The sequence below is a fragment of the Chrysoperla carnea genome, chromosome 5 (assembly GCF_905475395.1).
Source record: "Chrysoperla carnea chromosome 5, inChrCarn1.1, whole genome shotgun sequence".
Taxonomy (NCBI): domain Eukaryota; kingdom Metazoa; phylum Arthropoda; class Insecta; order Neuroptera; family Chrysopidae; genus Chrysoperla; species Chrysoperla carnea.
Genome location: NC_058341.1, coordinates 26,693,141 through 26,765,229, shown reverse-complemented (window position 1 = coordinate 26,765,229; position 72,089 = coordinate 26,693,141).

Below are 72,089 nucleotides of genomic sequence, written 5' to 3'. Positions count from 1 at the left end.
TAAATTTTGTGTGAATACACTGTGTCATATTTTGTGCTTTCTAGTATCATAAAAAGGAGTTTTTTCGAAAGATTTATATACGATTTATGAAAGTTGCAGTTAGGGTCTTTTAAATTATAAATATATTTAGTGACGGATTAACATTTACATCATTTTACACACAGATGTATGAGCGTCAACAAACCGCGACTTTGGAAGGTGTAATTTTTTTTTAGAACATTAGGAAATCATTCTATTAAACTTATCCAAATGAGAACCTATATCTTATGGGAGCATTTATCAGCTTCTTGGCGTGAATATACTCCAAACCTGCGTGTTGCACACTTTTTAAAACATACGATGGTTGTTATTGGAAGACCCATTACTTGAAATGTGTAATAAATTAACAATCATTAAATAAATCATATTACAAAAGTTTACTGCAATATTTCATTATATTATTAATATAATATCGATTCATATTTATGTTTAGGTAAAATGTACAGAAGCTTTTTGGTTATAAACAATTTTATTTTATTAATAATTTATACTTGTAAATAATTAGAACAATTAATTATCAATAATGTTTGCTACATACAATAATATAGATTATCACTAATTATCCGCCTTTTGTGTTCGAATACATATGAAAAAAATGTTTAATTAATTTTATTTCATTAGTATATAATAGGGGTTATTAGTGGATTATGCCTTACACTTCGTCAGCAAGTCTGTATTGTCGGTCACCATCATAAGCCAGAAAATTTTATAGGCTATAAAAGTGAGTCCTATTTTGTAGACGCCAATGGCACAGAGCATTTTTAAACTCAAACCTTTGCATTCAAAAGTATCCATTCATTACAAACCTTTATTGAGACAGGGACATAAAAATTTTAAAATTCATAACCTTGATGTTATGAATAATTATTATATTTTTTTAGTATATTATAAAAAAATTCTTTATACTAGAAATAATTAGTAAAATGTATAAAATAAAATCTAAAATGTTCACCATCAAAGAATAATAATTACAAAAACGAAAAAAAAACTAGCCGAAGGGTGCTTTAATTGTTTATTTTATAAAAATATAAAAATATTAAAGATAATAAAAATATATAGTCTATAAATTAGCTCGTTGTCATATTTATATTTAATTAATAATAACCATAATAATTATTTTTATCATAATAATAATAATGACAAGAACAATTTCGTAGAAAAAATAAACAGTTCAGTGTGTAAAAACGAAGAATAGGAAGTATTTTTAAGGATGTACGAATACGTTTCTGAAATAAATCAAGGTGCCTTGATACAATTATTGAATCCAGATTTAGTGAGATCCAATTCTGTCTTACAAGTTAATAAGTTATAAATACGTTAAAGGAAACTCAAAAATATTGTTTCAAAAGTCTTAAAGAAAGAAAAGAAATTTTGCTATCAATTGCAAATTGATTTGAAATAGGTTGGCTAGCTGCTTCATCAAATTTCTTCTAGTTTTGGACATAAGTTAATCTTTAAGTGATTTTCAGGTCAAAACTTAATTTAGGTCTGTTTTTCCTTCGAGCCAAGCAACTTGTGGAATACTCTTTTAATTACAATTCAATCCAAATTCACCCCTTCTTAATATTTTGACCGGAATTTTACCAGCCATTGTTTCAAAAGTATTCATGGTTCATGTTCAGTTCATATACGATTAATTTTACCTTTTTGTAGCTATCACCGCACTTGTGACAGCTAACCATCAAAAATATATATCATTCCTTCATAATTTGTCTAGTGGTAATCGATTATTGTAAATGATTTAAAAAAAATTTTACATTTTTAAGAATATCGTACTCGCCCACCTTTAAGAAAAACAACATATAATACAACGTTCTTTGTGAGTTTACTTGGTTATTATTTACTTTATCTAATTACAATTATTGTCATTACACAATGTCTGGTTCAGCAGATATTAGAGAGAGCTTCTATTAATATACGGGAAGTTCCTGTGTTATAAAGAAAATTAGAATGAAGCCATATTCTATGCATTGTAGAAAGAGTAAAGAAGCGTATAAAGGTGAATGCCGTAAAAGTTGTCGAAAATAGCATTAACAAACACTTTATACAAGAAAAAAAATAAACGAAGTTTCTTATAAAAATATAAAAACAACTGTAAAAGTTAAATCAATACTTATATAGAAGTTCATTAACTTACCTTTCGAAATCTGTATTGCTTAAAATTATAAACTAATTATTTATAATAATTTGTTAAGTAATTATAAATTGATGTTTGTTTGACAGCTAACATAATAGTAATGAATTAATTATTATACACGAATTTTGTCATTTTTTTGTAAACGATGTTACAATACAAGCTCAAATTTAAGGCATCTGTAAAAAATTTTATTAATTAATATTTGCAAAAGCCCCTTTTGAAGAAATTTGCAGCTGAATTTTTTATAGTGAAACACTTGGTATATCCATCGATAGATTATGAATGACGTATTTGTAATTAATGAAAAAATAAATACTGAAAAAAGAGGAATATAAAATTTCCTCTGGCGATTAATTTTCATACGCTGTAATTTGTTTATTCCTTTGTTTGTATTTTTTTAATTGAACAATAAAGGCGTTTTTTGTTAAAAAAATTGGAAATATAATAAATTAATCATTAGATAATTTTTTTTTTTTTTGAGTTGATGTGTACAAAAAGATATTAAAGGTAATAATTGAGATGGCATTAAGACTCATCATCGTAAAAAAATATTGACGACTGACATGGAGGCGGAGTTTGAAAAAAAGGTGTAAGAATATAATCGTTTTTTATTTTGCTGTGGTGTGATAAGTTTATTTAAAAATTTGGATATAGTGCTTCCGTTGCCATATATAGTAACACGATCTAAACAAAATAACAAAACTTTAACCTACTAGTACCTATTCCCAAATGAAACAAATTTTATAGCTCATTTTTGTTTAAGTCTAGAATAATTATTAAGTAACCTCGGATAGTGAAAAACCATGAATCTAGCGAGCTCTTTAAAACAGATATAACTATTGAAACGAATTTTTGAACAACAATAATTAGCCCCCGAAAGTTAACCGATTTGACTTCCTTAATATTATCAGATAGATTTAGTATCAATAGGTTGCCTGACTATTTGATACCTAAAAATTTTCAACTCTCTATCTTTTATAGCTTTTGAAAAAACAAAAACTAAAGTTTGGCCCTAGTTTGAACTCCCACTGGAAAATAAAGATATTAACGAAAAAATATTTCAAATAAAAGTTGTTTACTTTTCCATAAGAAACAGTTTTTACATTTAAATTTTCTATGTCTTACGGTCTACAAGTATTGTTCCACGGATCCAAGATCCAATGGACCTATAGCCCAGATAGACAGGTGGACGGACGGACATTTGAAAGTGGACTTATTAGGTGTTATATTGTTAAGTAACGCAGAAATATTGAACAATTTCTCAGAAAATACTCAACTTGCTAAAAGAAAAGTTTTTGTTTTTTGGATTATAATCATTAAATAAAATTTTTAATAAAATTAAAATTCTTCCATTGTTCTTTCCATTAATCGATGATATCCAGTTTTTTGATTACATCACCAGAAAATACGTACAAATATTTGTTGATATATATTTTATATATATAACAATACCATTCGTTTTAATATTGGTATAAAATGATGGTTGATTCACATTTCATTACACATTCTATCTCCATGGTTGATTGTAATCAATTCAATTTGTCAGTTCATAAAATATTTATCACATTCAATCAATAAATAATAGAAATTCTTTTAATTCATTTAGCACCGATAATTTATGCAATTTTAGTTTTTATATATATTATCATTTCAACCTATTTACATAGAGTTATTAACAACTTTAATGTTATTATTGTACTTACGATTTATGCGTAGCGAATTAGATACAACACTCAAAATCATAAAGTTTCTAAATTTGGTACCTATACTGCTAGCTCCTTTTCTTGATCCAACATAAAAAATTTGACAATATATTTTCTACCGTTCGGCTCGTCCCTTCTGTGGGAAATGAATTTTCAATCAAGGACAATAATACTAAAATTATTAGTTCGATAAATGACTTCTAAAGATCTTGTTTTATAAACTACCTATATTTGATCAGCAATGTCCATTAAGGAAATTTTATCAGATATTGTAATAATTTCATCATCATTGTGTAAAAAGCTTCACAGAATTGTTTTTAAAAGTTTGTGAACTTTAACGTAATGTGTATTTTAAATATCCACCTTGCTAATTAGTTATCAATCAACGTTATAATTAATTATAATTATAACGTTGCTGATATTGTAGGTAGATCATTGAGTTACCCAGACGCCTTTTTTGAAAAAAAAAAATTTGTAAAGTATAAAATACAATGTATTCTACCTTAAATACCCACTATTATAAGAATAGAAAATAATATACTTGCTTATAAATCTTTGTCTTTATATAAATTTCGACATTGACATTTCAATTTCCTTTTGAATTCTCTCCTGCTTTTAATATGAAATTTGTTTCATAACAATATAAGAACAATTTTCAATATAATATGTATATATACAAGATGGGACAGAGTAGTTTGCGATTTTGAAAACGATGTAAACAGAAATCTAATCAATTATTCCAAATTTTTTTTAAATCACTTTTAACTACATAAAAATTTCTTGAGTGCGATTTCGGGCACCCGGATCGCTCCTTCGTAACATTTTGGTGTTTACCCTTTGAAAAAATTGTTTTTCGATCTTAGCCTCCGGATCTAAGGGTTTAACTTTCACGAAGAGATTTGCATGCCCATGCTTCGAAAACACAATTATTAGCTTGGAGTTTAGTTAATCCCAGTGGACACCAAGAGTAAACGGGTACTCACTAGAGAATAATTGTATATTTTCGCCTGTAAAGTAGTGTTAATGTTAATAAGTGTTTCCTTGAGTGATTCTGCAGTATTCCCAATGGAAATAGAACCACCTCTTGTCAGATCTGTTGTTTGAGTGCTTTAGCATAACAGTGTTGAAATTTAATGAATCGCTTCACAGTGTAATCATAAAGTTCGAGATAAACAAAAGAAAAACACGGCCAATACCGCTTACTGCATTAACACTATTGAACTAAAACTAAAATCGCTAAGGATTAAATTTTCTCAGCTTTCTGCAGAATGTAATTTTCTTAACTTTTTTTTTTTAATTTGGTAAACACATAATTGGAAAAATATTGAGGGGATGTTCAAAATCGTACACCTCTCTGCCACATCTGTATACATTTAGAATATGGCATTAATATGTTTCTTCACGTCTTTGGCACTAGGTAATATTTATTAAGGAGTCACCTTAAAACTTTTAGAGCATATTGTAGAGAAATTATGGTACATTCTACAGGATGAATGCTAAAATTTTTTTTGTATGTCTCTAGAGAACATATTTTTTGGGGATAAATTTTGATATATTTCATACACTTTCTATATGTTTCTGATTTATTAAACTTTTGGATTCTACAGACAAGCTCCAATGAAATTATATAAGGTTTTTGTATTTAATACAAATACATTCCGATCGATTTCAGAAAAAAATTGAGTTAACATGACATCCATGTATTAATAATGTGCAAATAGGCGGAGAAGGCAACTAAATAGAGCACGGGGATGCTTTCTTATGTAATTTGTTATAAATCACATGATTTATTTAAAATATGACGACTATTTTTCAATTGTGTGCTATTACAATGGAAACTCCTGTTTGTAGATTATTCGATTCAAAATTTTTCAGATGAACTACAGAAAAAAAATTTTTAATTGAACCCCATAGAAAAGCCAAGATATCTACCTAAACCATAGTTTCATTTGCAATAAAGATTTCCGACTTTCTTTTATAAATAGTGTGTTATTTATTTCAAATTTTAAAAAAAAACAATACTATATGTTCTAAACTATCCAATCAACTGATCACTTTCTAATAAAAACGATTTACAATCAAAAACCCTCTTACATTAAAGAAAAGCTACGTTTTTCGATTGGAAATGATTAATTAATATTTTCTTTTGATTCAACCTATAGTAGAATACACTACTATACTATAAGGAAAATTAATCCAAGTGTATTTCTCATAGCAAATCAAAAAGCCACGGATATGTGACCACATCACACTATCGCCAACATAACGATCCATTGACCATATTACGTGATTAATATGGGACTATTTAAAGCTTTCTGGAGCAAGCTTACAGTACAATTGTAGGGCTCTAACACATACATACAAACATATACACGTATATAACCTGAACTATCATTTCTCTACTGACTATTACGTAATAGTCCTAAGACTAGAGTATATTTTTCGGAATTATTTGAAATTATAAGTTGAAAATTTCTTCAGCTTTAATTGTAGATAGTTACCGTTAACAATAAACCACTGGCATAAAAAACAGTGCTTCCATAATATTGTCAGACTGTTTGCAGTTCAAGTGAGAATTGTAATGAAACTTTCTTAGAAAAATATTGTGATTGTAAATATTTTTCTATGCAACTTAAGATGTTTCGATGCCAAAATGAAAGTGTTAATATTCGAAAGTGCGAAAAATTAATTATTAAAAACAGCCCCTTTTCATGTTGGTATATGAAGAATTCGTAATAAATGTTGGTTTTTAAGTCAATAAGTGCTTTTAAAAATGTTACCATTTACATAACAACTTTTAATAAATATTTCTTAAGTTTTAAGCTTTAAAATCATACCAAAATTAAGAACTGTTCATAAATGTGAAAACTTTTATGGTAAAAACACTGACTTTGATAGGTAATTTTTCTAGAACCGTACAGAGAATCGATATGAATTTTTCACAAAAGACGTGTAAACGGATGATTATTATTAACTGATAAATAAAATTTCAAAATTTTATCATTTTCTTTTTTTTTTTTTTTTGGTATCGAAATACCTGAACTAAATTTATGAAAATTTCATGGAAATACAATTACATTAATGTTTTGAGTCCGAGAATTCAATTACAAACAATTTAAAACTTTAATGAGGGTTTTTCTTTTGGATTTTTAACATGATCTAGTCAAAATTGTCTTAACAGTTGTCTGCTTATTTTGCTCTTTTCAGTTCATACGAATAACGCTTGACTTATAGACAAAAATCTTGAATATGGGGAAACTCTTAAAAGTAATAATATCTTAAAGTTTGCAAGTCAAACCAACTTTTACGATTTGATAATTTATTCTGTGTACATAAAATATGTGTTTTCAAAACATTGCACGAATATTTAGATTGTGAGGTTTTTTGATTTTTCCCCAGTATTGGATTGGTAACTACCAATTTAAATTTCTTGGATCAATAAACATTTTATATAATTCTTGATTGATGCATCTCCCCCTCCTCCAAACTACACTGCTAAAATGAAAAAGTCTCAACCTGGAAGCCTTCTTAGTTTTAAAAGAGAGAATTTAAGATAGCATTTTAAAAAACAAGATATCGATAAAATTGTCTTGCCTTATTTAAAAAAAGGTAGAAATGAAATGTACGCTGGCAGTATGATTATATCTGTTCAAAATAGAATATTGGTGTTACATTTGTGACGTTAGTATGTGTCACAGTTAGCTATACAATATCTCTTAGCTTTCTATGGTGATAACAAAATAGAATTGTAGAGGCAAAGATGTTACTTTTAGTGTGAGTTGTGGTTGAATTGGTACAAAATTACTATCAGTTATCTGTCAGCCTATATAAACTAAAAACTCTTTATATAAAACTTTTTGTATACAGTGAATGTTACTTAAAACGAGAATAAAACTGTTAATACAACTCTTAGCTTCAGAAAAGTGCTAAATTAATTGTTTGCGTCATCAAACAGCTTCACTATTTTTTCTTTCATATTTACATATTTATTTTGATTCAAGAAAAAAGTTTCATTGAAAATCTAAAGAATTTAGGACCCTGAGTTTATGAAAAAAAATCATATTAAAAAATCTCTTGGAGCAAATTCAGTTTGATTAAACAATGCTTGCGTAAGATTCAAAAAAGAAACACAAGTATTTACTCTGTTAAAAAAATTAAAATGTTGACAACCGAGTTCAATTTTTGAACCGCTAAATGTAAAAGAACGACAAATATGTCTTGAAAAATTGATGATTGCCAAAGCTACACCAGATTTCATAGTGTAAACCTTTGCCAATTGATGTTACTCCCCGAGAGGATCGATTTTATTCCCCGAGCAGAAACTACTGCACCAAGACAAAAGCCCGTTTACCAAATCTTGTCATTTTTATCTTCCTTAAGAAGCCAAGCGACCTACTTTTAAAGACCGCAATTTCCTGTGGTGCAGAAATGGTCGATAACAGCTTTTTTTAATAATTGGAATTTTTAAATAGAATTGCTGAAGCATTTATTAGAGTCTATGTACATTAGATATTAGTTAATAGACCCATCCAATCAAACAAACCTGATCAAAGTATTTTGATTTTGTAAGAGGAGGTAAAAATGTGGTATGTTGTTTCTTATTTTTAACCAACTCAACGTATAAAGTTAATTGTAGAAACCTATTACACGTTTGTAAGTAGAAAACAGACAGAGGTACTATCGCAGGATGCTATTGTTGCAAAACTGCAACAATATATTTGCAGTTTCTAGATACGTGTAGTAAACTATTTTCATGACATGCTACTGCTTATCAAAATCGATGCATGGCTAATGCTATTTAAAAAATGCCGGTTTTATCTCGTTTGAGTATAATTGTGAGTTTCCTTAAAGACAAAACCCGTTCACTTTTCTTATTATTTTGACAAAGTTAGTTTTATTCTACGAGAACTGGAGATGAAAATTTAAAAAACTTGAGCATATCTTTTTCTATATACAAAGATTTACTTTATTTCTAACATAAATTGTATTAAACTCAACTATGTTAAAATAGACCATACTTGTAATTTGATTGTGTATATCGTTATAGCTAGTATTATTTTAGTTAGTGTAGTGTAAAAGATATCGCAGTAAATTTGTTAATTCCTTCCAATTCGTGTGTGTTGTAGTATTTTTATTTTTCTCTCTATTTTCGTTTTTCTTCTTATATATAATATTAGTATCGTTAAATTGTAATTATCTCTAAGAAACACTGTACAATAAATAGTCCATCCATACATATTCCATTATTCCCATTTAATTTGATTTAGAGAATATATTTTTAGTATGCTTTCCATCTTTCTAATGTGTGTAGATCGAACATTCTACGTTTTATTTTTTTGATTAGTAATTTTCTGTGTTGTTTGTTGCTATCTTGTTTTTTTTTAACTTTCTAGAAGTAAGTCATTACATTCAATCCGAAAAGAGACATAAAGCACTCCGTACTATCTTTACGTATATATGTGTTTCCACGGTAGAGAGATTTCAAATAGTATGATCATTAGATGAAAGAATCTCGAACCAGGCTGTGCAATCAACCCGATGACCTGCGTAATCAACCATTAAAATTTAAAATATATACATGAATAAATTTATAAAAGTTCAGTTTATTCGGTGGTTTTAAAATTTTGTAAATTTCATTTGTTCTGCAAGACCCCTTTTCATTCTTAAATTTTTTTTGAATTATTGAGATTGGAAATGTATGATGAAACATGAACAGTTTCTTTCACAAAAAGCCGATATAGGATTAAATGACCTAGGTTACTAAATATATAAATTAGGTAATATATAAAAACACTAGCTGTGACCAGCGGTGTTACCCTCCATTAAAAGAGAATTTGTGAGTTTTCATCGTTACTGTGTAAGTTAATCAAGTCTTCTTGAGAAAAATGCATTTAAAATCTATTTCACGAGCTTTTACAAAACCCTTTAAAAAACATGGTTCGTGTATGCTATGACATATGAACCGTGCATTTTTCGGGATAAAAATAAGCCTTTACAGACTACAGTCTGAGCCAAATTTAATCCAAATCCGTTCGTTAGTTTTTGCGTGAAAGAGTAACAAACACCTATCCGTCAATCTATCCATCCATCCAAACTTTCACGATAATAGTACACATCAGATTTAACAGGTAGTATTTGGTCTGAATCCGAAATGCCATTTCCACCACACCTTTTTGTATTTTCTTACAAATTTATTTTGATGGTATTTTAGTTTCGAAAGAAGAAACTAAATGAATAAGAATGCCTAAAAAAGATTACAACTAATTACAGTTGAGAATTTATTCCCATACGATAATTATTATTGCAAAACTGTCAGATTCATAGGATTAGTTTCAATCCGTTCTAGTAGATCGCAAGTAAACCAAACACGTGGTAACAGCTTCTAAACGTGACGTAAATTGCAATAGTTTTTGTGTTTAATAGAACCTTTCAATTCGATGACAATGTGCATTTAAAACGGTTTGTGATGAGTATTCCAGGCATGGAACCGATATATATATATATATATATATATATTGATTGTTTAACCTCAATATTTTCAAATTTACCAAATAATGAACCAGAAAACTTAAAAGTGTATGGAGATGCAATGAAGAATATGTTTCAATTAGTTTTCCAACACATCTGGACATCCATAAATTAAAAACTGAAATACATAAATTGTGGTTGAAGAACATTTTGATTTCACCTTTTAGAGTCAAACGTAGGAAGTTTTCGTGATAGGCTCTATATTTAAAAAAAAATTATAAAACAATTATGCCAGCGGAGTTTTCAATAATGAAATTTTCCACTTAAATAAATAATTATTAGAACTAAAATAAATTTCATTGAGCATTATCAAACATGTTTATCAAAGCATAAATTATATTATATTTAATTTTTGTTTCAATAATTTCTATTATTAATATTGGTAGTTCATTCACTGCATTATTATGATGGTGTATATAAAATAAATATATTTATTAATATTTTAACAAATAACATAAAATGAATAATAAATACAGTTTTCAGTAATGGTAGAATAATTCGTATGAAAGCTAATTGTATAGTATACAATAATGTGAGAATAAGAGCCAGGCTGTGTCAAAAACTATTCGACCAGTCATCAGATGCACCCGATTTTTGTACTTTTATAGTCAAAATTACCTTATTTACTGAGTTTTATCAAAATTGAAAATGTTTCGATTTTTTAAAAATTTTTTAAGGGGTAGGTACTCCTTCGAAAAAATCGAGAAGATTTATTTAATATTTGGACCTATAGAAAGTTACAATGTCAGCAAGTATCATGGGAAAAACTTCCCGCAAAAACATTAAAATCTATAAAATTGTGAACAAAAGGGAGTATAAGTGAGGACTATAATGTGATAGTAATAGTTCTAAATTGTGATCCAAGGTACAACACCAGGAAGAATGTTGTCCTGTTTATTTATATTAAATATTATTTACTGCACAATGCACAAATATTATCTAATTTTATATTATGATAAATAAATTGTTTCTGTTTGTGTTTTAATAATAATAATTTCACTTAAAATACATTATAAATAAATAGAATCTACTAATAAACTATTATGAAATGCACTTTCGGATATTCGGATTTACGGTTTTATCCATAATACTATATATTCGTATGTTTATATACGATAATAGAGTCTTGATTAGGCACAGACATGCAAACCATGAAATTTGAGCCATTTTAAAACAATTTTCGCTTCCATTATGTAAATATAGAAGAAACGGAAAAACATTTTTGGTGAATTATTAGTTTAAAAAACTTAATTTTCTTGATTTTTTCTATTTTTTCTGCTTTAGTATTCGTAATAACAATTAACAACAACAAGAGAAAATAAACCAGTCATATTTTCAATATCGGCATTTTTCGTGGTCCTTTTACGTAGATTTTACGACCTTATCGTATCCTTCCAGATCCATAGCGATATGGGCTTGTGCAAAACTTACGGATAGACTCGGTCACATATTCTAAAAAAACTTTCTTCTTTATCTTATCGAAATCAAACGTAAATTTCGTGAAGCAGCACATTCAAAGCACATGAGTCAACCTATCTCTAAAAATTGGTTCAATCTTGACGACTATCGACATGATTTAATTATCCCTCACTGACTGACCGGTTTGGTATATTGGGAATATCTCACTAAACAGAAATTTGCACCAATGTCTACGATTCGATGTTTCTGTTTCATTTATATACAGGAACAGATATTAAAAACAAAAAAACCTTTTCCTTAATTTTGTTGATATAATGATTTCAAAACACATATTGCCTTTTGTAACGTAACGCCAGTCATTTATCTTCCGATTAATTCCCACTCAAAAGATAGAATTTTGTAAGTCTGCGAGGTATATTCTACATTTTAAAATTTGAAATTTTATCTTGCCGTCAATCTGTACCTTTCTCTACGATTTACGTGATTAATACGTGAATTTCTTAGAATACATGAAAATAAAAAAATTATGATGATAATTTATGGTAGCATCTTGTTTTTAAATAAATTTCATTTTTTCAATTTTCAAATTTTTTTTTGATTTAACAGTTCTATAACAGAATCGCTTCGGGAAAATTAACATTTTCCCTTTTTTATGTACCTAGCTCTATCAATCCACCTAAATTTTTTTAATTAATAATCTTTTTAATAAAAAAATGAAATTTCCCCCGAGGAAACATTTATGAATCATATTTACATTTCGTGGCTACATAAAAATTTTTTTAATCCAAAATTATAAACATATGGTTGGTAATATTAAACCCGTGTGTATATTCATTATTTTTTTGTATTATTATGATGAAATTTTCATTGCGTCATTGAAAACTAAATTATGTAAGTAAATAAGGTAATATTTAATAAATACCTACACAAATTATTTTCTATCCAATTTAACCTTTAACTGTCCACAAAATCAAATGTTAATCACCCATGATAGAAAATATTATAATTTTATAGATCGAATCCATACTGATGTTAAATTCTTATATTCTTTTTGTCTACTTTTGGTAGAATGGATAAAAGTAAGTAGTTTTAATGTGGCCATTAAGAGCTTGAAGTTTATTGCAACAGCTTTTTTTTTGGTGCCAAAAAATGTTAATAGAAATCCTTTGAAGCCATTGAAATAATTAAGAAGAAACACAAGAAAAAACGCAAAAAAATCATAACCCGAAACTCCAAATCGAAAAACTAAATTTACACAAATTCAACACACGGCCACGGTTAAAACCCCATTTTTGTATTCTATTACAAAATTATAAATTCCCTAGAAAGTACGCAAAAAGACTTCGAAAATTATTTTATAAAAAGATTTGTTGCTTTGAAAATATTAACAGAAACGATGCAAATTACTAGAAGTTGGCAAATTTACTGTATCGTATTCAAAAGTATATACTTGTTTCACCAGCTAAGAAAAGGAGGTTTAGGCATGGTTTTGGAGAGAGAATTTTATGCGTATGAGAGACTTGTCAGTAGAGAGAAAAAGTAAGCAAGTTTGGATTCTGCCTGCGTAAGTTTTAAAAATTAACTTTTGAAAACAGTTCATTGATTAGATTGGCATCGATATATGTATGTTGAGGGTTCAGTACAGGCAAAAGGAGACAAGTTCTTAACTAAATGTCGATGAGAACCTAGTCATCAAAATTTTTCTATCGCATGCACTATCCTGTTCTCCAGCCACACATTTCATACTCGAATGTAAGTTGTTTGTCTCATAGTCGAGATATGTGTTTGTCTCATATTCGAGAAATGTGAAAAATCAATTTAAATGAAAAATACTCAAGAGAAGGATCAGATTTTGTTGCTCAGTTGCAATAGAACATTATGGCAAAGTTTTTAAGCGCTCGCTGAAAGTTAGATATACTGAATTAAATACGCAAATAAGATAAGATAAAAATTCACTCCCACATATTTTCTTCAAAATCCTTTTAACGCAGTAAATGATGTTATGATTTTGCGGTGTCCAAAAAAAGAAAACTTTAAATTCTTTCCCACTTTTGTACTTCTCGAAATTTGCATTGATTGTTTATACACGACAGAAAAGCAAGCAAAAGATTATACGCAGAATGGTGACCATAAAATGGTGGACAAATCGAACCGCACCTTAATCATGAAAAATCAGTAATTCAATGCGGTAATATCATTCAAGAAAATATAGGTAAGCAATATTAATTATTCTATAGGTACAAATTTAATTTATTTAAACTGATCATAATAAAAAAAAGCTCTTTCTCATTTAAATTGCTTATAGTTTAGAAGTTTAATACAAGAATCTGTTAAATCCACTCGCTGGAATGTATATAAACCAAATGACATATTCACATCGTTCAAAAAAAAAGGATATAAAACAAACGATGCTACTAACTCAATATTCAAATGTTATGTAACAAATGTCATCCAACAAAAACATACTATACTTTAATAAAAGCGTACCAATCTAGATTAATTTGCTGAAAAGTGTCTCAGCTATTTGTAAGACATTTATACAGAAACATAATTTTCTTGTGTCATAGTTCAATTACAATTGATATATTCGAGGTTCAATTGTAGTTGCATTTTTTTTAAGGCTTAATACAATCAGCCTAGCCAGGTTTCGTGAAAAAGTAATAGTTTCTTTACATTCTTCTATATTCAAAGATAATAATAATTTAGAAACTATTACCGAATTGATCAAGGAAATGGAGCTATTGCTTTTGTACTGACGATGGAATTTTGAAATTTCGCGCAAAGTACAAAATTTTGTATTTTTTGATTAATTTTAAGCAAAAAGTACTCTTGTGATTTTTCTCCAGGCGCTCAGCTTTTGAAATAAAAATTCTTGAAAAATTAAAAATACAATACTCAATTTTAAGAAAAATGAGTTATTTGTTCAATATCCGAGGGAATTGGCTTAACTAACGTAGCTTCTGGGCTATGAATTTTGTAGGTCAGAATTGATTTATTTTAAATATATCAATATCAAAACTAAAATTATTATTTCTTTTCCTGGATAGATGCGTGGACGCCTTTTAACAAAATCTTAGTGTATTTTTCGTACCATTTTCAATATTTTCAGTGAATCAACAATCGAGGTAGCAAGAGCCAACTTGGGCTATATTTGTAAAAAGAAACAAAAGTCAAGAGTCGATTTTATTTGATACACAAATAGGTTCATTTTTTTGATCGGTTATGTATTTAGAATGTAAGTAATGTGGTGTTTGTTGTCTGTTCATCCATCTATCGCCCGCCACCTGCTGGCTTTACTTGTTTGTGTCTCTCTACTGTATATTTTCATTCTCTGACACATTGAATAATTGCTGCCCGAACAGTTTTGTCGAGTTTATCATTATTTGACATTTTCATGTCCAACGAAGCAACTAAGCACATACAAAATATACTTTATTCTTCTATTAAATGTATATATCTTCATCGACAATTAGAAAGGAGCTAAGTCAGAAAATGCTCATTTTGAGTTCAGTATGTAATAACAAAACAGAGCTTGTTCTATCCAGCTCCAGGGGGATTAATGAATGACAACACTACATCCTACTTTTTTAATTTGATCCAAGGGGGGTTGTAAAAAGAAGCGGTCTGATGTTCATAAGGAGTCACGTATGCTTATTTACCTTCTTTACAAAAAATAATAACACTTTTTTTTATCACTTGTAATGCACAATGAACTTTAATTTATCGATTTGTTTGTCAAGGGATTATTAAGGATTAAAGTCACCAATTCAAGGATAAACATGCTTATAAACTTTAAAGGTATAAGAAGGGATGCTTAATTGATTTTATCCACTACTATCCCTATCATGTTGTAATTAACTTCAGTTAAAATTTCTCAAAATTTACATTTATGACGTAATACCTTTCTACCTGATAGCGAAGATATGTGAAGATATTTACTAAAACTTTATTTTTTACTTGAATTGTTATTGTAATAATATAAATGAAATCGCATTATACTTTGACTCCTGCATTAATGTCAAAGAAAAAAAATCCTTTTTATATCTTTATGTCATATATACAAAATGTAGAGAAGTAATTACTTTTGAAACTGAATAGGGTTTTTCTTCTAAAATATATCAATAAATCCAAATCTTCTGTTTCAATAAATCCAATGTACGAAAATATTAATTATCTCCGTAATATGGTATTGATTTTTAAGAATTTTAAAAATTATTGATGCCAAGAAAAGTTGGTTGAAAATTTTTTTATTTATTTTATTTTACAACGAATCTAATTATCGGTTGAGGGCGAAAATTTTAAAGACTCATATTCAGTTTTAAACTCAACTTTTTTGGTATTCAAAAATCTTTAGCAAAATATTTTTGGAGTTGTTATCTGATCTTTTAAATTTTTATCTCGAAGTTTTGTAGGCATATTCTACCAACCATCTAAATTCCCATTTTGAATTTTATTAAAACGTCCATATACTTTACTATAGAATTATTTATCTAGAAGTTTCTAATTTTGTCCACATACACACATATCCATTTATTAAAAGTGTGTGAATGTATTTTTGGGAATAAGGTCATAAATTTTTCAATTTTCGTCACGAAAGCAACCACTTTCTATCAAAACTTTTATATCTTAGAGCCAAACGTGGCTTTGTCACTTATCAATATTGTTTAATACATACAAAAGTTTTCATTTATGCATTATATTCGTATAATTTTAATATTATTTTAATGAATACGATTTTTTATATTTTGATGTCTGTCTGTCTGTTTGTCTACTAAATGTAATAAACTGAAGTGATAGAAAAAATGTAGCCAATTACGTTGAAGCAAATACATTGCTATTAAATTACATTTTAATGGTTTCAATTTAAAATCGACGTAAATTACATATAAGAACACTTTATATATATTTTTTGGTATTATAGTATATTTCCTACTGCACAAACTTTGAAAATATTTGCAAGTCTTACAAGAACTTAACACGCTTGATATCACAAGCGATATTGTAAAAAAATAAAATTGCTTCAAAAGCTATGCCTTTATGATAATAAGGTCTTGATGTTTGTTAACAACTTTGAACTATGAGATAAAAGAGATTTTGTTCGTTGAATCGGCGATATAGTTTTTTGAGTGTTAATAGTATTTTATTATAACGTTCAAAGTAATCTTAAAAATCACAATTTGCTCTATCTTTATAGTTCTCTTAATAAACCTTTGCCACAAATTATCCGTTGATTTGAAAAAATGTTGCAATAATATTTTTTCTTGGCTAAATGCTTTTTGTTACTGATCACAAAAACTGAGCTTTTGGTCAATATATCCTGTATGTTTTCGATGTAAGAAACTTGGTAAAATTTTTATCACGTCCAAACACTCAGAAATTTACTGTAATTAGTAATAAAATTATTAAATATCATTTATCATATATTTTATTATCTTTTAATGTCAAATAATACTGATCAATTAAAACCATATACGCCTTACTAATAATATCATTTAAAATGTCAAGCACTACCAAGTGGTTTGCAACCAATATTTTATGTACTGATGTATTTATGTGAATTTTGTATCATTAAAAATTTGTTAGACTCTTAAAATATGAAAACTTTTTCGGTTGATTGCGTTAGTATCCCTGTACATAATATTCCTAGACAAAATGTTGTTACAACAATATTTCCCCGGACAAAATATCTCCTTGTCAAAATATTTCCGGGACAAAATATTTCCAGACAAAATATACTTAAACAGTACCATAAAATATAAAATCTTTAATAACCCTGAAATGAAATCTTTAAAAGCCCTTAATCAAAATTCGAATTGGCAAACTTTTGATGTCAAAATTATCTTCCTTTCAGCTATCAAACATTCTTGTTAAAATAACAATAAACAAAGAACCTTTTAGTAAAATCAAATTATATCGTAATGTGTACTACATCAAAAATTACCTTCTAAAAAAAAAAAACAGAAAGTTTACGGTGAAGTACGATAATAAAGATTATTAAAAAAATATTGAGATAAAATATAAAAATATAAAATCTACTTATTTTCAATATGAATGCAATGGTGCCTTTAACATTACTTTATAGATATTGTATTTTTATCATCGCATATTTCTCATATATATGACACTAGCTTTTACCCAACCGCTTCGCTGGTCAATATTTCAAATCGATGGAATATTTAAACTAAGCACTCTGTTCCCTAACCTTCCCTGCAACGTGGTCCCTCTTTACTTATCTTCTCCTTTTACACCACTTCCTCATTGTTAAGTAAATATAATATAAAGAGATATATTCGGATTACTCAAAATCTGATTCAAAATAAAAATGTTTACAACTCGCTATAATATGCTATTCAATAATCCTAATAAATGGACATTTTCGTAGAATTCCAAATATTAACAAAATAAACAATTCAAATTATACATTCTTTTACGATAGGCTACCCATCGTACCTGATCGGATAATGAAAAAAAACATGATTGGATAATGAAAAAAAAAGTAATTTGGGACATTAGGTCTATTCGAACAAACGAACAAACAAGCAAACAGACAAGTTAACTGGCTTTTATCATATAAGAAAGTAAACATAAAAAAACATTGATGGTTTTATTCCATTCTGTTTTCAGGCGCACTTTATTAATCTAATAATATTTTCATTATTCTTATTTACATTATAATAAATATTTTATGTACATCCGTTGATTTTCATTAAGAATTTTCATTTTAGTGCATATGGAAAAATGTTATTAATTAACTTCCCACTATAGGAAGTTATTGTAATGGATCCGATGCGATCGAAGCGTATTAACGGCAATATGATCCGAAAAGATTTCATAACATTCGGTCGAGCTGTTTCGAGTCGGTCGAGTTTTTATTTATTTAAATTTTTTCTTATTGATTAACTCTCTTAGGATGAATAGTTTTTTGACAACTGTACGAAACAAAAGCAAATCGATGAAAAGGTCTATTGTTGCAGAATGCGAACGGTGAATTATCTTCGTTTAAAATGTAAAGCATTGTTGTTACATAATGTAGGTTTTTTTATTAAATCCTTCAAAATGAACTAAAATTTTTGTGATAGAGCAAAATTTATATTTTGGTTTCTGATGACGTCATAAAGTTAAAAAATTCGATTTTTTTGACAACACAGACAAATTTGATCCGATCTTATTGGAGTTTGTATTGAAACCTACTAATTTTGGGTCATTCTATTCAGCTGTGATGTCAATTTTTCGGTAGCTACCACTTATATGCTTAATTCCAGGACCAGGACTCTACATTCTTTAAACCTAATAGAACTAGGTTAATTTTGATCACAAATTTGAAAAGTATGACCCAAATTTAGTAGGATTACATACTTGGTTTATCAAAATTGAATAGCGTTAGACAAATTTTTCTGGCGTTTAGAAATCATAAAATTTTGAAGTTCTATTTCTAAATTTTGAATGTACTTGAACGAGGATTTTGAAAATGGAAAAAAGTAGCATAAGACTAAGATGATGTGGGTGTCGTCTTTAAGTTTGTTAGAATTAAATAACGGTTAATGGACCTCTAAGTGGCACTGAAATTGACATCTGAGTACCAATCTCAGTTAGTGAATTGTATTATTAACTGCACGTTGAAAAGCGACGAAAATTTATTTCTAGGAGTGTAAACTTCATACATTGTAAATTGTGTGATGTTCACAACATAATTTCTTTTATTACTATATAGACACTTAAATAAAGTGTTGTTGTTGTGTAACAACAAATGAACAAAGCGCGGTTTTGTTTTTATCTTTTAAGTATTTAAACATAAAGTTGTTTGTTTAATAAATACATCATACCAAGTGAATGGTAGTTATAGTGTATACATTTTATATATTCTAATAACCAGATTTCTTCTAGGAAGACGGTAAATATACGTGCATTTTTATATCAATATCAGGAAGAGAGTTGTACGTTGATGAAAATGTATCCTAGATAATCCTAGAATATCTTGACAAATATTGCCGAACGGTACAGCTGCTAGACAAAGTGCAAGCGTACATATCAGGTAACAGTTAAACGATGGAAGGATTACCAACGATCTTTTGTAAACTTTTACTTTGGCTGTGTATTTACAAATTGGTTGCTGTTTTTGAGTTTTAAATCTCATGCAATCCAAATCACTGCTTATCGGTAAGTATTTTGTTTAGCCATATTTCAGTTTTAAACATAGCATTGAATGTTTAGGAGGTAAAGGTTGAAAATATGATGCATCCAATTGATAATGAATTTTGTTGCATTTATTTTTCTTCTGAGTCCACTAAAGCAGTCGAAATTACTAATAGAAGAGGATGCCTGCAAGCAAAATTTGTAGAATTTACAATGTTTCAATTACAAAACTCTTATGATCAAGCTGTTCTCTAGAGTAAACTTTAAACCTTACATGTTGAAAAGAGCAGCTTGCCTAAGTAAATTCAATGGTGGTATTCCAAGAAGCGACGCTATAGTGCGGTCACCGATTGATGATCAACATTGATCATTATTAAAAAATATTGTTTTAGCGATAGCTAATAGTATTGGGTGAGATTATATTTCCGTTCGTGTAATGAAAAAAATGTACAATCATCTCTCATACAATAGAAAACGCCTCCACCATTGGAAACACTAGGAACCATTTATAATTTTTATATCGTTTCTATTTCTATTTGAATAGTTTTCACACAATATTTGTCAAAACTTTGATAATTGTTTCTAAACTCAAATTAATAATATAATGAAACGAAAATAAAAGTATTTTCACTAACGTCGCTAAAAACCGTTTTGCACGCAACAAATGCCAAAGAGTCTGTGCAGTGTTTTCTTGAATCCATTGTATTATTATTTATATTGTTGAAGTTGATAATATGATATGGCAGCTCTTTGGAATATGTAGATAATCAAGATACGGATAATAAAAAAGAAAAAGAAAGAGTAAATGTTTTGTAACATTATTCCTGAGAGAGCTACAGTTTTGTATATAATATATAATATGAATATATTATTATGAAAGAGACAATCAGCTTTACGATGAGAAATTATTATAGAGCATACAATGGTATTATGTATTTTTTAGAATCGGAGATACACTTCAGCATTAGTTTGCTGTTAGTGGAATGGTGAAAATAAAAACTGTAACAAAATTGATTCAATCATGGATGGAGATTGTTGAGCATTGAGCCAAGTCTAGAAACCAAGATGTCATAGATTTCAAAATGATAAATTTGATTAGTCGATTGTTTTGTTTGAAAAACTGGATATTTTGCACAATATATCCCGTATATTGTCATCGAATATTATTTCAAATAAGTTTTAACGATTTCTCTTACATAACTTTTAAGTTTAAATTTTGCTTGGTGTCAACGGAAAATTCATAATTATAAGTTAGATGTTTACATAAAATATCTGAGGTAGGAGAAAAATTTCTTCTATTGTTATGTACATCTTAAAAAAATACAACCTGTTAAGCTATCATGCAAAAATAATTTTATATGTATTTATTATTTTGTTGCATGCTAGATTGAGCAAAACAATTCACTGATGAAAATGTTTCCTGCTAGATTGATAACCGATTCTAAAATTTTGAATCTAATTCTTTTCATCGTGCACCTCTTGTTCTTGTAAATAATGCGTCCCTTGTATTTTCCAACAGAAAAATACTGCATAAATAGATGTCCACCATAATTTAAGAAAATGCTTCAGAAGAAAAATAATTTAAAACAAAGCGAAATTTTACCCAAGAGAAATAGTTAATTAACATAAATATCTTTCAAGTATTTAGAACACTTTAAGGAATGGTTTTTCATTACAATTTGCACAGAGTATTTACATACTTTTTATCATTCTTGTTAAAGTGCTGCCGTAAACAGTTTCATTTTACCTCAGTCGGGCCCATGTTATTCGCTCCTGTTAAAGCCATTAACCTTTTTGTAACGTTATTTAAACAAAACTAAAGTGTAGGAATCAACAAAACTGCCACTAAAGGTAGGAGTCTCTCAGAAAGCAGTGCCTTTGTTTGGCAGCCGTTATTTTTACTATTACTCATTAAGCTAAAAAGAGAACAGAGGTATCACACCAATAAATATTTTTACTGTGAAGGTATGAATTAACAACAAAAATTTTCTGTGCGCACCTCTGTTGTTTCTATATTCAGGGATTCTCGATGTTTTCGAAGAAGACAAAACCTTATGATGGCAAACGTTAATTTTCTGCATTCATAATGGTATAGCTATATAATAAGAGTTCCCTTTCACTTGGAATTTCGATAGGATATTTTTTGGTTCGGGATTACCATGGATTTGTTTTAAATTTCTAAAGGAATTTCGTGCGAGGTTTCAGTATTTTTTTCGGCTTTGTTTTGGTTAGTCCTTACCTTAGCCTAAAAGAGAGATTGAAGTATAAAGTTTCAAGTGCCACTCAAATATGTATAGTTTCTGAAAACTTTGTTATTAGATTTGTGTGAAAGGGAAAAGCATTTGAGCTTATAATTTTTTATTTGACAATTTAATTATTATTCAATTTTAACAATAATTCGTTTTTACCTATAATAGTTTCTCACAAAATAGTTTACTTATATCTTATCCCGTCCCGGGTCTTGAAAACAAAAAGTTTTAAAATGAACTTTTGCTACTTTTGATGAGCATTGAATCACCCTGTATAATGAAAGAATGGCGTAATTATTTTTCACATAGAACAAAGTTTTTGCATGACGACGTTATATAATCTATTTAGCGATAAGTCATTGTTTCTATTTGATTAATTACATTTATTAAATCAAATATATAACAAAAGTTATTGATTTTGTTTCACAAAAAAAGGTTTTCTCAATTTGTGAAAGATGATATTTCCTGAAGCATAAACAGGATTTAAACAGTAATTTATTGGTTTTAATTATATAAAATTAAATTTATCCCTATATATAAATTTTTTATTAAAAATACCATTTTAGAATATCAATTTAAGAAGTATCATTCATGAGTAAAATTAATTAATATCATTAAAAACCATCGATTAAGTGTATGTAAAGGCCGATAGTTCGATGGTTTTACACATATTAAGGTCCTGAAAGGGTGTTAGATGGTATTTTTATAAGTGTTTCGTTTCAATTATTTTATGTACTACAAAAAAAATATATATATTTAATATATATAAATAGAAATACTCGTTTTAAATAACCGATCAAAACGGCCATATTTGTAAAATAGCTACCTAAGCAATAAAATTTATGATATAATAAAAATTGGGTCTAATATTTACTACAGTTCAAGGCAGAGCTATAACTATACCGCCATTTTCAGCCGAATAGGTTTGGTATCTATGGTCGTATATGGATGGCTATTCCCAATTGAAGACTTACGATCAAGCTGTATAAACCCGACCCCTTAAATTTTATTAAACAATTCGTTATTTCGTCAAAACGGCAGACCTTATTTTTTAATCACATTCAATTCGAGAAATAATCGATAAATGTTTTTTTTCATTTAATTTTGTCCAATTGCCGCTTTTAGTTTGGTATTGATATGAAAGTGGAAATTATCAGAGCAGCACTATTCGGAAAATCGATAATGACGTCAAGCAGTTAATTTGGCAGCAAAAAACACTAATAATATACTTTACCTTGATTAAACAACGCGATTGTTTGATTAAAATAGGCACCTCACACGCAATAACTTTGTAATTAGGTAATTTAGCCCGAGGAATGAGTGTCTACGTCACGTGCACACTCGCCAACCAGCCAATCACAGGGTGTTTTCAATTGCCCAATTCAATTCAAATATTTACGAGTTTTGTAACACTTCTTTTTTCGTTAAAAAACGATTTTGATGGAAGTTTATTATAAAAGCTATCAGAGTAAACCAAAGTATATTAAAAAATCATTAAAACCTCATTTTCCAACATTGAGATAAGTGCCTATTTGGTACGGGATTGAAAGCTCATACAATGGTTTCATAAATAGATGCCTACAAAATAAATATTAATTACAGTACAAAATAAAATTTTCTTTATAATCGTAAATTTTTTATGATATAACAAATGGTAGTAAATAAGTGTTGTCGTGTGTTTTTATAAAAGAACTTTTTATAACATTTTCATTTCCTTGACTTTTTGAAGTTTATTTGTTTTTTAAAACACTATAGAAGGAAAGCATTTATGTTTATTAAGACTTTTTCTTTAAATACATTTTGTAAATATTTCTCTTTCTTGCCGCTAGTTAATTGTTCATATAGTTTTATTGTTGCTGGAAAAATTATGCTAGTAACAATTTGCGTAGTTCTTTTTGCCTTTATAATAGTATAAATGTATCCGACGAATATCTACAGCATGGGAAAGGGATGTGTGTTATGTTGAAAACTCTATATAAAACAAAAACCCGCCAATTTTTCAAATTATTTTTTATCATCATAGATTTCATTTTAGAAAATTATATAAATTGCATTCTCAAGTAAACTTAACTATATGTAATTGAGTCCAGAAAAATAGTCCATTAATTATCCATTTTTTGTCAGTTTCGTTTTTGAAATGCTTTACCTATTGGTGGTAGGTTATACTGTTACAGTCTCCTTCTCTTCAGTTACTTTTCTTCTCAACTTAATAAGAAAAAGTCGTAAGTTGCTATATTACAAAAATTAATTAAATTATAACTTACTTAATTTAGTTTATTTAGTTAAAAATACAGTCATTTACGTAAAATCAATTATTTAGTTTTAAAATTTAATGTATTTTAAGAAGGTAAAGAAATTATTTGGAAAATCATATATTTCTTTGCCTCACCGAGTTTGCCTGTCTCAAAAGTTTTCTCAAATTTTATAACTTGAAATCATTATTGTCAAATACATTTTTGAAAATTTAATATAGTTAAATGTTAAATATTAACACTTATTAATAGAATGAACTATGGTTTTTCGGTTACTGTATCTATTCACCATATACTGAATATTTTATTTGAAATTCGATAGCAGTGCAAAGTATCGCAAAAGTAATCATCATGTTTTAAAATTAAATATTATCCGTTTATTATTTTTTATGTTTCAGCCGCGAAATAAATTGATTATTCACACTTATTCGCACTTAAATACTTTTTACGAGGAATGCACTGTGAAAATGCAGATGTTACTCGATAAACTCTTGGTTTTGGTTATTGTTCGGTGTCACTGAATATTAATGGAACCCTTAAGTACATGAGAAATTAATTTGAGACCCGAAAAACTCTATTAATCTCTTTAAATATTATTAATCTGTAACAATTAACTAACCACAAAAGCTAAAATAAAACAAATCTCTAAACAAATCAACCTGGTTGGTTTATTTTACGAAAATCTTAAAGTTTAGAAACTAGACAAAGCGAGACTCAAGAGTATTTCTTAAAATTTGCTTCAATGTAAGAGATACGCTATTCACGTATTGTTTTAGCTCTAGCAAGTACGGATACTCCACGCTCGAATGGCTATTTTGACTCTATGGCTTTTGCTTTCATAGCTACTGTGCCGTGTTGTATTACCTGACTAAGTAGTCGTTGGCAAATAATACTTATAAAATCTTTCCACTTGTTTCAAATTTTTGTTACCACGCATATTTAATGTGTAATCGATTGTTGAAACAAATTGTAACAATTTTCAAGAGATATAATTCAAAAAATTTTAAATATTTGTGTCTTTTGAACAAAAAACATATTCTTCTAGAATAATTATTATGATGGTAAATAAAAGTTCTATTGTGTGCGAACGAATGAATCACAACAAAAAAAAAAGAATATTCTATCAAAAGAAAAATGACGAAAGGCATTATTGTCATGCGAGCAACACATTAAAGGATGACACAAACAAAAGATTAGAAAAACTACGTATAGTCATTCAACCACATACTAATATTACTAATGCCTGCTATACATTCTGCATTGAATACGATTTACAATTATGAGCGAACAGCAAATAGAATTAAAAACCGTAAGCAGAGACAAAAGAAAAATAAAAAACAATCCTTTTTATCTTTTTCTTTCAATCTACCTCTATCTGTGTGTGTCTGTGTGTTTGTCTGTCTGCGGCATTGTAGTGTCTGAACGGATGAACCAATTTTAAATTTTTAAGTCTCCTTTGAAAGGTAATGTAACGGAGAGTACTCTTAACATATAAATATTTACTATGGAAATGAATGATCCAATAAACCTGGCTCATTTCATTTGGAAAAGTGAAATGATAAAATAATTAGGTAATTCAGAACAATAGGTAATTCAAAAGACCAAAATCAACTCAAATCTTTCAAATTCAATTAAAATATTTCCAAAAATTTGTCCCAAAAAATGATAGCTCTCTAAGTATCCTTTTCATCTCATCTGATGTCCTTGACCATCAATTTGATATTGATTTAAGAAGGAGTGTTATAAGTTTTAAGTGTTTATCTGTGCGTCTATGTGTTTCTCAGAGGCATCGTAGCCCCGAAACAGTCAAACCGACTTGATTGAGAATATTTTATGGTTAAGTTTCCAAAAATTGGTTTAAGAGGAATAGATCGCATTTGTCGAGGGTTTTTTAAATTTTGTAAATTTTACTTGTAATCAATATTGTTAATTGATTAAATTGTATTGGAAATAAGTTAGCCATGCTTTTCTTTTTTGTTTGAAAGAAACAAAACTAAAAATTGCGGGTACAGTAAAATATGCAGGAATATATGGAATACAAATTCTTATTTAACTCCCTTTTTCTTTTATAGAAAATAAAATTTTCAAATACCATGATGTTTGTTGCAGACATTTGTGAATTGTTAACTTCCAACATTTTAAGTCCATATTGAAAAAAATCGCAATTTTATTTTTATTAATCTTTTCTATTCATCAAACTAGCACTCTCTTTTTTTGATTAAATCAAATGGTATTTTAGAAAGAAAGAAATGATACAGAGTATCCTTTTAAACGTATCACGCATTAGCCATTAGCTTTGAAATGGAACCAAACTTTGTATTTTGAAACAATATGAGATTCATTTACGAACACAAGTAACATTTCATGTAGTAATAATATGGTAAATAAAAAAGAGTCATCATAAAAGACAATTTTAGACAGCCATGTTTTGGTCCTAAATATATCAGTAGATATGGAATTCAAATCAGAAAGTTAAAGGAGGCTTATTTTGAAAAAAATTCTGCCGTGGGCTTAAAACTTATAATATTTATGATACTGGAGTTTTATTTAAGATAAAACCCCAGACCTCAAATATTGCGATATCTCAGAAACTCTGCATCCAATCAATAAATTAACCAGATTTTTATACTTTTCGGATCAAAATTACCCCATCCACCGAGTTTCATCAAATTCCAATACAAAAATTAATTTTTGCGTTTTTCTCGATTTTTTTAAAAGGGTAGTACCCCTTAAAAAAATTGCAAAAAATCGAGAATTTTTTTTAATCTCCAATTTCGATAAAACTCAGTTTATAAGGTAATTTTGACAAACATTATCAGAAACTCAACATTATAACTTATTACAGGTGAAATAATTTTTTTAATCGGTTAAGTAGTTAATTCAAAAATGATGAATTTTCATACAAACTATCATTTCCTTTTCACCACCAAAATTACAGAGTTTCATATAAACTTTCATTCCCACTCAGCTTTCATTCTTTTATACATAGAAAAGCAAAAATTTTTGCTGAGCTATTCTGTATTTTATAGATTTTTTAATATACATAGCACAGATATAATGTAGTTCTCTATTGATATATATCTATGTTATATATCTATCTATATATAAAATTGTGTATTCAGTTCGATATGAATGGTGTGACATTGATCAATGATTTTTGTGTTATATGGGCAGAGCAGAGCAGAGTAGACAGTTAATGTAACACATCACATAACTTTGTCATTGTTTTATGTAAAAATGATTGAATGTCATCAAGGTTACATGCAATACATTACGATGAATATAAGATGGGACAGGAAATTTTGCAATTTTGAAAATGCTGGAAAAAATTACATAATTTTTCTAGATTATTCGTAAATAAGTACTTAAAGGAGCATTTTTAAAAATTAATTAACTTATGTCAGTTATTTGTTAATTGTAGTGTTAAGTACCTAAAATAAATAAATTTGGTAAAAGGTCAATAATAATTAATAAAATTCAACTTCAATAAGATGACGTCCGACCATTGAATTCACCACATATTTGAGTGTTTCGATATTTTTTTGATAAAAAATGTTCATACAAAGTTGTAAAATTATATGAATTTAAGGCTAATTAAATTAAGAAAATTATTACAAGATGTAAAAAAATATCTAAGCAACTTTTTCTTCTAATTTTTTCGATATCTCTAACCATCTCCGACGCTATGCAGAACATTAAGAATTGCCTCTATATGCAAAATTGTAGTAAGCTGAGTTTAAAGTTCAAATTTCGGTTAATTATTTTAAAAAAAGTGACCAATCAGTATTCCTATAAATAATGAAATATGAGGGTGTCTTCATCTTAAATTTGGCATACTGTATAAACACTCTGTACTTATACACAATCAATAACAAAACGATAATGAAACAACATATCACCAAAAAATATTGACATTTGTGATAACAAATACATCGATTCGAACAATGAAAATGAGAATAAAATATATATATTTTCACATTCCCAAATTATAAAAATAACAAAAACGAAAAAAAAATTTAAATATATATAAATCATTAGAATTTTTTTTTTATATATATTTAAAAACATATTTATTTAATACTTTTTTTTTTATCATTTGTATCTATACGACTTATGTATATGTTGTTGTTTTTCGTTATTTCTGTTCGAAAAACATGTTTAAAATATTTTAGAATGCAAAAATAAAAGATTATTTTAAAGAATGTCAAATGAACTTTAAACATGTTTTGGAACGTTGGTTTATGGAAAATTTTTAAACAAATATTTGTGTAGAATTGAGGTATTTATTATTGAATTTATAATTCAGATTTTATGCTTTTATTCAATTAGTGGTTTTTATTCCATGTATATATGAAATATACCAATTTATACTAAGTTTAGTCCCAAGTTTGTATCGCTTAAAAATATTGATGCTACGAAAAAAATTTTAGTATAGGTGTGTATTTGCATATAAATTTATCTTGTAAACCGTTAGAGATTGTGAACCCTTAAAAATGTTCCTTATAAAAAAATAGACAACTTTTGTTTGAAACATTTTGTACACATTATATGCAAATTTTATAGTATGTATTAATATGGGATTATCAGCTATGTATGTGTGACATGTATAGGTGTATTATGCGATAGAGTAATCAACACTGTCTCTACATGGTATTTCAAAAATTAACTCAGTCAATTGTTTGTTTTCACTTGTTTTTATTGTTATTAAAATGTTGTACAAGGCAGTGCGAGGATTAACAAAAGACTATATTGCTTGTGCTTGCTATTGCTTGAAAAGACATACTACCAGAAAACTCAAAAGACTACCTATTTTTCATAAATAAATATAACATTACATTTATCCACTTCGCTCGTTTAAAAACTCATTGTTGACTTTCTTGAAGCACAAAAATACAAAATTATTGGATTTTACTTAAAAAAAATTGGATATCCGAGTATCTTATATTCATCTGACAGTTGGTATTCCAATTTCCCTTGTAAGGACGCTAATTTTCGACGCTTGGTTAGTTATAATTGTTTGTTGATACCTTATATTAGGTGTATTATGTATTCTAAACATATAATACTTTTATTTAAATAATTTATTTTTAACTATAGTTTAATGAATTGTTTGTTTTATATAATTTAATTTTTATGCATTTAATTGCTTGTGAATATATTTCTGATTGTTAGTTATTGTAATTTGATTATAAATAAAACAAGTGAAAACAAACAATTGACTGAGTTAATTGTTGAAATACCATGTATAGGCAGTGTTGATAACTCTGTCACATTTCACATACATACATATCTGACATATTTAACTGATATTCTCATATAATGCGCAAGTGTTGATGCGCAATCGTTTGTTTTTTTTTGACGTCATGTAAATAACAAAAGATATTCACTTTGATATTCCTATATTATTACATACTATAAAATTTGTACCTAATTAACGCCCTCGTGGGTAAACAGTGATGTTTACAAAAAAATGTTTCAAACAAAAGTTGTTTATTTTTTTGTAAGGAAGATTTTTTACATTTAAACTTTTATTCTATCTCTAACGGTTTACAAGATGGGTACTACGGACCCATGACCCAATTGACCCATGTTGCTCATTTACGAACTTGACCTCACTTTTTACGTCCTAAGCACGCTGTAAAAATTTCAGCTTGATATCTCTTTTCGTTTTTGAGTAATCGTGACCACAGACGGACGGACGGACGGACGGACGGACGGCCGGACGGCCGGACGGACGGACAACCGGAAATGGATTAATTAGGTGATTTTATGAACACCTATACCAATTTTTTTTTTGTAGCATCAATATTTTTAGGCGTTACAAACTTGGGACTAAACTTATAATACTATGTATATTTTATATATACATGGTATAAAAATTTAATGCCATCATACAACCTCTATACATTGATAAAATCCTGTATAATTAGTTTTTAAGCATTCGTTCATTGTAGATTAAGTCTGAATAAAATGTCTATAAAAGACAGAGAAAACATACTGTAAGTGTTAAAATTGTAATCTAGCAGAATATTCAAATTAGAAAAAGAGTAATTAAATATAGTTTTCATTTTGTTATGAGATATTATTAAGAGATACGTAAGGGTTTGCTGCCCACTTAGATCATAAGGCCCATTGTGATACTATATATGTATTTTACAACCTTTTCCGCTGATAATTTTTTTTTCAGCTTCTCAATTATTTGTTGAGGCTGAGTACACCTCCTTCATACATGCACACCCCTTTCATACTTCACTGGTTGTGATGGGCTGGTGTAGTGCATGTTATCACACCAGCCCACCACAACCATTAGATATCCTTTAATGATTTTAATTGCAATAGAATCGAACAATTAAACGGTTACAACGCAGCTATAAAGATTCAATTAATCAAGTTGAATTATTTTATATAGGATTGTATAGTGATTATTTTTATACATAATCTACAAAAAAAATAATCATTTTGATTCAAAATGTCAAAAACTACTGACTTGCTCGTTATAAAATGAAAAAAAATCTGGAGTTTCTGATTGTCATTTAAAAATAAAAAATTTTAAGGATTTGTAGCCTTAAGTTATCAATGTTTTTTGGAAGTAAAATGTGATTTTATACAGTCTGTTTCACGTAACTTTTTACACCGCCTAAAACCTTCAGATACATTTTAGATCATAAAATTTTATTTCGACAATTAACTTTAAATTTTATTTGATTAATTTAAATCTAAATAAAGATAATGTCGCTGATTGCAATCATTTACACAAATCCATTCAATGATCCATAGAGCTAATTTATCTTCGAAATGATTGCGTTAAAACTATCTTCAAACTCTTTTTGATCAAATCGGGAAGCAAAAGGATGAAAATTATTCAATTATACAATATCGTTTGAAATAAAACTATCTGATTAATGACTCGCAAGACATCATCACTTTTACAATACCCATTTGATATCGCAATTAGTGTACTTTTTCCGTTGCACATAGTTTTCGTACGTCATTAATTAAAATTATATGCAAAATACTATAAAAATTGAATTAAAATATAATTTTTGTTTGTTTGTTTTTTGAACCCATTAATTGAGATAAATAAATATTCTGTGTACTATAAAATTAAACAATTTTCGTTATAAAAAAATTTAATGCTAAAATTTAATGCCCTCTCAATACAATTAGGTAAACAAGCAATGTGTGTATTTTATAAAAGAACGGGTTAGCAAAAAGGAGCGTCAAGTTTAGTTACGAGGCAAAACAAGTTATTATTGAGACCGATTAGATTTATGCATAAGATATTTCGATCTAAGCATAAAACGATTTTTGAATTTCAAAATATATCTATTAAACTATTTGTTTATGAAATATCCACAAAAATTTTGTTGTTTTGGAAAAAGCGTTGGGCGTTGCGATTTAATTAATTGTACGGAAAATTATTTTTCTAAATTACATCCAATTTTGAACAAGGTATCAGCACAAAAAATTCCATATAATACTCTTGTACTCAAATAAATAAATGTTGTTTAAGTTTTAAAATATCTATAATTTTAAATTGAAAGCCCTGTATAATATTTTACCTATACTTTCTCAAAATAAAAAACTTCTTTTAAGTTAGAAATATCTAATAAGCTCGAATAATCTAAGTTCTAAGGTCAGCTAAGAAAACCATTCATACATGACGACATAATTTTGATCTAGAAGTCTCTCTTAAATAAATATGGTGGGGTGATAATAAATTCTTAATGCACAGTATAATCTTATACTATGCATTATTTATCTGCGTTTCCACCATTTATTTATTACATTCATAAATATTTACAAATAATTTAATATTTCACATTATTTAATTTTAAGTGGTCATGAGCGGTGCTTATTCAGGTATGTTTTTCTAAATTAAATAATTGTTGAATGCTCACTTTTAACTATTGTATTGATTGGCGTCGGTGATTCGTTTTTCAAAAATCAGAACGATAGATATATGCTTCCTCAAAGTATTATATATACTTCCTCAAAGTCCGATCATATCCACTAATTCCGTCGTTAAAAGGTTTTGAATAGTCACACACACATGCTCCTACCAAACTTTTTTCAATTATCATTGGACTATATTTTACGATAGCCGTGAGCTGATGCAATAGATTGTTGTGAAAAGTTTTAAACAACTTTAGTTTAAAAAGTCCAAGACTATCCAAAAACCTAGTGATATCTGTATATATAAAAATAAATTGCTGTACGTTAGTCTCGCTAAAACTCAAAAACGGCTGGACCGATTTTCAAAACTTTTTGTTTGTTTTGTTCGCTATAGTTCAGGGATGGTTTAGAAAAAAAATCATTTTCATTTTAAAAATTGATTACCTTTTGTTTCGGACAGTTTCTTAAAAAACTAAAAAAACTAAAAAGGACAATTTCGGAATAATTAGATTCAATGCGAAATAATTTCAGAGACTGAACGGAATGAAAATGTTGGCTCTACAGTCAGATTCATAAAATATCTCGAAAATTACGCATTTAATGGTCAAATAAACACGATTTTTGTAATTTTCGGGTCAAAAGTACCTTATAAACTTAGTTTTATCGAAATCGGAAACAAAAACTTTTTTTACACTTTTTGCAATTTGTAAAAATCGAAAAAATCATAAAATATTCAAAAAAACACAATTTTTGTAATTTTTGGTTGGGTTGGGTTGGGTTGGGTTGGGTTAGGTTGGGTTAGGTTGGGTTAGGCTGGGTTAGGCTGGGTTAGGCTGGGTTAGGTGGGGTTAGGTTGGGTTAGGTTGGGTTAGGTTGGGTTGGGTTGGGTTGGGTTGGGTTGAGTGTGGGTGTGGGTGTGGGTGTGGGTGTGGGTGTGGGTGTGGGTGTGGGTGTGGGTGTGGGTGTGGGTGTGGGTGTGGGTGTGGGTGTGGGTGTGGGTGTGGGTGTGGGTGTGGGTGTGGGTGTGGGTGTGGGTGTGGTGTGGTGTGGGTGTGGGTGTGGGTGTGGGTGTGGGTGTGGGTGTGGGTGTGGGTGTGGGTGTGGGTGTGGGTGTGGGTTTTTTTATCAATTTTATTGATATTATTTTTTAATCAATTTTATTGATCTAAAGGTTGACATAATCACGAACCAAAAGTTGTAAAAAAAAAGTTGCAGGTGATACGAAGTTCACCGGGTCAGCTAGTCAATTCATAATTATTTACCTAAGAAGATATGCAAGGTAATAATGTCATAAAAATATAGGATTGCCGATGGTATAAAAACAAAATTTTAATTGAATTATGAGTTCATCGTAGATCCATCATTAGATGAACAGAAACGACTTAGAGTATTGATGATTTAAGAGCGATATCTATATTATAAAATTTATAAGCATCACTTGCACACAATATATTATATATTTTTGTAGTTGCAAGGTATTGTAAAGCCAAAAATAACTCATTACTTGATTGCAAAACAAACATTTAGTTTATATGTATATATGTATCGTGCGATAAACCAAAACTTTTTTACAATAATGTAGGTTTACAATCACCTTAAACGGTCCTACAATTGACCAACCCGAAAAAAGCCTAAGCTAAGATGCAAATACTTAAGATGAATAAATTCTATGCCGAAGTAAAGTGTGAGAGAATAAATTCTATATTTTGCCATCTTGCCGGTCCATATTACACATTTATTTTTGTTCTATACGATGAAAAATAAACTTGTATAACTAGTCAAACAGATAAAATTTATGCATTGTTTTTTTTAAACCGGATGATAATTTTATTACTCATCCCTAATGTTCAAACAGAGAGAGAAAGAGAGCTTGATGTATTGGATGGAAATAGCAATTATTTTCATATCAATACACACTAAATAATAATATTTTATATATCGCATACCAAATATCGATTTATTTATTATACCTGAGTGCTTTAAATAAGCTGTTACTGTTTGTGATTGTTGATTGTATGAGAGAATGTTGTATCTTGGATCAAAGTATAAATTTGTGTGTTTTTTGAAAACATTTTTCAAGATAAAATATTGTAAAAAGTGTCTCCTGAGAATTTTAATTCAATAACAGCTATCAGTCAAAAGATCACAATTTACTTTCAATTACGCCTTTTTAGTATACCTTAAATAATCCTCTGTAGTAGGTTAGGTTAGATTATATTGGCTGTCCATGAAAGACACGCTTAGGCTATAAAGCCCATTGTGATACCATATATCAGTGTACCTGCAAAGCTGTACGTAGCTTCCAGAGACTACACTAGAGAATAGCATGACAAGAGGTATGTAATTGAAACTTTGAAATCGCAGGCGTCAATTAACAGTTTCAACTTCATCATTAATAATCACAGAGAGTTGTTTTGATTCAAAATACATGATGGTGCGCCTTTTCAAACTTAATTTCAACATTTTACTGTGAAATTTAAAATATGACATAAATATGAAACAAAAGAACGTGCTGATAGCTCATTGATAAATGTAAATCAACTTCACTGAATATTACTTGGTATTTTGTCATCAAGGTACAATACTCAATTCTGTACTTCCAAGGGATTACTTAATCTTATTTTATAGTCGTCGAATAATATTTAAATAGGTACTTTATACGTTTTTATTGATTATATTAAAATAATGCCAATAATATACAGAGCACATTTTAAATGAATAATTAACTGTGAGACAAGGGTGAATCCTTGTCAATTGACGAGCATTTTTGTTTAAAGAATATGAGATTTATTTTCTATTTGCTTGTGAGTAATCGAGCATCAAACACACCAAAACGTAGACTCAAAAAAAATTTTGTTTTTGATTTTCTGTTTGAAAACAATAAAATCCTTTCTGAAAGTCAATAAAACAAAAGTTGTCAAATGTTTTGAAATCACAGTGAAATTATTTAGAAATACAAAACAATATCATCACATAATAGAAATTTCTTGAAAATATAAGATTTGTACTTGTGGAGTTCCACCGAATGGAACTCAAATTTAGGCTGGTTTCCTTACATGCTTTGTTTATTATTTAATAGATTTTATTTATTTGGCCAAAATAGATGGTTTCGAAAGAATCGTAATCCAGAAATTAGAATACTTTATCGAGCAACTGAAGCCGTATACCAATAAATTTGTTAATATATTTACTTCTGAGTGGTCACATTTTTCTGTCTACTGGTGATTTCAATTATTCTCATAGTAACGGGGGCTTAATCTCCGTTTCTCTGACATATACAGCTATAACAGAGGCCACTCACATCATTATTTTTAATCTTTATTTATTAAACAAGTGGGTGGAGACGTGTACAATCTGGATAAGCGAAAATTCAAGGGATCAAAATCACTTTTTCCCTAATGGAGGTTTGCCTCTAAACCAAGTATCTCATTTATACAGGCAGGAGAGTGATTTTTCTCAGTTATATAGGTTTTAGATAAAAGCATTGTTGGTGGGTTCTACGAAAATTAATAATGGCATTTATAAAATATGCTTGGCTATTGCTTTTAGATGTCCACGTGGAAAAAAAAAAAAAAACTATGTTTTCTTATAGGGGTTGATGCTTCGCACTTAGAGGGGTTTAAGAGAATAGCGCAACGAAGCAATTACACTCTCACTTGTTCAGTGTTCTCACTTATCTAGGCCTTTCTCCCCCAGGATTGATTGCAGAATGTTCTTAAAAAAAGGAAACTTTCTATTTTTTTTTCTACTTTCTACCAAATAAATTATCTCGAGAAAATGTTGTAAATAATCATTTTACACAACTCATTTTTTATTACTTTTTTCCAAAATTTGAAATTTCATTTACTTTTCGAATTTTTTCTGTCTTGAAGAAAGAGACTTCTTGTACAACAAAATAATACAATATTGAAAAAACAATTTTATACTTTTTTTTCACAATAGTTATTTGTTACTGATGATGTAGATGCAGTAAGCAAATATTTTGTGTCATATATGAGAAAACTGCTACAAACAATAGTTTTATAGCATGTGAGTTATGTTCTATTCATTATTTTCTTCTCTTTTATTTTTCATAAAACTCTGAAATTTTGTATCAACATAAATTGTTAGCATTCCGTATTATATTGGTTTAATTTTAAAAATATTGTTTTAGGATTTTTTCCGGTTGATATATTTTTATCCAACAAATTCTTTCAAATTTTTGAATTTATGTATAATTTGCTTGAAGATATGGGATTAAAAGTATTTGTTTAAATACCACATTTTCAAAATTTTAAAGATAAATATTGTTTACCAAATGAAAGTGCTCATAAGACAAATATATGCAACTGAAATGTCATTTTTTAACTCGAATATAAATAAGACTAAGAAAGTTGGTAGCTAGTGCAAAACTTATTTGCATTACGAAGATTTTACTATTCAGAACTTAAACAAATATTGTCTTTCTAAAGTAATGCTGGAAACTTATTTTTTGGAAATACGAAAGTAAGTCACAGAGTGTTCATTGGCATAATTTAAAAATTAGTTTTGACGTAAAAAAATTAATTTTGATTATTTACATATCAGTAAATAACAGAAAACATATTTACATTATGCAGTTTATTTATCTTTATTATAGGGACCGTTAGATTACTGGGTCTTTAGCAATATCTTAAAGTTGATTTGTAATTAAAACAAAACATATTTTTAAAACTTTGAGCTGAAAATGTGCAAAACGTTTTGGTCTCATAGACTACAAGCCCATGCTAAAATTGTTCGGGTGAAAATACCCATGAGGAATCATGTTGAAAAGACATTCAATTCTCACCTGTACTCGCGGTACAGGCGAATACAGGTGAGAATTGAATGTCACACCCATTGGTGTCTCACTCCTACACCAGCAAATATATTCAACGTTGCTGGATACTAACTCTGCATAATTATTCGAAGCGAATTACATAAATTCCTTAAAGAAATAAATCACGTAGAGTTTCGGAAATTGGCGGAGGATTAAAAGTTTTTTTTATCATTCGGTACCTAAGTTCCTTGATTTATTTCTGTACGGCATTTATATAATTCGATTCGAATACTTTTTTAGAGTTGGTATCCAGCAACGTCGAACATATTTGCTGACGCAGAAGAGAGACACCAAGGGGTGTGACGTTCATAGACCCACCTGTTTTCACCTATACCGTGCAAAACTATCGTCATGGTGCATACACTTACGTCTACATGTAAGAACAACTTTTTCAACATGATTCAAGATAGGCTTGTAGTTAATCAAACATGCGTCCCATTTTTATACTCATATTTCAACAAAATACTTAAATACAATAATTCGAAACGTAATTGCGTACATGGCTATACAAATTTGGAAAACCAGGTTATAAGCAGATTTGAGAATTTAGAAAAAGAAAATCGAGGATAAAAACTCTCTACGTACTAACTTCTGTTCCCGCTCATTTAAGTTTTATTCCGATAGAAGATATTTGTAGTAAAATAGAGCACATAAACGTCACATATATATTTTTAAATCTCCATTTTAAAAATTATATGAGACACGTATCACATGTAAACCAAAACTCACACTTTACTGCATGCTTTTTTATTATAATTTTTTTTTTTTTGTATATTGGAATAATATGCTATGAAACTATATATAATCTTTGAAACAATAACATTTGTTCTATTATTATTATTTTGAAAAAAAAAATCGGAAAATACACAGTTTATATTTCTAAAATGATTTTTCATACATGAATGTTAGGATTATGCTTTTCAAAAATAAAACAAAATTTAATAAAAAAAAGTTATAGTTGACTAAAACTGAACATATATGCTCTTCAGTTACATGGAGCTTTAACAATAATGTATCTTTGTAGAAGGATCGTCACGTTTGTTAACATTAAATCTTAATTAAAAATTGTATTTTATTACCCGGCTGTCAAGGTATGGTTATGTATTTAGCGGTTATCTTATATGTATGTTTGTAAATTTCTTTATTCCCTCGTACCTCTCAAAAGCCTCTATGGATTTCAACATTTAAGGTATCGTTATATTTGTCTCAAAAAACCAAGTGTTCTTAGATAGATGATATTGAAAAAACAATTAGTGAAAAATAACGAAACTATAATGTAGTTACAATAATTGTTATTTTTGGAGTCGGTGTCAGCCAAGGAAACAACTGTGACAGAATAGTTTGCTACATTAACTTGACTGACACCGACTCCAAAAATAACAATAATTGTAACTACATTATAGTTTCGTTATTTTTTACTTTCTTTAAGTCGGTTTTTTTATTGTTTTAAATTTTTTTTATTTTATGGTTTTAAGTAAATCTGAAGTACACTAACTAATTTGTCACTAAAAAAAGAATCATCGAAATCGTTTGGCGTGATACTGAGTTATTCGTCCATTTGTCGCGCAAACACTTAATGCAAATTTAAGACTTAAATGGTTTTCACGTGGATACCATTGTCAGAACCTAGACCAAATTGATATGGGACCACGCAGGGAGGACGAGCTTTCAAATAGATAAAGAATCATCAAAATTGGTTCACCCAATCAAAAGTTCTGAGGTAACAAACATAAATAAAAAAAATACAGTCGAATTGAGAACCTCTTTCTTTTTGGTTTGAAGTCAGTTAAAAATGGCGGATTTCTTGGAGCAAAATAGAAATACGTATGAAAAAAATAAAAACAAAGCAAAACAAAACCTATCGAGTAGAATATCAAAAAGTCTAAAATGAAATAAATAATGAATAAAAATCATCTGAGTTAAGAATGATGAATTAATTGTCGAAACATTAAATTCATTTTGTATGATACTTGATTAAGTAAAATTTATTACTTTCTTATGTATGTTATAAAGAAAAATGTTAAATCAGGTAAATGTAATTTAAAAAATTCATTTCATTTTGTTTCAGATTGTAAAAAAACGAATACAGTTGAAGTGAAGCGTGTTATTAGAGATATCTGTCTTGTTCCTACTTGATACAAGGTATGTTCGTTTACTAGTAAGATTAATTATATTTTTCTTTTTTAAAGTGTCTTTTGAAATTTAAGATAATTAGTTTTAAAGAAAAAAATATTCATTAACAAGAATTTGCAACAAATAAGCAGAAAGGGGCAGATTGATTTTATTCATTAGATTAATGCAAGGAATCAAAAATTTTATTAATTTTTAGGAAACATGATAATGATGAAAACTTGTTAGAATTGGAGTCGCAGATTATAATTAAATTGACTTTAACAAACTCAGTATATTTATTTTACAAACTTTAGACCGAGAAAAGAAATGTTATGCACAATTAGCACTTAAAATGTTAAAGATACTTTTATATGATATTTGGAATGAAAACATTTGAATCAAACTTAAAATTTTTTAATAAACAGAAAACAGTTCCGTATGTTGTGGAGTAGAAGTCGGAAAACTTTAACCATAAGTAGTAATATTCGTATTCTTGGTTGATATTGGTAATATTCGTATTCTTAGACACACTTGCAAAATAAAAGTTTTTTGAACAAATTTTTTTCATTTGATGGTTAAACATTGCTAAAATAATTGTATTGAAAAACATACTTCACCAAAAATGCTGGTAAATATATTCTATATGAATTTTACATTAAAATGAAGTTTAAAAAAATCTAGCAATTTACATGAATTTCCTTGCTGGTTCCCGGAAAAAAGGATACTATATATAAAATGTAACTGAAACAAATTGAATAAATCTGTTAAAATCTGTTGAAAAATGATTGTAATTTTATATTTAAATTTTTTCCATTTTAACTACACTTTCAAATATATCTATGAATATATTTAAATATATACATTCAGGCTGTATTTTTTTAAAGTGTGCACAGAAAATACAAGAGATTAACTATTTCGGATAATAGATAAAAATATCAAGCAAATCATAAATATTTTTGTGTACAATCAATTTCTTCGCGTATTTATTTAATTCTTATGTAATCGAAAAAATTGTTTAAAATTCCTGTGGTCGAAGTATAGCAGACCAAAATAATATGTTAAAATATTTGGTACTGGCTTGCATGGATTAAGATATCTCATAAATAAATAAAATTGGCCTGATTCCATTTCAAGTTCTTAATTGTTATTATTAAGATTAATGAAAATCTCATCTTTCTTGCATGTATAGAACAGAAAATCTATATTTTGGGGTGGTTTATCGCGCACTCTCTTAACAAGTAACAAACAAGCACTTAATTTGCAATTAAGCCAAAAATTTTTGCAGGAAATGGTTGAGTTACCTTTACACTACAAGAAAAATTTTTATACAAATTAAAAATCTAATTTTTTCATAGACTTTTGAGGGTTGAAAATCATAAAAACTCTGAGGGTTTAGAGAAAAAAAGATTATTTGTTGATAATTTTGACCCCAATTATTCCATTAAAAATATTCCCCATCGGTAGCCTACACTTTTACGTTCAGGAGCATTTTTTAAACGAGATCCTGCAAAGCTCAATGACAAATTTTACTAGGTCTATATGCAGTTCTTAAAAATTCAACACGTACATAAATATATGGGAGCACAAGTAAGTAGTAATGTTTAACATATATATCACATTCAGATTTGCAAATAGCAAAAAGGTAACAGTGTTACCATTAAATCATAGTAAAACCGTAATATATTTTTTTAAATGATATTTATAGCATTTATACTTACTTTATATACTTTAGATATCATATTCATAAATTTAAAAAAACATTTTATTTATGTATCAGAGAAGAGTCTAGCTAGTAGATATGTGAGACCCTCTTCCGACTATACCGTCAAGGGGACAGTTTTCTTGATTATAAAATGGATATTTTAAATGTGATTCGTTTCGAAAAAAAAAATGTATGATACATATAATAAACAATATGAAATATAAACTTGACTTGCATATTAACGATCAGTTTAGTAATATTATACACTGAGCATATGAAATAAAGCAGTTATCCCAGATCGACCACACATGAACATCTGTAGAAATCAAGATACCGGTAACGAGATATTACTTATGTAAGTATAAAAATAGTTCTAGATATGATTTGTTAAAAACTTGACTATTCCTTTGTTGAAAATAACACTCTACGGATGCAATACCACTTATAGAGTTGGAGTCCTTTATATTGCACAAAACTAATGAAAATTTATTTTGAAATAATTCCTATACAGTAGAACCGCGGTATTCTGGCCCCTTTCTAATCCTGTGTCACTTGTAATCCGACATATCTATAACAGGAATTACAATGCATATTTATAATAAATATTTGATTTCTTTTCAAAATGACACAGAGAGTCTTCGGCACTTGCAAAATTCGTGGGAATAAGTCGGATTGTAGCGGCTTCACTGTACCTTGTTTTTGAAAATTAAATAATGATCCACTAGAGAGCCTCCCATCAAGCCTTAAACGTATACGTCATGTAAAATCCTTTGTAGTTTTTTTTCGTATAGATCATTTAGGAATCGATTTTAGATAAAGAGGGTGATAATCATTTTCAACAACTAACACAAAGTCGCTAGAAAAAATCTGTCCAAAACCAAAATTTAAGTTTAAACCAAAAAATTATATGAAGTAGAGAAAAACACAGAAGTGGGTAAATTAGAAAGACTTGTATTGCAGATAATGCTAGATCTTTTAAAAGAAAACCAAATGATTCACTAATTATAGAACTTGTACTATTGGAGTATCTCGCAAATAATAGGAATCCATAAACGACAAAAACTGTGAGGAATCTAACAATTAAGAAGGGATAATGGATTATCTACTATGTGACTCTTAAAATTGACGCTCTCATAGATTCGGCAAAATATTTTGAAGTATTAAATGAAGTTTACGAGTTCTTAAAAAGTATCGTGAATAATTGAAAATTTGATATTATATTCGACCTGATTAGGTAAACATGATTTGATTTTACTACTTATTTGTTCAACTCGTGTTTGTTTGTGATCGAACCATAACCCATCCTAGGCTATGGGTAATCATTTACGTTTAAAATAAATAATTCTCCGATTATCTGAAGTAAGCCACTTCAAAAGTTTAAAAAGAATTTTGATTGGTATTGAATGGTATTTCCGTATTAATTTCTGATACATCTTTTATGGAAAATTCGCGTATAATAATATAAACTGTAACTATAAAACTATATTTTATTCACAAAGCATCAAATGAAAATGACAAATGAATATGTGAATGAAAGAATGCATACATACATACATACATACACATTTATTGTGTATAGACAGTATGACGGTCTCGTATAATAACAGTTTTTCATTTTCAATTTGAATCAAATTTAAAATATGTATGAAATATAAATGTCTAAGTGGATACATACAGAAATATATTAATATACAGAATGTTTTTGCATCTGTATTATATAGTACCTTTAAATAAAAAAGTAATCAGAGCAATTGTAACTTATATTTAGATGTTGATATTAGAAAATTATTTGAGAAGGTCAATATTCTTTGGATAAAGTGTAATAGGCGTTAAAAAAAATTAAATAGAGAATTGACGGAAGATACCTACTGAAAACATGTAAAATTTATCGAAATTCGATAAAGTTAAATTGTTAAGAATTCTTCAGAACATGACTACGAATTTTTGTCCAAATATCGCAGGTAGATCTCTTATCATACAAATTACTTTTACGATAACCCATTTGTTTGTTCCGAAATTTCCCAAAATGACTTGTGTCCCTGTTCATTAACTAATTAGTGAAATTTAGTTGAGGTCGTTTAAGGTGTGTTTATAAATATATTTTCTGATTTTTTTTAATTGTATGTACTGGGTATGACTTACTTTAGTGTTTCGGTCTAGTAAATCGTGTTGATTACTTTTAGGTCGTGTCCATTTGTGATTATTATTGACTATTAACGAACTAAAATGATTTGATATTGCATTTAACTTACACCAAATTAGTTAATAATAATTTTAAATGCCAATAATAAAATGAATGCTATTTTGTTTCAAATATTGCAATAAAATTAAGAAGACAAATAATTAAAAAATGATAAACTGAATAGAAATAATTCAAATAATACCTAATTCCCGTCATTTTTTTAAATAAATAGTTTACTCTAAGTGCCTTATTTCTGGGGGCTTTTTTAAAAACATTTCATTTTCAGTAGAGTTGCCTATCTATTTATGTAATAAATTATAATCTGTGATTGAAACTAGACAAAAATAAACAAATTCTAGAATATAATAGAAAACCAATTGTCATTCGGTATAAATTCTGATATCGTATCTAAACTATATTTTTCATTTATTATTATTATATTGCTAAGATATGAATGAATGTTATGTCTACTTGGAAATGGAAATATTCCACACGATGAATATAAATTATTTTTTCTCTTATTATATCAGCTATAATAGAAACTATGTGTACATGGATTGTAAAAGTATACACTTCATATACAGATATAGATAATAGAAAATATATATACATTATGTATACATTCTATAAATTTATTTATATAATATTGTTATTGTAGAAAATAACTTTTGTTATATATAAAGAAAGAGATTTCTATCAAGATTGACAGAAATTTAAACTATGAGATTTAGATAATGGTATTTTGTATTTGAAAAATGTCTATTAGTTTATTTTCGGTTGTCTGTCTGACGTCTGTCGTCTGTCCGTCTGCTATCACGATATCGACGAACTCGAAAACGAAAAAAGATATCAAGTTAAAATTTTTACAGCTCGCTCAGGACATAAAAAGTGAGGCAGAGTTCGTAAACGAGCAACATAGGTCAAGTGAGTCTTGGGTCCGTAAGACCCATATTGTAAACCGTTAGACATAGAACAAAAATTTAAATTTAAAAATTGTTTATTATATACAAATAAACAACTTTTGTTTGAAACATTTTTTCGTAAACATCACTGTTTACCCGTGAGAGCGCAAATTATGCAACAAATGTATAGTATATATTTAATGGGTATATCAGTTATATGTGTGTGACATGTATGTATGTGTAAAGTGACAGAATAATTAACACATGGTATTTAAACAATTACCTCTGTCAAGTGTTTGTTTTCACTTGTTTTGTATTAAAATTGTGATGAGTTCTAACTGAACACTGTGTATTTCGTGATTTTCACAGCCTCATATCCGCAATATTAGTCGAATATTCATCGTTTAGTTAGAAATTTTTTAAATAATACTAAATAGTCGAATATTCATGGTTCAGTAAATGATCAGAAAAGTAAGGTTTGATCAAGCTCTCTTGAAAGTAAACAGTTGGTGCCAGCGATGTTAACGAAGAAATTGATGAAAAAGTATTTTTCGTATATGCGCATTCCATTAAAGCTGTGGGTAACATTTGGATGGTCATTCTATCATTACAAATGGAAAACCCCTTACATATTATATAAAAACATCTATCTACTAGTGTTTTATAAACTTGTTTGTTTGTTTATGTATTTATTTTTTTTAGTTTATTTTAGTTTGTGTAATCCTAAGGTAGTTTGTCTTCAAAATCAATGTTTAAAAAAAAGTTTATATATATATATACTTAATAATGATATCTTCTATTAAAAAATATAAGGCAAAATCTAATCTTATTATATAAATGATAAAACTTTTATTATTTATAATAAAAGAATATTTTAATGAACCGAAAGATGTTTGATTTAATTATTTCACGCGTGGTAAGTAATTAACATTAAAATATGTGTAAACAGTGGAGAAATACTTACAAACCTTATCAAACAAATACTTGTAAATTGTCATAATATGTAATTGAATTTTAATTACAAAATTTTCTCTCTTCTCCGTCTAATTGCTAGAGCATGAAATTAGTATTAAAAGTAAAAATTTCTTGAAGTTAGCGCTTAGCAAAAACGTATAAGCACAACCACAACTTGTTTTAATAGTTTCTAGTCTATGTCTCATAAGGGCTATGCTTACGGTGATTTGTTTCCTGACCGATATCACGCAAATAATAAAATGATATCGCCATCGTTGAGGTCCATCAAGCAAATGTATAAAAAAATAAGAAACTTATATATCTTGCAATGAGCAAAAGTTCACTTTAGAAGACCTTGAACTTAATACCAGTTTTCAGATCTGTAATACCTTATTAACTAGAATTCTTTATTAATTCCATAACAATTATATGAATGTTTTTTTTCTAAAATCTATTTTCGAATTCTACTTTTTTACGACAATTTAAATCAAAATTAATGGAAGAGCTGACCAGTTCAGTAAATCTTCTCTGACCAAACTTTATTTAAATTTCTATTTTATTATTTTGTTTTTACACAAACAAAAAGCAAATAAAAAGAATTGTACAATTTTCTGTTCGATGGTCTCTATTTTTTTTTCGATTGTTCCGAGTGTACCACCTTATAAAGTTTGGTTTTTTTTTTAGTTTGTTTTATTTTGTGTAATCTTAAAATAGTAAATATTTGTCTCTATAAAATTAGATTTTGTATTCTGTTTACCACAATTCAGATTCTAAAGGGAATAGACGTCCAAGTTCTTCAAGTTATCCCAAAAAATAATTCTTTTAGTATTTAGATTTTTGTTTGTAAAGAATACTTTGACAGTAAACAAGAAAATATTTATTTCACGATTTAAATAAAATACTATAGCAGCAAGTAATTTGTTTGGAGGAAATAAATATAGCATTAATTTATTATACCGATTTTTATCCCTACTAGTCAAATTTTGCGAACCAAACATTTTGTAGCAATTGTCATTATCGATATTCTTTAGTCGTAACAGTCATTTAGTTGAAATTACCTTAACTATTTTGAAAATTTTCGGCTGAGGTATAATACGTATATTGTCAAAGCCATTAGCTCTTCGGCTATATTTACGCACAAAAAGATATTATATTTTAACATTAAGATAGCCGTATAAGCTCAGTTGGTTAAGGCGTAACCAATTCCGTTCGCGGTATGCTTAGGGTAGCGGGTTCGATTTTCGCCGTCACAACAAAATTAGTTTAATTAATAGTTGTGATGGGCTAGTGTAGTGCATGGTATATGCATAAAGAAGGTGCACTCAGCCTCTGAAATTGAAGAGGTGATAAACAAAATTATCAGCGAAAAAGGTGGTAAAAAACATATATGGTATCACAATGGGCTCCATAGCTTTAGTGTGTCCTTCGTGGACAGCCTATACAATCTAATCTAACCTAACCTACAATTAAGATCATGCAGTAATAACGAAAACATTAAATTTATGTATAGAAGTTACGGTATGTTAAATGTAAACACAAACATACAACACAGATTTGGAAAAGTATAACCTTTTATGAGTTATGTTGTTAGTTTTGCTTAGAAAAATTTTACACAACCATCATAAATCAAAAATTCATTTAAAATGTGAAATACGTATTCTGATAAACATATTTGAGAGTTTCATTTAAAAAAAAAAGAAAAATGACTACACTATACCAACCGTACAAAACTTCTGATGTACAAAGTGGCGCAAAAATGATATAACTTTGTAAAAAGCAAAGGATATCATATCTGTTTGTCAAAGCTGTTCACATTCCACTCGACCTGGTTTAAGAGCTTTCTAATTTAACTCAAACTTTAAGCAATGAACTAACCCGTTGCCAGAGGCGGATTATCTATAAGACAGACTAGGCCTAGAGTCGCGGGGTTACAAAGGGACGCGTGAATGGAAGTTAAGCTGCTGTTATATAAGTTCTAGTAGTATATGAGGTTTTGTCTTGGGTTTTCTGAACACTTAATTCACTGTTGGATATTTTAAAAAAAATTTTGTAATTGCATCCAAATTAGTCTAAAAAAATTTTTTAGTACCCCAGTAGCAAATATATTTTATTAATTCGATTTATTGAGAAAAAGTTTCTAGGATTATTTTGACCCAAAAACGAAAAACATATACATTTATCTCTATATTATTTTGAATTTCAGGACTGTGAGAGTGTTGAAAACCGCTAATCGTATCGTATTTTCTCCAGTAGCATAGTTTTTGCCAAAAGAGTCCAAATAAGTCTGACACCATGTTATAATATAATTGGAGATAAATAAATGTTACTGAAAGTTTGTTGTTTTTTTAAAGCGTACCGCCAGATGCCGATTATCAGTAAGACAAAATTGCCACGTGTCAATCATGTTGATAATTTTGTGACTTCACCAATACTATTTTACTTATGTTAACATGATTCTTACTATATTTCAATCAGTTTTCATGTTTACACTCCAGTATGGAACAACAATATGAACAAACATATGCCCGTTTGTCAGGTGAATAAACACATAATTTGAACTTCTTACAGAAATGAGAGTACCCTTACGATATGCCAACTACCTTCACACGATTTTGTACACCAGTTGTTCATAAAGTGATCTCTGCTTCGTTTATAACACCAATCAAACACACAAATTGTATTTTACAGTGTACAAATAATTCTCTCATACCCAATTCTTGTCCCGGTTTCATGCACTTAGTGCAATCAAATACACTGAAAAGTATAAATACATGTTCCATAGGTAAAGAACGCAGTGTTTTAGTGCATACACTGGGGTATAAAAAGAACATACAATGTGTCGTTTATTCTCATATATTCCTTCTAGCTTTCTTGCGTAGCATTCTTGTTGAATAACTTCTCACTTTAGTGTTTCCAACTATTGTTGGTCAAAGTATATATAATTTTACGATATATGAATACAATAAATAATGAAAGAAATAAAGATAAATTTTAACGGATTCAAAAATTATTAAACTTTAAGGTACTTCTATAAATAAATGTTACACATTTACTTTCATGAACATCTAGTTCGAATATAATATTATCAGTTGTTGAAGATCGTGATACTTTTTTGAGGAAGTACAAATCGCCAGATTCTTTTAGTCGGCGGTTTGACAAGTTCATTAAGGTTACCCAAAATCGAGGATTTAAATGAGAAAAGAAACTCATTGAGAGGATAATGTGTAAAAGTCGGCTGGAAGTTTGGAAGGCTGGTTCGAGCAAAAGTCATGCACTCATTTAAAATTATTTAAAAAAAATTACGATAGTTTTTCCGACGATTTTTTTTATTTATATCGTTTATATGTATAAACAAATAAAACAAATATATATATGCACATAAAAATTGGATTATTACAAATATACCAAATAAAATACATATATTGATTAAAAATGTCTGTAAAAATTAAACTCAGATTTCCCATGAGTAAAATCTCATCACACAGTAAAATTTATGTGACTAAATGTATGAATATAATACATTCAATTTCATAATATTTAAACCGAAATCACGTAATTCATCTAATTCTCGAAAATACATTCACAAGGAAAGCAAAAACAAGCTCTTTTGTTTTTCCGTGCCGTGCAGATCTGAGGGAAAATCTCTTAAAACTTCGTTAAACATAATCACGAAATTATGGCAAAACTTTGCTGAACTTTGTGGCAAAATATGATGATGAAATACAACTGACGAAACTTGCTAGCATGCCATAAAGAAGTATATCGGGCTTATTTTGTCTCAAATTATTAAAAAATGAGTTTCTGGCTTTGCAGGTTGGAAGAACTTAAAAACGAACTTTTTTGTGAATTTTTCCTGTAACCAGCGTTAAGAGTTTTTAAGAGTATTAGGTTTCTTTCCAGGTCATGCTTATACATAAAATATCAAAGAAATTACAAACAAAGTCGTTCTCAGATGGTCACGCTGTAGCGACAAATTGGCAGAAACTGAAATTATACTTTTGTCTTTGCCTATAATAGGTGGCTGATGATGAAAAACCAAACGTTTTCGTATAAAATAGCTTGGGTCTATATTTTTTGAATCTGAGTATACATATATCATTTCCATCACAATCTCATAACCATAATACGATAGTAAAATTTAATAAGTATAATTAAAAATTGTTACAAAATGTGTTTAATTCTGTTGCTTTCATTGTAACTCATCTCGTTAATATTTTATAAGTCTATACTGTATTTTTCTAACTACATTATACTCAATGCACGTATCTTATTTATTTATTTTCATTTCACTGTGAGTTTTAAATACTTTTTTTTTTTCGATTTTTAGCCGTTTTATAAACTGTTTTTATTATTTATATACACCGTGTTCCAGACTACGTGTGTGTCTACTGAATTCGCATGAGACCGTGTCGATGTAGGAATAATGGGTAGTTATAATGATTCAAATTTTTCACTACTAGCCTAGGAAAATATTATAGTGGAATTGGCCAACATCTCTCAGTCTTTAACCAATATTGGCTGCAGTTCGCCAAAACTAGTACATTTTGTTAATTTATGGACTTAATGCAAAAATTTGCACCAAGTGATATATGCCAACTAAAATAATAAAAAAATTAACTAAACCCCTCGAGTAGGGCTTTCAAAATAAAGAGAATTTAAAGGGGACAAAAATATATTTAGGTTGTAGGTTTAAAGTAAACTAGGAATAATAAATTGTTTATTCGGGATTTTATCTTACTATATAATTGAAACCTTACGTGCAACTGAAAAGCTGGCCAAACTATTACTTGCACACGTAAAGCTTTACAGAAAAATTTCAGTTCATTTGCATGTATTAATTTATTTGTCCAATCTGTATAACTGATTTGTAAGAAATATCGAAAAGGATACTTTCAAGAAGTTATCCAGTCAAACTGACATATGAATTTAAATTTTATGTGTTGGATATAACTATAACAGAGTCAACTTTTAACAAGAGTAAACTTTTTGGACACCTGTTATATAAACTCTATTGACATTTTTATTCTGAAAGTTTGTTTCGTTCTGTAACAAAGAAGATTTATTGTTGTTTTGTAATTAAAAAAAAGCCATAATATATTACTGCTGATATGTTTTCTTAATGCTTGCCTTTATCTTTTCATTTGTAGTATAATTTTTACCGCTATGTTTACGCATACATTGTAAAATTAAATTATTGTATTCTTTCCATCGATTTCACCATACTTTTATAAATAGATGCTTTTAAGTTTCAATAAAAGGATTTTTTTATATATGAAAAAGTTTCTTCCACTCAACTTGAAAATGTTCCGGGTAGAATTCCGTGGTTCAAGATACGGAACTGGCAAAATTAAATAATTAATCTTGAGTAAATTCTTTTTCCTCCCGACTGTCAAGGAGTGGTTATGTTTTTCGTGCGTATATTGTATTTATGTTTGTATGTATAATAGTTTGTAAATTTATTTATAACCTCGTATCTTTCAAACTGCTCAATAGATTTCATCATTTAAGGTGTCATTAAATTTGTCACGAAAACTCAAGTCTTCTTAGATAGGTGTTTGAAAAAACAAATCAAAATGGCGGATTTTTTTAGTGGAATAGTAATACGTTTTGATTTTGTAACATCGTAGCTCCTAACGGATGAACCTATTTTGATTTTTCTCTCTTTGTTTGAAAGGTAATTGGATCGAGAGTGTTCTAGGCTGTGTTTCAAGTGGAAATATGGGGTTCTGTACCCGAAACAACTAGAAAAGAGACGATAATCTTCAAACGGGTGCGTAGATTTTCTTGAAACATAGCTAAAACACTCTCAATCAAACTACTTTTCAAATAGACATGTAAATGTTAGTTCCTAGTTCTACACTCTTTTCCTACTCTTTCTAAACTAGTATAAAATAAACATCATTTCATCAGAGTACCTTATGTATTACGTTGTTATTATTTACTGAGTAAGAATCTTACAAAAGATGAACAAGTATAAAACAAACAGAAATAAACAAAAACATAGTAAAAAACTAAAAACAAAATAACAAAACGTTGAAACAACATAGAGTACAACAACACTGTGACTGGTGTTGTAGCTGATGATGTTTTTTTTTAAAAAAAAGCAACAAAACACTGTAAAAATAATAGAAATAATAATAATATCAAAGTGTATATATAAAATATTTTTATTTATATACAATTCTCTCACCTATCTTTTAGTAACCTTATCTACTACACTCCAATTCTCAGCAAATGAACCGATTAGATTCAAGAATCTATTATGTACTTTTTAATCTATTATAAAGTTTTATATAGTTAAGATTCGGAGAGTAGGATTGGGTTTAATTAATATGATAACCATAATGCATAAATGTCATAAACTATGGTATACAAATCAGGATTTAATTCGTTTCGATTCTAAACTCTATTATACTATAAATGCGAAAGTAAGCATGTTTGTTTGTTTGTATTTTTTGTAACGCTTTCACGCTAAAACTAGCAAATGGTTTTTAATGAAACTGTACAGCAATATAGCTCATACTTCAGAATAACATATGAGATATAATTTATAAAGATACTAGCGGCCCCGAAGGACGTTGTCCCGTAAAAACGTAACTCCAATTCATGAATACCTATACTACGTTTAGCCTGTCCGCTAAACCCATCCCGCTAAACCCCAATTTAACTCCTATTTATTGGAGTGGCCTGACCTTCGACCTTTGGCCTGACCTTTGATAGTAGAGCTCGCTGCGCTCGCATATGGCTCTAATAAATGCCTATTGACAATACCTGAATACTATTAAAAATACATAGTACACATAGTATACATAATGTGATATGATTTATATGCGCTCCCACCATTTAATGAAATTTCATTTTTTTGGTACGGAGCCCTCAAAAACAGTTGTACTGGACCAAATTGTAAATCTAAACCATTCTCGAATCTCCACGAACACACACAAAAAATTTCATCAAAATCGGTCCAGCCGTCTAGGAGGAGTTCAATTACATACACACGCACACAAGAAATATATATATTATGATATTAATAAAAAAAAGAAAATTTAAAAATTAATTTAATTTGACATTACCATAAATTACAGATTTTTGTAAACGTAGTCATTTGACATTACCATAAATTACAGATTTCTGTAAAAATAGTCAATATAAAATATTTCACGGCCATCTTTTCTGATGTACTCAATGAATAATTACAACTATAATACATTTAAAAAAAATAGAAAACCATACATATATTTCTGTGTAAAACAAGTCTTACCATTATTTCGACTGTTATAGAAAGGGGAAAATCGAGAGAAATCTTTATCAATCTTTACTTTTAAGTCCAGCGAAGCGGGTGAGTATCACTCTTGTAATGTTTATAAACAACTTTTAACTCAAAGTTTAAATCGTTCAAATCATAAATTGGAGCAATTGACATATAAAATTTAGTACTGATTATAAACACCTTATTATGTCAGAATGAGTTAGAGTACTTCTTTTATACGAAAACCTTCATGTTTGTCTCTTATATATAGAAGAGCATGTAATGTATGCTCACAAACAAACATGCTTTCCTATAATATTTTTCGATTTTCTTTCTTTAAGGACAAGAGTTCGTGATATCCATACAAGTTAGTGCTCAGGAGGTCCTTGGATCCTGATCAGCAATGTTTGGTCCGAACCGCCCGTCTGTAATTTACCTGTTAAATTTTCTTAATTAAAACTTTATATATTTTATTGTGTTATATTTTCTTGATTAAAACTGTACTCAGTTACATCCATGCATATTGCATATTCTTTTCTTATCGTGTGCGAAGTATATTTTCTTTTCATAAATAATCATATATCATGTGTTAAATTGTGTACATATGAAATGTGCAATAAATCATTTGTATGTATGGACTGACACGTATGATAAAATGGACGATTATCGTATTAAATTGCTGGATATAATATATTTAATGGGTATGATGTTTTTAGACCTATTTACTTTAGTTGCACACATCGCATATAAAAACAAAATTAATTTTCGAATATAGTGTAAAGTAGATTGACAAATCCAACAGGGACATTATCATTTTGGTCATGACATCTGATTTAAATAAATTAATGGTCCAAAAATATAGAGAGGTTCAAATTATAACAGCAGGATTTCATCAACCTTACAATTTTTACAATTTTTACACGGTACACGGGATTTAAATTTTGGAAGAAAACTCATTTACTTGTGAATATTGGTAAAACATTTGCTAAGAAAAATTGAAATTTAACAGTGGGAGCAAAAGATCTTCATGATTTTATGCTAAAGGAGATAAATTAAGAAAAGCAGCGGTACAGAGATTTGTAGAAAATAATCTGAAGCGCTCCTGACTTTATTGCAAATTCAAGAACGTTATGTAACCTCATAATTATTAATCAGCAATATTATTGGTACAAAACAGCTGCCTAGTAAAACTGGAAATTATGCGATTGCATAACGTTATTTTATTTGCAATAAAGTCCATCACCCTTTCAGTATGCTCTTTTTTTTTAATTTAAGCAGATTTTTGACGGAAATATTGAACGCTTGGCGTCTATTGTTTTCCTAATTCCGAATATATAAAATCGTATAAGATTATCTTTTTCTTAATTTTTGAATTTTTTTTTAATAAAAATTGGTGTAGCTATTAGATCAAAACTCTTCATACGGATTCATTACACAGCTTTAATCAAAATCTGAACGGATGAGTTTGATTAATTCGATTTCCTGAACTTTTTAAAGTAATGCCAGATTTACAATTTTTGGGATAAAACAAATACAAAGGACATGATATTATTTATTGTGGAATTTTTTTTAAAAATATCCATTTTTTGTGGAATTTCTTAGCTTTATTTGCGTAGTTCCTAGACGAGTTTCTTGTTGGTTAAACGAGAAATAAATTGTCTTTTGTATAAACTCAAATATAAATAAAAGAAATGAAAGACGTATTCGAATATATATATATATATATATATATATATATATATATATATATATATTCGAATACGTCTTTCATTTCTTTTATTTATATTTGAGTTTATACAAAAGACAATTTATTTCTCGTTTAACCAACAAGAAACTCGTCTAGGAACTACGCAAATAAAGCTAAGAAATTCCACAAAAAATGGAATATATGTATATATATATATATATATATAATATATCTTAATATATATAATTCTTGTGTGCGTGTGTATGTAATTGAACTCCTCCTAGACGGCTGGACCGATTTTGATGAAATTTTTTGTGTGAGTTCAAGGGGATTCGAGAATGGTTTAGATTCACAATTTGGTCCAGTACAACTGTTTTTGAGGGCTCCGTACCAAAAAAATGAAATTTCATTAAATGGTGGGAGCGCATATAAATCATATCACATTATTTTACAAGTTACTATGTGTACTATGTATTTTTAATAGTATTCAGGTATTGTCAATAGGCATTTATTAGAGCCATATGCGAGCGCAGCGAGCTCTACTATCTACTATCAAAGGTCAGGCCAAAGGTCGAAGGTCAGGCCACTCCAATAAATAGGAGTTAAATTGGGGTTTAGCGGGATGGGTTTAGCGGACAGGCTAAACGTAGTATAGGTATTCATGAATTGGAGTTACGTTTTTACGGGACAACGTCCGTCGGGGCCGCTAGTATAATATATATATATTCTATATCGCTTGTAGCTAAAACTTCACCTTTTTTATTAGAAATTCAAACGATTTATTATAGTCATATAATTGAAAGCACTTACCTTATATGTCGTTACAATTTGTATTTACAGTATAATATTTTCTTCCATAATGTGACATCTAGGCAATTACCATTACGTTCAAACATATTGGACCTTTATAATTTCAAAAAACACGATGCAATTTTATAGCTTTTGGTAACTTTTCAAAAGAAAATTGTTGTTTAAGCTCTGAAAATTGTTTTGAGGTTTGTACATTGCGTTTACTTACGTTCCACAAATGCGTTTAACTCAAACGTACGTGAGTTTGTGTGTTTTCATCGATGATGAAGAAATATTAAAATATATTTTAGTATTTTGTGTACACAAATTAAATTAGGAGTTACTTGTCTATTATAAGAGCAGTTACTAAAGTAAAATTTTGTCGATTGAACTGTAAAACTTTAAGGAAACAATATTTTATTATTTGAAAGATATAGTTTGATGATTGGGGTGTTTTAGTCATGGCCTTCGAATAAAGAACGTAATTTCGAATTTCCAACATATGAACTGACTTATATATTATAAACTAGCTGTTACCCGCCCGCTTTGCGTGGCGTAAAATATACCCGCTATGCAGGGCAACATCCCCACTTGCACCCCTCCCTCCACATTTCCTCGCGTTGGATAACATTTTTGTAATGTACACGTCATGCTCTTTTATTTGATACCCCACTTAGGTATATTTGTAAATATTCGATATTTCCTTCCCACTTTCTCGCTACACCTTTCTACCCTCCGAAGGTTAAAAAAATTTCTAAATGTAAGTTAAAACATTCTGACCAAGTTTTGAACTATTAAAAGCCATAATTGAAAAATATGAATTGCTTATTCATGAACACCCCCGCAAGCCCCCTTGTGGGTGAAATTTCGTAAAATCCGTTCTTAGCTGACCTCTACTTGGCAAAAGGAATATTCCTGCCAAATTTCAAGCCTCTTGGTCTTATAGTTCCAGAGATATCGTGATGAGTGACTATCTATATAGATCTATAGAAAGTCTCCTATATATTTATAGAAAGATGTGAAATTAAGGTTTGCTTCTTTGTTTGTTTGTTAGTTTGTTTATTTGTTATGCTATCACGCAAAAACTACCGAAGGGATTTGAATCAAACTGTTCAAAAATGTAGCTCATATACTAGAAAAACACATGAGCTATAATTTATAAATATATGTTTAAAAAAATTAAATGTAATCTGACTTTTTACCGCACCATTTATGATCATCATTTTGAATCATAAATTAAAGATTTCCGTAAAAATTAAAAATAGTAAATGTCACACAACAATTCATAGCCATCTTTTCTGATATACTCAATCAATTATGACTTACACTTAAAAAAATTGAAAACTATTCATATATCTTAGCTGTGTAAAACAATTCCTACGAGTGTTATGGAAGGGCGATAAGTGATATCAAGAGAGGCTATAAAACGGTGGTTTTTACTTTTGAGCACAGTGAAGCAGGCGGTTATAAAGCTAGTAATCTATATTTTTTAGGTAATACAAAACCTAATGAGTAATATTATTTATTCGACACAAAATTTGTATTAATCATGAACTTTAATTATAGAACAAAAATTTAACTAAAGTTTATCAACAATTATAAAATATTACAAAATCAGAAAGCTATTGTTCTGTTCCTTTAAAGGTTAAGTCCATCACAAATTGTTACATTTTATTTTGTAAAATACTATAGTACATACATTCAACAATAATTAATAAAATCAAAAACCATTATTTTTATTTATACGTTTTTGTAGTTCAGAAATGATAAATTGCAGTTGAAATTTTTAAATGAAAATCGTGACGGTGTTACAAGTTTTTTTTAGTTAGAAAATGTTTTTATTATGAAACAATGTTTCTTCGTTGCTGTACATAAATGCAGTACGTTCTATACATGTTTTATACACAAGGCAGTCATTTATAAAACTCCGCATTTTATACAATCTCTGGTTAAATCATAATCTAAAAAATAACTTTTCCGGTAAAATAATGTTATGATGGGGAATTGATTTATCAAACTTTTCAAAATATAACGTTTTCAAGTAACTAGTCCATGTAATAGGGAATATTTATGAAATTTAAATTTGGTTCAAATATTAATTAAATAATAGATATTATTAAATTTTTTCCGTAATTTTATTGGCTGGACATTTCAACTAAACGATTATTTTAGTAATTCATATCTTTTTAATTACTTAATAAAATTAATTAATAAAACTACAAATTCAGTGAGAGAAATTCAAATTTCTAAAACGAAGATTCAAATTCTAAAACGGACGTGACGTCATAGTATGTGGCTTGCCAGATTTGTTGACATACTGTATGTTATTAATTACTTATATTTTGTATGGTATGGCATTGAGTTATATTATTCTACGGTTTTTTGTTAGAAAACTTAATAATAACGTGTGTACATTCTGTGTTGTAAATTCATTTTTTTAAAGTGTAAATTATAGATTGAACTGTCACCAATTGACAGGGCTTTTTTGCTCGGTTTCGAAACCAAATAACCACGAACGTACGTACGTATGTACACACACACACACACACACACACATACATACAAAGTTCTTCTCCAAATTGGTGTAAGTGCCTTTTCCTGACTATGAAACATAAAGATATGTTGAAAATTTCGATTTAAAAATCGGACCCATTACTTCCTATATACTGAGAAGTTAAATCATATAATTTTAACAGATAAGGTCTTGGTAAAGTTGAACTTTTGTAACGACGCGATAGTTGTTACAAGTGCAAACGATGAATCCAAGAATTACCTTTCGTCTATAATAAATTATTTAAGTACATGGAAAAATAAATTCGTTAACTAAGTAGGAAATAAACTACCGTTCACGATGAGGATGTAGCTCATTTTTTCTTTTAATTTAATCTGATTATGTTAAATAATTAAAATTTTAATGAAATCATTTTACTAACGTTAAATATAGTATATTTTTATCATATTCAGCGTAGGTGGATACGTATTTAATAAGAAAAATGAAAAACTTTTCTACAAATTAACGGAAAATAAGGTGTTTTGATGTTAAAGATGCTGAGCCTTTTATAGTACAAGATCCGAATTAAGGTCGACCTTCACCCATCTGTTTACCGAATGAAAGTTATTTTTTATGAAATGTAAAATATTTACAAATATCCCTGTTGTGGGTTGCCCTAAAAAATATGGTCCAGACAACTTTTAATAAAAATATCAAAACTTGGAAAGCTTGTAAATTTTATTTTTTGACTGATATTTTGTGGACAATCATATAGCACCGTATTTGCAATAAAATTATCTTTATTTATATATATGAGGCAATGAATTAACAGATGAACGTAATTACTATTCACAACTTGTATAAATGCGAAAATAGTGAACGAAAAGAGGCAGACAGCATAGCTGCTGCATATTCTTTATGGCTTTTACTTTCGAGTAGATCAATATTCGTTAGATATGTAAGTCAGTGAAAAATTTCAAAAAATTTTACTCTTGATATTTTCACTAAAAGTAGTCTTGACCACATTTTTTAAGGCAACCCATTGCAGGGATATTTGTTAACATTTTATATTTCATAAAAAATAACTTTCATTCGGTAAACAGATGGGTGAAGGTCGATCCCAATTGGGATCTTAGACTATTAATAAAAATTTCAATATCAAAACGACCGAAAATTTGTTGTGAACAAAATATCTTGAAAAGGGCATATTAATCAGGGCCTTTAATGGGGCTCCATTCATATTTTCATGTAATTTCTGTAACGAAAAAAATGGGCTCATTTGGCTATTTTAATCCATGGCGCACAAAAAGATTTACTTTTTAAGTTTTATATACAGTTTTCTTAGTTATGCTTCAAAACAAACTAGAATTTAGATTCATTGTTATTTTCTCTGCGTTGTTCTATTTCTTTGAAAAATGAATATGATGTGAATTATTTATAAACAATTGAAGGTGTTTTATTTGAATCCCATGTATAATTCTGTTATGAAATTGGAAGAAATCGACATGTATTTTTCGGATTACAAAAAAGATGAGGTTCGCATTTGGATGATATTTTGTACACTTAAATCAATTTCGTTTCCCTATATCAGGTGCAAAATGAAGCACAAATTAAAAAATTTTTTTTTGTGACTGAAAGATCCTATATAATGTAACTAACTAGTATCTATTCGAAATGTTATCCACCTGAAAACCTTTGAATGTTTTTCTCATGCAAGTTAAAGCTAAAATCTAACATTCTTCAAGACTCAAGCGAGAAAATAAGTAATCAAAACTATAGATACTATCTTTCAGTCTATTTCAAAACTATGGCTATAGTTTCTTGATGGTTTTGGTACGGAACCATAACCACTCCAGTTGAATTCGCTTTTTTATTTATTTGTCGGTTTTAATTTATTTATAGAATTTATAGTAAATCATTTATGTATAGCACATTCACTTCTTCTTTCTCCACAATTCGTTACTTTTTCAATTTAAATTTTAGCTATTATTTCTATTATTCCGAATCCTAATCGCTAACAATTAATCTGATTTATTTATATAATAACTTTTGTATTGGCTTTTTTAACGGATTTATTTTTATTTACAGATCATGCTTTTTGTTTCTGCTTAATAATGGAATAATAAAAAAAAGGCATGAGCAAACAAATATACTCTACACAAATAATTTAAAAGTACGATGTTTGAAACAAATATTTGAATTTTTTATAATACAGGATGTTTGATTATATGATATCAATCCTTGGGGAATTGAATAATCTCTCGTTAAGCTTTAACTAGTACCCACGAAATTGTTTTTTCAAATACCTATGAAAAGTATTCAAATCTGCACTACAAAAATTGTAAGTGCAAATTTTTTTAAAGAATGTTGCAGTAATGCATACTTAACATCAAGATTTCAGTAAAATCGAAAAATGAGGAAATTTGATTTTTTAGATAGCGGATGCCCTTAAATTGTCTTTTCGCCTTGTAATTTGTAATGTTGCCTTGTAATTAATTTTATGCACAGTATCACATATCGAGAATAAATCTTTCAGATAAGGGGGAATCTGAGGCAATAGAAATATTTAAATCTTTGTAGAGGAAAATTTCAGAATCAATATTTCAGTTTTCTTGATTAGAGTAATAGAAAGGCCCTATTTTACGTTTTAAGTTTTGGTAAAATGGCGAATTTATGAAAATCGTTCGGAGAACTCATAGTAAATTTGATTTAAAGATAAAAGGTACATACATTAGATAAAAGAAAAGCAATTGTAGGAAACCGACTGCGAGTTTCAGGAATTTCTATATGAACATCGTAAATCTGGAAAAATAATATTTCTTACTGAAAATCATCCAACATACTTAACCAATCCAATATTGAATTAAGTAAGTATATCCCAGAAATATAAGCAATACGTTTGGTTTCAAAACAAAAGTCAGTTAATAGACCTCTTAAATTACGACTCCGAGGAAGATTATTTTAAACCAAATCTTATCATGAGTAGCAATGAACGTTTATTGCTCCACAGTTAGTTAACACCCTGAATAAATAAACTTAACAAACAATAGTATTTTTTCCACATAGAGTAATTGTCTTTTAAAACAAGTTTTTGTACCGTCGACCAATTTAAGTAATCTTATAATAAAGCGTTGGCAGGACCATGATAATGAGAACAATGGCGTAAGTTTATAATTACGACGAATTGAATATATTTAGATATTATCAAAAAGTGAGCGAAATGAACAGAATATGCAGTGCTCTTCTAAATTCATTAAAACCCTAAAATTGCTTTATTTTATTTATTTATATCGAGAAAATGTTTACTAAAAATCATTTCAATAAAACAACAACAAAATGTTAAGAGAGTAAGTGGTTTATATAGCAGGCACCACTCTAAAACAAAACTAATGAAGCGTTAAGCTCAGATATATTCATACAATATACATACCTACGTATATATAAATCGAGATGTAATGAATTACATTGGAAAATTATACCATGATTCGATTTCAATACTAACCGATTCTTATAAAGGATGTTTTTTAAGAGATTTTAGAACAAAGAAAAACGTAATATCCATGAAATGGACTTTGTTTGAAAGATAATTGTATGGAATTAATTATGGAATATAATTTCATGATCTCGATCTCCGATTACAACACACTCTTCGCTTAAATAAGCTGTATTCTGGAAATAACGCTCTTAATGTTCGAAGTCAATTCAAGTTCCAAACAGAATAGATACGGCGGCAGATACGAATCGCACATTTTTGCTTGGAATTTTTTTTACACTACGAAATTCTAAAAATTACAATTCTCTATTGAATAATTTAAAATATTTTCTGAAAATTCTTCTCGGCTTCTCCGCATGAGTCGACTTTTATGTGATGTTCTTACTTTAGTAATTGACTTAAAAGTCTTATGTCAAATTTAATCTCATCTTAAGATATCCTAAATTTGATAATATAGATATCGCTCTTCAATCATCAATACTCTAACTATAGTCGTCTCTGTTCATCAAATGATGAATCTTCGATAAACTCATAATTAAATTAAAATTCTGGTTTTATGTCACCGGCAACCTTATATTTTTATGGTATTATTATAAACTACAAGATTGTCTAAATATTTTAGATTGTTTTTTATCACACTCTCTAAATTTTTTGATATAGAAATTCAATCATTTTATATTCAATCATTGCATGTCTCCTTAAATTGAATTCAGTAAGACTTTTCTAAATGTTTATAAGATCACAATAGAATTTAATAACATTTTATTGTAATATAAATAAAATATAACTTCCACAATGACATAGATCTTAAGATGATAAATGAACCAATATTCTTACAGTTTACAATTTTAGATAGTGGGACCATTCAAGCATCTGCCGATGTTGAAGAAAGTGAATAATATAGTTGATATTATTTTCCAATGTCTGAATATTGAGAATATTTTTCACAATTTCGAATATATTATGTTTGCAGCATCAAGTGAATATAATTGATTGGGAACCGATCATGCAATAAATTTACTTTGACGGTTTTATTTCTGATTAAAATGTGATATATAATCGTTTGGTGTATGTTGTACATGCTTTTATTAAATAAACATCATGGTTTTTGTGTATACGATGAGCTTTAACCATATACATATACTACAGGTTATCTAGCTAAGATAGTTACTCTTGTCCATAATGCACTAAATTACAGGAGTTATTTTATTATTTAAATAGGTTCAGTATCACTTACTGAATTTAAATGCACAAAATCCTTACAAATATAGGCGGGGGAAGTGCTTCCACTTAAAGGAAAACCGTTTTAGTCTATATCTCCATAACCGTGCACTTTAGACCAAAAATGCTTATACCTCACCTTTATTGTAGATAATTGAGTTACCTACCTTTTAGGATAAATTTTTTTTTGTATCACTAACCGTTTATGACTTAAACGACTATAACGATCTACTTATTGTATATTTGACCGATATCTCGTCTAATATGTTTTTTCTAGAATTAATATTTATGACGTTATAACACGTATAATGTTGCAGCCACCTATTGCAATATTAATAAAAAAGAAGTATACATAGTATAATGATAAAAATTCAATAAATATATAAAAAATGTTAACGTAAGTGACAAAATTAGCAATAAATAAATTGCCTTCTCACCTGCAAAAGCAGCCACACCCCTTGAATTTTTTTGTAAAGATTAAAAATAAAATCGATAGAAAAGACAGAAAATTTAATTATCTACAAAAAGGTTAATATTATTTTTGGCTCAAAGTTCACGGTTATGGATATACAGCCCAAAACGATTTTCCTTAAAGTGGAGGCACTTCTCCCGCCTATTTTTGTAAGATTTTTGTGCATTTACATTCAGTACGTGATACTGAACATATTTAAATAATAAAACTCCTGTAAATTAAAGCAGAAAAAAATTCTCTGTAGTCTGAGGTAATCACATACATTTATTTATGTATGGTGTGTATATCTTTTAAAACATTCGGTTCACGTTGTTTTATTGACTGTTAATTGATTTTTATTATCATAAAATATTACTAATACTAAATCTCATTACTATACTAGCTTTTATGGAATTAATTTTTAAGTAGTAAACTCATGCCAAAATTTTGCTTATTTTGTCTCATACAGGGAGATATTTTAAAAAGAATTCTTCCTTGCACTAAGGCTTGAACATAGGTCAGTGTCTAACACATTGGTCCCTCTTACAAATATGCAAGTCCAAACAAGATTTGCAAGACCAAGACCAATGAGTAAGACAAAGTTTCTAAACCTATTACACTAAATTTGTAAAACATAGCTAGTCAAATACAATGAATTCAGTCAAAGTCAAATTCAGATAGTCAAATACGCAGATGAATTCTGCGTAAATATTGAATTGATTTTTAGGATAATAAAAAGCATGTGTTTAGAGACTCAACCAATATTCTCAATAATTAAAAAAATTGTATACGACTTTGCATATTTTTATAAACAAATATTTATTTAATATTAAAATGAAGGTTTTCATAAAAACAGAAAGTTTTGTGAACATTATTTTGTAACTAATTAACCCAACAAAATTCAAATGTGTAGGTGGTTTTGTGTATATTTTAGTAATCCTTTTCAAGTTTATCAAAATATATAAATTTTATTTTCACTTGTAGGTTATTATATCATTAATTATTCTGTTTACGAATTTTAATATATCAGCTATATTTTACAACATTGTGAAACATTTGAAATATTGGTGTTGTCAATAGTATAAAAATTAAATAAAATATGCTGACTACCAAAGTCTGAAATTCTTTCAAGCGTAATTCGCAGAACTCCGACCATAAAATTTTTGTATCTACTTCCCATTGATTTTTATCTACTAAAACATAGTAACAATTGAAAAACTTCAATCGCAGAGAGATGCTGGCTCAAGAGAAAACCTCGCAATCTTGGTTGTCAGCTGATCATATCCAAAGAAATTTATCATCCCTACTATTATTCAATTCAATTTTGGGCAGTTATTATCCTACGAAACAACCCCTCCAATTATAAAATTTTTTATTTTTTGCTCTTTTAAACGAGTTTGGAAAGAAAAATCTGACGTAATAGAAGGAAATGAATATTTTTTTGTTTCATGAATGAAGTTTTAAAGGAAGATTACAAAATTTTCTATGCAGATTGAGTGCTATTTTAGTAGATATTTTTAATCATACTAATACGATAACTTATGGTAAATTAAAAAATCATTTTTTAAACATTACCTTGTATTAATTATATGCAATTTACATCCAACATTTTTCGGACTAAGAAGGTGAATGTATTTCGTTACTCATATTTTGTATTCCTGTGTAGGAGAAACGAAAATGACAAAAAATTAATTTTTCATCGTCAAAATTATTCATCATATTGTAATTCCTTTTTTGTTTTATCAATTATTTCACGTATTTTGTAAAAATAAAATATTTCAATAGAAACGTAGATATTAATCATTAATTATTAATTGTTCGTTTCTACCAATCATGTTATTTTATACAACAAAAATACCAATCAACAGAGATGAAGTATAAATATTAACAAATCTTTTAAGTACACGATGGTTAAAGAAATTGTTGATTTGCAAAAGGAAATCTTTTTTACCCGGTTTCGGATTTTTCCTGCCCATTCACGACTTAATAATCTTTTTAACTAATTGAAAATTTGATCGGGGTGAGCTAAAATTTTAAGTGTGGTCCTAAGCGTAATTAGGCTGTATGCTCGAGAATATTTGAAAGAAACATTTTTTTTAAAAAGTCATTTCGAAGCATTACAAGATGGAAGAAATTTGTTTAAAACTTTCTTTCATAAACTCAATAGCTTTGAATTAGCAGACTATTTGAACAATTAACTACGTTAGTTGTTTTATCTCTTATAATTTATTAAATCTATGTAATACATACGTTTAGAAATATGTTCAAGTTCTGATATTTATTTTAATAAACAATAAAGTCATCAATCGATAAAACAATAAAATGGGAAAGTATAATATTAATTGACGTAGTAAACCAAGAGCCAGGATCGGTCAAGTTTTCGAAATTTGATGAACTTCTTGCTTGTTTTTTCCGTATGTGTGCAGTTTTGCCTTCTTTGTCCATACGCTTTTGATATAAATAGATTCCTTGAAAAAGTACGTAAGTCGTTAAACCACTCTCTGAAGCATATACCTAATTAAGCCTCTATGTTCAAGATGAAAGTTTGACTAGTTTGGCTCTTGGAAAATAATAGTCAAAAAATATCTTTATCGGTTGTGTTTCTAACTAAATCGTATACTTGTTTGTTGAAATATTAATGATTTTCTCTTGAAATCCATTTGTCCATTTTATGTAACAAAAAAATATTAAGAAAAAACTAATGGTTTCATATTCTTGAATGGATTTTACTTCTTTCTATATACATGACAACATTTTTTGCTTTATTTTACTAAATATGCTTTTGTTCTAATTTTTATACCATGTATATATGAAATATACATAGTATATTAAGTTTGGTCCCAAGTTTGTAACGCTTAAAAATATTGATGTTACGAAAAAAATTTTGGTATAGGTGTTCAAAGAATCATCTAATTAGTCTATTTTCAAAAACGAAAAAAGATATCAAGCTGAAATTAAATTTTACAGCACACTCAGGTAAAAAGTGATGTCGATTTCGTAAATAAGTAACATAGGTCAAATGGGTCTTGGGTCCGTAGGACCCATCTTGTAAACCGTTTGAAATAGAACAAAACATGTAGGTATAGGTGGCATGTAGGTATAGGTACATGTGTAATGTGATAGAGTAATCAGTCTATACATGGTATTTCAACAATTTACTCAGTCAATTGTTTGTTTTCACTTTTTTTTTCTAAAAGTTGTATTATATGGATTATTACGAATCATATCCACGGTCATTTAAAATTCAAACTGGTGTGAAAAAATCTTTAAATTTTAAAATTACGGAAAGAAAATTACATTTCTAATTATTGCATTTCTTTTGTTTTTTATGTAAGCAATCATGCTTTGGATAAGCATTAAATTTTGAAACTCCGCAGGCCTTTTACTACCGTAAACCCTTTATAACGTTCTAATTCATAATTTTCTTTGGACAAGCTTTTCGTTCATAGAGTTGTATTCTAAATAAACGTCAATCATAACAAATTATTCTTGAATCCGTGTAACAACACAGATGTGGCCACGGTCTCCTAATCTAGAACAAAACTTGTAATATAAATTAATTGGTGTAATAAATATTATTCTATATTTGAATACTTTAAACTATCAAAACCTGAACAGAACTAAAATATACCTCAAGTTTGACTTTTATCATGATTTGTTGAAATAATAATTTGTATATTTCTTCTAATACTATTATAGATATAATGAACCCATGTCATACGGTTTAACAGTTTCATAGTTACTAGTTCAAATATTAATATTTGTGGGAATTAAAATTACCTCCATGAATGGGTAGGTTTTATAGACCGTAAACCCAAAATGGAATCAAATTTCTGTAGTTTTCTTACTCTTTTTTTGAGAGATTGATATAATTTTTGGTAACCAAGTAAATTCCAAACGTGGCGTGAACTTTTTATTATTGAAAACCGTAATTCAGATTAGTTTCTCGATTTTAATTTTGTGTCTGCCCTGTAAACAAGGGTTTTAGAAAACAAAGAAACAGTCGAAGAACTCGAGAAAAACTCTTAAGTTAAGAAAAAAAAAACAGTTAGTCAATGTTATTATCGCAAAAAACAAGTTTTATGTAATTTTTGAAACAATAACACATTATGTTATTTTTCACGAAATTATGAATCACTATTTTTTTCCTGAACATGCAAATAAAATTTCATCTCGATATATATTTTTGTTTTTGTGTTATCGCGATGACGAATGCACAGGCGGATAGCCGGATAGTACGAACAAACGAAAATGAACTAATTAGCTGATTTCAACACTAAATTTAATAAACAGAGTATAAAAAGGAGGGTTTACATTTCATATTTTAAATGCACAGGCGGATAGCCGGATAGTACGAACAAACGAAAATGAACTAATTAGCTGATTTTAACACTAAATTTAATAAACAGAGTATAAAAAGGAGGGTTTACATTTCATATTTTAAAGTTGACTCCAGCCCCAGTTTATCGGTTCAATATGAGGGTGTGATTTTTATTTGAAAGAAAGATTTTCTTTTAAATATTCGACTTGTGTTTTTTCTTTTTCAAACAAAGTATATATTTTTTCGATTTTATCGACTGTTCCCAGACTTTTTGAAGACACTTTTATATTAAAACATTATTTACAATACGTAATGGAGAATTGGATAAGCTTGGTAAGGTCGAAAGGGTTAAAATAGGCGCCAATCGACTGAAAAGGGAATTGACATAGAATTTTAGTGATCAGCGTAAATGGATTGGAAACAAGCATAGTACTCGTAAAGAATTAAATTATTTGCATGTATAATAAACATGATAGAGACATGAACCAAATAGATATAACGCGAAATGATTTCAACATAAGATACGGACAGGCAAGGTAGAAACGACATTTGTGGATAGCGATGCCATTATTATTTTTTTATTTTCATTTGGAAATATTCCTTGAGCCAAGGTCTGATAACCAAACTTGACTGAAATTTTGCATCAATGCTTGAAATTCAAAACAAGACTAATATACAAACTTGGAAAAATTCACCACAATTCCCAGCCATTACTAATGGCCCAGTAGATAATTCTTAAACGGGATTTACGATTTTTTACGTCCTATTTATAATAATTTAAACAAAGAATGTCTCTTTTCCAAGACCTAATTGAAAGTGTACTTCAAGGCAAACAATTCTGACTTCCAACTCTCAAAAAAAGACAAATTTACGCTTTACATAAAAATCGTACAATATTGGTTCATTTTTTCGAAATAAGTTCTGGATATTTGTTCAAATACGTAATGAACGCTTCAAAAGGATATAAAATCCTAGCGGCATAAGAAAAATTGGCGTAACTTATAACCTAAAAAACAATTGTTTAGTAATGTTTTTCGTGTAACAATTCAGCTGCTTGGAATTTCGTTTGAATTCAAAATTAATTGAAATATTATTTTAACATTATTTGATGATATTATCATTTGTACTTTCAAACCACTTGGGTTTTATAAGGGACGTACTTTTCGAAAAAATCAAACAGGCAAAGTTTTGATAGCATTTATTATATTAGAAATCTCGCATATCTATCTTGTTCGATCATATTCCACACACATAGTACTTGGTGTATATGTTAAACATTCATGTGATTATATGTCCCTTAGGTATGCAAACTTAATTTACTAGTTACAAGCACACATAGCACAGGTATATATAATAATATCTTTACGTGACGTTAACAAGTATTGCTTTGAATTTATTACAATAATGGCTAAGTTTGCATCACATCATACCTGACCTAAATGCAAAATTACCTACGTTTGTTTGCATGGAATATCAACAATGTTATTTAATAACGAAGAAATTCCAAAATTGCAAACTTTACTAAAAAACAGAAAGATTGAATATAATATTTAAATATCATGAAAAACAAATAAAAACTTTAATAATTACAACGCCAACGTATAGTGCTTCTGTCATAGCCTACGGAAATACTTTTAATTTCAATAATTGATTTGAATGTTCGTTTTTAAAATATTAAAAACATTTTTCTTAAAATATAAGTGAAGAGTATTTTTCTCACTGAGGATGCGCCGGGAAAAATAGTTCATTACCGCCCTAGTGTTATAGTGAATTCTTTCCCGCACTAGACCGTTAAACAGCTAAATAGATAATATTTGTTCATGAAAAATCAAAAACAGAAGTATTTAACAACATTTATTTAATTAAATTGATCCAACAACATTTTAAGATTTTAAGTTTTTGTTTGCATTATTTTTGGTTTGCTTTAATTTTTGGATTTTGTTTATAAATTCTAAAGATAAGATTTTATAGATGTGCTAATAGTTATGGAGTTCTTGAAGTTTTTCTTGAAAATAGCAGTAAATAAAATATTTAAAATTTATATTGTATTTATTATACAATAAAAACTAAATAAATACAAGAAAACTTTTCCCAATAAAAGAAAATATATCTCAATTTCACTTTTATTGATCAATAAATATAAACTACAAAAAAAAGTTTTCTTTAGTATTTACAATAAAAAATAACTAATAATGTATTAAATTTGGTATTTTATTTGTTATAAAGTTTTATTTCATCGCAGATTGGCAGAATTGCAGAATTTTTACAAAGGAATAATAAGATTGATTTGAATTTAAAATACATATTTACATTTACAACGTTAAAAAGTCACTTACGAATGATATGATATAATCTATTAGTCTCATATCCGAACATTTTTTAGCAATTCGTTAATAACCAACAAACTTTTTGTGTGTTAGGTAATGGGTAGGCTCGGAAACTTAAATCGTACGCGCAAGATTCACTGTGAAAAATTAATGCAACAAACTAAAAATACTTCAAATAGAACAAGCTTTTATTGACCAATAAAGTAGAAAATAATTATTTCTGTGAGTCACACATGACTATTTGTAAAAGGTGAGTATGCTTAATTTAAAATATGAAGGTTGGTTTGGAGTACCACAAGCTTTTCGCATTTTTTTGTCCCACCAAAATACTGCATCGATGAGATTCACGCCGAACATGCCGTACCCACTTAATATTTTTGGTTTTTCAATTACCTTTTTCTGATTTGTTTAATAATTATTATTAAAGTTGTCAAGTGTTCAAATTATTCGCCAAATTACTTGCTGTGCTGTTTCAGCCGATAGCTTAAATATGAAAGTCTTGTAGACTCACCAAAAGGAAACTACTCACGAAGTTTCAAGTATGTATTGATCATTAAGTTAAAAGAGTTCTGACCCACGGACTATTATTGATTACGTAATGATACTTTTTTAGTAATAAAAGCTTGAACGTCAATCGTTTTAGTAAAGTTGTTTATTCAATACATTTCGTACGAAAGTTAAAAGCAGCTTCTAAGTTTATTACGTTAAAAGATTAAACAACAAATATAAGTACTTACAAAATTGAATACAATTTGACATTCCAATACTTGTGATAAACACAAAATTAAATTGAGAGACAATTCCAGACAATAAACAAAATTGAATTATACTATAAGTTGGTTTTTATATGGTTCAATAGTATGTGTATATATATTTTATTTACAGTGGCCGAATTATAATACGGTTTGAATTTTTCCCAAAACACCTTGTGAGCTGGCGCGTAGTACGATGGAATCGTTGGAGATAGTTTTATGGGATTCGCTTATAATGGCTCAAAAGTAAACGTACATTAAATATAATAGAATTGGCGGTGTAATCAAGTTTATGACGTTAAATTGCGCATTGCTCGAAATAAAGTATCTATAGTAGGAAATAATCTCGTTCACCAGTTCTGGTTTTACCATGGTCACTGATTTAATTAAAAACCATTTCTTAACCGAAATTCATCCAAAACATTCGAGAGATAACTCGAATTTCGAACGAAGTAAATCAATGTTTGCATATTTTGTGTGCCATTCAATTGCGTCAAACTTAAGTCACCCTCAATCTTTTAAAGCTCACTACAGTGATGTTTTGCGTTAAGCGGGCAGATTTAGCTCTATCCACGAAACGAAATTTTGATTTGTCTCCCAGTCTATTAGTGATAAGTTTGTTACTTTTGCACGGTTACTATCGAAAGGGAAGTTATGCCGATAAATATTAAAAAATCACCCCACAACAAAACTACATATATTTAAAAAAAACAAAAAAACAAAACAAAAACAAAAACAGCACGATCACTAAACTTTCGCTTATGCCTTTTTTAATATGAAATTCCTTTCACAGAAATACAAATAGTAGATCAGAACGAAACAACCGACTTTGCTTACGCAGGTTTTCTGCAGTTTTTCTATCGGTTTTGGAGTAGGTATTTATAAGTATGGAGGATATCTTCTTATGAATAAACTCGCACGAAACTTTATGGTTAAAAGATTTATTTAATGGCGAAATTCGTATACTGCGAATAGCATTTATATAATATAAGTTTGTAAATGTGGTTCGTTCAGAACTTATTTGATAACTTAAACTACACAGGAATATATGTTACATTTATTACGTTAATGCTGTCGGCAAATACAAGAAACAGTTGTAGAGAAATATTTTTGAAAGAATATAACTGCTATTGCAGCTTACTTGTATTGAGTGGTTGTAAAAATACACTTCGTAGATAGAACGTATTTATTTAATTTTTGCACAACGGAAAAACTTTTTTGTTTTATTAAGTTTCGCTTTGAACTTTTGTTTAAAGGTACATATGTTTGTATTTAATTTTCTTTTAATCAATTTATAGATTTGAAATATGCTGAATAACTTGAGTAAAGGGTACGTCAACCAAAATTTCTTTTGTAAAAGAGTAAAAGTTAAAAATCCTCATTTCCATAACTATGCGGTTTTAGCCGCTCATATATTACTACAATATTTTTTTTTATGATAAGTATTGTCATAACTTGATGAATTTAGACAAAAAACAAGAATATAATTTTTCGATACCTGCTTTAATTTTCGAAATAACAAAGACTGAATCGAAATTTTCAATATTCGATATTTTGAAGCGAGGTAGCGAAAATTATTTTCTTACTGCATAATTCATCAAAATTGAAAATATAATATATATTTTTGAAATTCTCCTTTAATTGCCTTTATTTTGATACTCTACTAAGAACCTCTGGAATTTTTAAGCGAATATAACGGTATCTTAATTAACATAACCACTCCTTGGCAGTCGGATAAAAATGAAATGGTTTGGAGTTTTATAAAATAAGATACTATTAGGAAATTTCATTTTAAGTCTTCAATTCTATGGGAATGGCTGTTTATTGTGAATAGATACATATCAGTATTCGGATAAAAAATTAACTTTGAGTTTATATGGAATTCATGCCTATAGAATCTGACTGTTTTATTATATTTATTTATCTCAAAATAATGGAAAATGGATTATTTGTAGAATAAGAGTAGAATACTTTTTCAATCAACGTATTCACAACATTATACTTTTATGAAAATCACTTATCGTTTTTAATTTTTAATTTTTTTTTTTTTTTTTTGACAGTGATGAATTATTTGTTCCTGTCAAATAATATCTGATGTATTATTGTCTACATTTTTTTATGATTTATCTATCAAATTTCAATTATTAAATAGAAAAAAGTGTTTTCTTGCCAAACTACGTGAATATTTTAGCAATTTTAATTTTATGAATTATTATTTAATCTTTTAACCATGACCAAAGCTACGATACTTTTTGAAAGTTAA